This window comes from Rhinolophus hipposideros, assembly GCF_964194185.1.
Source record: "Rhinolophus hipposideros genome assembly, chromosome: 15".
Lineage (NCBI taxonomy): Eukaryota > Metazoa > Chordata > Mammalia > Chiroptera > Rhinolophidae > Rhinolophus > Rhinolophus hipposideros.
In genome coordinates this window covers 38,241,567-38,313,655 of record NC_138061.1, presented here as the reverse complement: position 1 = coordinate 38,313,655, position 72,089 = coordinate 38,241,567, and positions in this window count along the sequence as shown.

The window sequence follows — 72,089 nt, the reverse complement described above, 5'->3', positions numbered from 1 at the left end:
ATAAATGGTGCTGGCAGAATTGGATAGCTACGTGCAAAAGAATGAAACTGGACTGCTATCTGTCACCATGTACCAAAATTAATTCAAAATGGATCAAAGACTTAAGCATAAGACCTGACACAATAAACTGCATTGAAGAAAACATAGGTACTAAACTTATGGACCTTGGGTTCAAAGAGCATTTTATGAATTTGACTCCAAAGGCAATGGAAGTAAAAACTAAAATAAACAAATGGGATTATATGAAACTGAAAAGCTTCTGCACAGCAAAAGAAACTATTGACAAAATAATGAGGCAACCAACTGAATGGGAGAAGATTTTCGCAAACAGTTCCTCTGATAAAAGGCTAATATCCAAAATATACAAGGAACTCATGAAACTCAACAACAAAAAAACAAACAACCCAATTGAAAAATGGACAGAGGACCTGAAGAGACATTTCTCCAAAGAGGATATACAAATGGCAAATAGACATATGAAAAAATGCTCAACATCGCTAATCATCAGAGAAATGCAAATGAAAACCACAATGAGATATCACCTCACCCCAGTCAGAATGGCTTTCATCAACAAAACAAATAGTCACAAGTGTTGGAGAGGCTGTGGAGAAAAAGGAACCCTCATACACTGTTGGTGGGAATGCAGACTGGTGCAGCCGCTATGGAAGGCAGTGTGGAGGTTCCTCAAGAAATTACGAATAGAATTACCATATGACCCAGCAATCGCTCTCCTGGGTATCTACCCCAAAAATATAAAAGCATTTCTCTATAGAGACACGTGTACGCCAATGTTCATTGCAGCTTTGTTTACGGTGGCTAAGACATGGAAACAACCAAAATGTCCTTCGATAGATGAATGGATAAAGAAGTTGTGGTACATATACACAATGGAATACTATTCGGCGTTAAGGAAAGATGATATAGGAACATTTGTGACAACATGGATGGATCTCGAGAGAATAATGCTAAGTGAAACAAGTCAGACAGAAAAAGCAGAGAACCCTATGATTTCACTGATATGTGGTATATAAACCAAAAAGAACAAGACAAACAAATGAGAAACAAAAACTCATAGACACAGACAATAATTTAGTGGTTACCAGAGGGTAAGGGGGTGGGGGGTGGGTGATGAGGGTAAGGGGATCAAATATATGGTGATGGAAGGAGAACTGACTCTGGGTGGTGAACACACAATGGGATTTATAGACGATGTAATACAGAATTGTACACCTGAAATCTATGTAAATTTACTAACAATTGTCACCCCAATAAAATTAATTAAAAAAAAAAAAAAGTACAATATCTGCCATAAAATATTGGCTGGTAATCTGAGCAGCAAAATGGAGATGAAGGAGAAAGGAACAGTGAACGGGAAGGCAGATACATAGAAAATATCCGATTTGAAGAATGAATAACAATAACAAAAAAATTAAGTGTACAGAGACTTGTTGACTTTAGGATACTATCAAGTGACCAAACTAATTGAAGTTCTGGAATGAGATATATGTTAAATGTAAATTACAGATAAATTGAAAGTACTAGGAAAGAAAAAGATATATTTTCAAATTATATGAATAAAAAATTGCATGGCAATATTGATATCAGAAAAAGTAGAACTCAAGAAAAAGGCAATCACCAAAGGTAAAGGGGACATTAGTAATAATAAAAGGGTTAATTTAACAGTAACATATAATATATAATTACAGAGCTTCCATATATATGATGCAAAAACTGAAAGTACTAAAGGGAGAAAAAAACAACAATCTTAGTTGAAAAATTTAATTCCTTTGTATCAGAAATTGAAAGAAAAGGTAGAAAAATATGTAAGGAAATAGACAATCTAAACAAATTATCAATCAACATCTACAGAATGCAACATTCAGCAACTGCAAAATACACTTTGCTTTCAGGTGTTCATTGTACATTTCCCAAAATAGACCTTAAGTTGGGCCACAATATAACTGTCATTAAAAGTCGGAAGACTGAAATTTTATAGATTAGTATTTCTCCATATAGCAGTATTAAATTAGAAATTAATAACATGATTTTTAGAAAATTTCAAAATATTCTATAAACAAGCTAATAAAACTCAATAAAAATTTAAAAGGAAAGTTAGAAATAATTTTTAGTCACTAATAATAAACATGTCGATAGATATTTCTGTGCAGGTAAGGCAAAATTGAGGGAAATCTAAATTACATCAGAATAAAGTTATAAAATCAGTGTTCAAAGTTTTCAATGAAAGAAGCTAGAAAAACATGGCAAATTAAACCTCTAGTTACTAGGAGTGATAAAGGTAAGTTCGTGGGGAAATAGAAAACAGAAAACCAGTAGTGAAAATTATTCAGCTAAACTTGCTTCTTTGAAAAGATTAAGTTGAGAAATACCTATTGAGACTGATCATAAAAAGTGAGCGAAAACACAATCATATACATCAAAAATAAAAGAAGGGCTACAACTAGAGATCTTACAGAATAAAGGGATCATGAGGGAATATTATAAACAACCTTTACTATTACGTCTAAAAACCTAGATGAAATACACACATCCTATGAAAAACAAGAAGAAACAGAAAATCTGAATAAATTTTAAGGAATTTAAATTTAGTTAAAAATATTACAACCCAGAACACTTTAGTTCCCAATGGTTTCTCTTTCAGACATATAGCAAATAAATAAAACTAGACTTATACAAACTCCTTTGGAAACTGTAAAAGAGAAAGTAAATAGAACCCCATCTGTCTTGGGCTACATCTATGGTTTGTGCAGAGATATAAGCCCATGGAGCATGTATGGTTGACCAAAAAGAGGAGTTCTATGGAGAAGAAGAAAGAGGAGAGTATGTGTTGATTCAGAAGGTAAAATGCCAGCTATGTCATCTAATTCATTAACAATAATACTGGTTTAGTAAGGATTGCAGTATAACCCTTTCTCACACAGAAAGTGTAAGGAGAGGATTCCAGAAATATTTAATGTATTTTTCCAATGTTTTATTTTTGTTTGTTTATTAGATTATATTTTTCGTTTTGCATTATTCAACCCCACAGACATCCAAAGACAGGTTACAGGTGTTCAACATAAGAACTGAATGTGGTAAATTAAAACCTTTGAAACTTTTAATTCTTTCTGGGACAGCCTAGTCTCGTACTTCTGTGGCTCTGAAAATTTATTCCAATTTTCTGCATTTCTTTATGGTCAAATTTCCTGTATATATTAGTTTACATTGGCCAAGAATGATGAGCAGTTCTGAATCCATTGAATCTTGTAGTTCAAATATTTCTATCAGTTTGATTCCATCTCAGTGAATTATAATTTTAATTTTTCAAAAAATGAGTGGATTTTATATTGATATGCTTTCTCTCATTTCATCCTGCTCCAACTAACACTGTTGATGGTTGAGGATGGAGTAAATACGCAGCAGGAGAGGGTCTGTTAAAGATTTCCTTTCTACAAAACAATAGTGGTGGGAAATAATGGTTAGCAACACATGCACATTGAGTCAGTGGGAAAGTGTTGACTTCAAAGCAAATCAATCATAAACATCACATTAAGTTTATTAAAAAGGATAACTGTGCTGTCATTTAAAATAATGAGGTAATTCATTCAATTACTTCTAGAAAGATTATCTGAATGTAGTATTAAGTAGGTCAACAAAATAAAAATATAAACATGCATCAAATTATCATCTTCATTTAAATTTTTAAGTACAATAAAAAATAAAGTTATCTGGAATGATATACACCAAATTTTAATAATATTGTTCCTGATGTGGCAGAGGCAATGTATGTGTTCATCATAACAGTGTCTCTTCCTGGACACACATTTCTCAGACACATTTCATGGACTCCTTTTCTAAGACTCTCTTTCTGTTATATTGGGGCCTTATAACTCAGTTCTGACCAGTGGAATAGGGCAGAAATGATAGAAGAAAAGTTTGGCCATATGCATCTACCCAGAAATAATTTGAGATTATGTGTTCTGATAGCATAACTACAAGATAGAGAAGGACTTTCCATCACCATATATTTTATCCCTTTTACCTTCATCTACTACCCCCCTCCTTCTTACCCTCTGGTAACCACTAAACTATTGTCTGTGTCTATGAGTTTTGTTTCTTCATTTGTTTGTCCTGTTCTTTTGTTGTTTTCAGTTTTATATACCACATTTCAGTGAAATCATATGGTTCTCAACTTTTTCGGTCTGACTTATTTTGCTTAGCATAATAATCTCAAAATCCATCCTTGTTGTCGCAAATGGTACTATTTCATCTTTTTTATGGCAAAATAGTATTCCATTGTGTGTATATATATACATATATACTATATATATATATATGTATGTATGTATATATCACAACTTCTTTATCCATTCATCTATTCAAGTATACTTTGGTTCTTTCCATGTCTTGGCCACCGTAAATAAAGCTCCTTATAAGGTGATGGAAAGAGAACTGACTTTGGGTGGTGAACACACAATGTGATTTATAGATAATGTATTATAGAATTGTACACCTGAAATCTATGTAACTTTACTAACAATTGTCACCTCAAGAAACTTTAATTAAAAAAAAAAAAGATGGAGAAGGGCTGCCTAGTTAGTATAAGGCCTTATTCAAACAAAAAGTAGTTTTCTATGACACTGAAGCATAGCATATACTTTCCTGATTAATATTTGAGAGACATGAGGTGATGGGGGAGGATATCCACTTATTAATTTAAATGTTACTAAATTTCATGTAGTAAAAAGAAGTAGGTACACATTCTGGAATGTGTATATTTAATCCATCTGGACACCGGTATGTTGAAGTTCCCTGATATAATATATGCATAATTGAACATCCTTCTCTTTAAGCATATTCTTATAACCTTATTCCTTATCTTTATATCAGAACCTACACTAAAGCAGAAGCTCCAGGCTATCATTTAATTCTCCAACCTATGAAACTTCCATAAAACACTTAAAAATATTATCTAGATTCTACCTCATTTTCAGGTAAAGGTTCAGGTGAAATGATCGATAAATCATTTTACCTGAACCTTTTTTTCCCTTTGCCTTATTTGCCACTTTTTTTTTTTTTTTTTTTTTTTTTTTTTAGCTCCTAATAGTCTCTTTGCTGGACTTGTGGAATAAGCATTATAATTAGCCTCCTTGTTCCCTAAGCAAATAAGACATCTATGACTGACCCAAAAGAACTCATGGTACAAGGAAAATGTTGTTACATCATGTACTTTCTTAGGAAAGTTAATTGATACTTGATATTTTATACCGTGTGCAAAAAGACCTTTATAATCCAATCCCAATCTATATTTCTATCATTATGTAAACTCCATCACACTTTCTTAGTAATGTACCAATAAGGAAAGATAATCTCTTCTAATAGTATATAAAACAAGCTGAATCACAGTAGTTATCATATTGTTTGTAATTATTTGCCTGACTACCTTCTCACTAAGCAGAAGAAGCAGTACTAGACACAGTCTGAGGAACGTATGACTTGTTAGGTACTTAATAATTGTGTGTTGAATTAATTAATGAATTATTCATTCACTCCTAGATGCTGCTTGAAGCTCTTGAAATATATGAAAGGAATTCCAAGTAGTTCTCAACCCAGTAATATTATAAATAAGCATTATCATTATGATAGTTATGTCATATTATTTACCTGGTTTGATTAAATCATTTAACTATATGTCTCATTTATTGAAGCAAGTATACTGGATATTTCAATGGTACTGGTCAAGGACATTTATCATTGATAATATGTCTTCAAGAATTATATAATTAAAAGAACAAATCTTATTGTATTTTCTTAGCAAACAATAATCCTGAACTGTACTACCCAATACAGTAGGCCCTGGCTACCTATGGCTATTTACACTGAATTAATTAAAATTAAATGAAATTAAAAATTAGTTCCTCAGTCACCTCACTACCATGTTTCCCTGAAAGTAAGACCTAGCCAGACAATCAGCTTTAATGCATCTGTTGGAGTAAAAATGAATTTAAGAACCGGTCTTATTTTACTATCCTATGAGACTGGGTCTTATATAATACAGTATAATACAATATAATAATATAACATAATGTAATGTAATGTAATGTAATGTAACGTAGTACAATATAATACAATACCCTGTCTTATATAAATTTTTGCTCCAAAAGACGCATTAGAGCTGATTGTCTGGCTAGGTCTTATTTTCAGGGAAACAGGGTAGCAGCATTTCAAGTGCTCAATAGTTCCATAAGGCTACTGGCTACTATATTGGGCAATGCAGATATAGAAACTTCTCCTTATTACAAAAAGTTCTATAGTACAGCAGTGATCTAGAAAGGAAAAAATACACAAGTGTAATGTAAAACTGATATAGTAAACTTGAGAAATTAAGATATTGCATTTTATATAAGCAGTGAAATAAATTTATCACATTTTTACCTGTCATTCCTTCACCTTGCAACTTTTTATTTCACAACCTCTTTATGCCATTTACCTGCCTGTACTTTCTATACTTGTCTTTATAATCATAACTGTGGTAAAGATTAAAGTCTCTTTCTACATAAAGCTAAAATGTCTGCTTTCTTGTTCTATGTAATCTCATGGTAAAGGCCAATTTAAGTGATCACTTACTTCCATGCTGATGATTGTTACATCAAGGTCTATCAGAGCACAGAAGAAAAACTTTCTTTTGTAAAGGTCACAATGATTTTATATGTCATTCAGAACATTCTGTTCAGATTTTAAAATAAGAGAACTATTCTATTGCAGTAAAAGCAAAATTTAATAACTTTGAAGATTGTATCTTGAGCCACTGGGTGATAGTTTGACTGTCTAACTGTTATGGAAATTTGAGGAGCATCTCTTTCTTTGAAATTAAACACATCACAAGGAAATCTCATTATAGTTACTCTTACTTTATGCTTTTAATTTTCATTAAGTAGGGATATTTTATTAACTTTTAAAATGAGCACTTTCTTCTGTTGTATATTTAGGTAAAAATATTACATACACATTCAAAAAATGTTCCAGAAGACATTTTTTAGAATTACACAAGAAAAATCTATCAGCTCTTTTTTTTAATTTAAAGTCATATTAGAAACAAAAATGAATAATAAATGAATGTGGACATGTGAAATAAAAAAAGGTGGACATTGTCTCTAACTAGAAAATAAAGGTTGATAACAAAAACAGTTGATATCAGATGATGGTAATTTGGAGAAAAACCAATAAATTCAGTCAACAATTTTATATTTGCTTAAAATCTTTGTTATTGACTAAAGAATCCTTGTCTATTTCTGCAAAAAGTAAATTTAGCATGAGACCAAAAAGTTGGTATAACTCTTAATGAATGATATTCAGTAGTAATATATTTTATATATTCAATAAATCAAATATATAATGAAGCCTCTCACATATATAGATGAAAACTGAAAATGAAATATTTGGAAATTGTTATATACCATCTCCATATTCTAAGCTTCACCATACTGCATGTTTAAAATCCAGTTGTATTTCTTCTACATATCCAATTTATTGGGACAGAAACTTCATTTAGCACAACTGCAGAAAATTAAGATTTTCATGTTTACGTTTTCTCAATTATATTCACAAGTCTATCCTGTTTGTGCCACTGCCCCCCTTGATCAGCCATGTATATCTATTTTTCTGTGATTCATCTTTTGTTAAGTCAGAACTGGTTTCCTTCCAGTTTCTAATGCGGCTGGTGAAATTTCCGATTGTTTAGGGAGTATAATTCTATTCCTGGTGATCACAACTGATTGTTTCTTTTGGTCCTTAATTATACGGTCTATTGGATATTATGCTTGGCCCAATACCTTCTACCTTCTAATGTGTTTATTAAAACCTACATAACCGAACTCAATTTGAAAGCTCTTTGCCAGAGCTGGCTCCAGGAGTCCCACCAGGTGTCAGGAACCAACTTCTTACAATCAGGAATAATCAGGGAATTTCTTGCATCAGGAACAGATCCAAATGATCCTCTGGCTCCTGAAAACTAAGTTCTTTCCGAAGGAACAAAGACTTGGTGCTTTCTTTATTAAATGCAGTTCCAGCAAGGTCTACCAAAGTGGTCACTCCTTCCAGGACCAAAGGAGCCTCAAAATGATGCTTCTTTACTTCCAAGCTTTTAATACTTTATTGCATGTTTATCATCCTGTAAAAACAAATACAGAACACATAATTAAGGCACCTTAATAGTGAAGGGATGTTTCGATGTTTCAAGGAGATACATCAAATAAGGCTACTTTGAAGTAATGTTTTTGTATCAGTGATATAGGCACATTCACAAACTTTTTGAACCATCTGGTCGTGTATACTTCTACCATTATCACTCCCCCGCCCCATCCAGTGCATAGCATGTTGACATTTGGGTGCATATCATTCACTTCAGCAGATTTTTTTCTTCTACTGCCTTGGAACTGGTTCTCATTTCCAAGTTTTAACATTCTCAGTCTAGTTTTCTAGCTTCTTTTTCTCTGATCATTTCTTTAATGTAGGTGTGGCAAAAATTTTAATATTAACTCTCTCCTATTTTCGCTTTGGAAATTTTCTCTTAGTGTCATTATCTTCTCCCACAGCCCCATGTGGGTAACTTCCATTATTTATGTCTTTATATTTGAATATCCACAGGAGTACCATACTTCTAATTTAAGTTGACTTATAGAGCTTTATGTCTCAGACACTTCAAATTCATTGTGTCTTAAACTAATACACTTTCATGTCTTCTTCTACCATATATTCATGTGGTGGTAATTTGGTTAATACGCTACCATAAATTTTGTAGCAAATGATTTACAATTCAGAATTACTCAATGTATGCTTTTTTCCCTTATCCTCTGTATTAAAATGATCATAAAATTCTGCCAATTTTATGTTCTAAAAATTCTTATATTAAATGTCCTCTTTACATCAATATACCTCAATTGTAGCTGCTTGTGTTTTAAATTAATACTGAGATATTATAATTTACTTTAGTTATGGTAATAAAAATGATATAGCTCTTACAAAACTTAAAAAATAGAACATTAGGATTAATAGGAAACTCCTAATAGATATAATTGAATAGGAAAACTAAGTATTTGAGAAAGATGCTATTTCAATTAAGCAGAAAAAGGAATTCTGAAAAACATGGTATTGTCAAAATTAGCTAGGTTATTATCTCATAAATCACAACATAGACATCCATTAAAGACTTGAAACGTTAATATAATATAGTATATACATTAAAGACGGATCAAATACTACTATTCTAAAATATTAGAATAAAAATTAGGAATATCTGTATAATATTAAACATATCATAAATTAAAAACAAATTATTGCTTGAATAAATATTTACATAACAAAATAATTTAAAACGGATGAGTATCTTTAACATGAAGGGAAATGAAAACCAAAATAAAATGGGCAAAACATACAATCAGAAATTTACGGACCAATACTTAATGAACTATATTCTATATACCGAGGGTGCCAAAAAAAATGTATAGCCATTTTAAGAAAGGAAAATCAATTAAAATTGTAATACCCAATATACACCAGTAATAAAAGATGAATAAAAGTCACATTTGACTTCTAAATTTACAAGAGGTGCTAAAAGTGGTTACCATCACTGTCCAGAAACTTCTGATTACAGAGAACTACTCCGTGAGCAACGTTGACCAAAGTGTCCACTTGTAGACATTTTTTGTCCCCACCCTGACATATTATTCAGTACAACTTTTCAAGGTACTCATAATCTTTTTAATTTATTTTGGTTTAGACCTCTACAGTATTTTTAATTTCAGTATCAATATTTTGCACAGCCAAGAATTCAACTATACTTATATATCTGCCATCGTTTTATTTCTATGTTTATAATTATTTGTTTTTTTATTAATAATTGATAATTTTGAGGAACTTATAATGATATTTTTAAATTAGTGACTATTATAAAATTTTCTAGTTCTGTTTATAAATTTAATTTCATCGGAGTTAATTAATATTTACTTATTATTTTGTGGAGTGTCTTTCATTAGAATTTGGGTTTACAGACTCCTGTTTTATGCATTGGCTTTTGTTTTCTTCCTCCCCCTGGGTTTAGCTTTCCATATCTAAGGATTTTTTAAATTGTTTTCACCCATCCTAGTCTAGGACAAGCCCACTGTTTGGTATATGCTGATGTCTCAGATAATTCTTGACAGTAGTTCTGTTGTAAGTACTTACAAAACTTTAAAAAAAATTGAGCATTTTTATGAGAAGCTTCTACATTCTGTTGTTGATCCTCCTTCTGATTTCTTATTTTAAGTGAAACACTTTTGTTCTGTGTTAACCCATAGCGGCTGCATTTCTGACTGTGACCACCCATCCCAATTCACTACTTTGTATTTCTCTTCTGTTTCTATTTCATCGGGATATTTATCATTATTTTGAAGGTCTTCCATGTCTTTGTGATTTTTCTTCTTCCAGTTTCTCTAGTATTGCTATTGATTTAATCATGGATTATATATGAGATAATTTTGCTGCACAAAATTCCCTGGAACTCTTTTTCCATATAGTTTAAAATATTTTGAAAAATATATAACAACCATAAAGAAAAAAAAATGTGATCAATAAATAAAATAAATAATTCATTAGAAAAAGAAGTAAAGGCAAGTTTATCCTATGGTAAACTAGTTGTTAACTCAAACAATGCTCTGGTGATTTTTTCAATATAGATTGTGATTCTACTGTAAAATCATCTATTAGAGCTATAAATCCGTACTACTTTTAGGGTTTTTATCATAGATTAATAATAAAAGCAATCCATTATAGCTGGCTTGCTTTTCTGCTCTGAGCATGAAATGTGTTTCATTCAGTGTTTGGATTTATTAAGTTGTGGAAATATACTTGTGAATTAAAGTGCCTGGTTTGATTGAAATGTTAGCAGCTCTGAATCCAGCATGCTTATTCCCAAACACAGATTATATTTTTTGAAGTTTCTAATTGCACCATGACTTTGAAAGGCAGGTTGTTTTAATCCTGACTGTTCTCTTCAAGACAAAACATAATTCTCATCTCCATGTATAACACTCTTCCAAATACACACACATACACACACACATTAAATATTAAATATTTCTACTCAATTCAAGCTAAAGCATTATATTTAAACTCTAACTTTTTAAGCTTATTTTTTCAGCAACACTGCTTTCATCCACTCCACTTCATTTTTCACAATGTGGCTTTTAATTCAAGCAACAATTTTGTTTCTGTTTAAAAACTAATTTATAAAATGACAAAATATTTTTTCTAATTCATAAAGTTGAAACACTACTGGAACGATTTTTCAAAGTTTTATGCATAAGAGTAAGTAGCTTGATACTGTTGAAAAAGGCACTAAATAGGAAAAAAAATGATTGTTAATACACAAATTAATAAATCATGTATCCTTGAGCAAATTTCTCTTTTTTTTTTTATAAATTTAGGGGATTAACCAAGGGTTTTATATTCATTGGCGGTTCATAATCTTTTTTGATAACCTAACCATAATGCTGCTCATCTTTTAGGAAAATACACTTTTTTTTTAACCAAAAGTTATAACATTTTGTATTAAATTTAAGGGATTTTAGAGATCAAGTGGAACGCTTATCCATGGATCTTGTTTGAAATCTTAGGACTCCAGGTTAACAACTTTTGGCATGGTTGTTGTTTCATGCCCCTTTCTTCCTCAGTATTGATGTTTACTTTTTGAGATATGTTTTACATAGAATAAAATGCATAGATTTTCAAGCACACAGTATGTGCAATTTTGGCAAATGTACAAACTGGGGTAACCACCCTGCCAAAGAAGACAAAAAACATTTCCCTAACTCCAGAAAGTTCCCAGGCTCTAGTTTCAAATGTGTCTCCTCCTCCCCACAGGCAACAACTGTTACTTTCTTTTTCTACTACCATAAACTAGTTACGAATCATACAATATATACTATTCTATGTTGGGCTCCTTTCATTAAAATAATGGTATTGAAATCCACTCATGTTGTTGCACTATCAGTAGTTTGTCCCTTCTTATTGCTGTGAAGTAATCCGTATGTTTGGTAAGAAGGATCAGGGATAATGATTCATGGGATAAAGTAATATTGGGACATGAAGAGTGAAACCAGGAGGTTAAGTAGTAATTCTGGAGGCAATGTATGTTTTTAGAACAGTACATAGTTTTACCATAAAAACAAGTAAAGTTGTGCATTTACCAGCACGTGAAAATTGGTAGTTTAAGTTTTCAAAAATGTTTATTTATTATTTAATATTTTATTAAGAGCTAAACACACACACACACACACACACACACACACACACATACACACACACTACTGGTTTGGTATTTACTCCCATGTTTCTTAACTTTTGGCATTTTAATTATGATGTGTCTTGGTATGGTCCTCTTTGGGCTCATCTTGTTTGGGACTCTCTGGGCTTGTATATCTATTTCCTTAACGAGGTTAGGAAAGGTTTTCATCATTATTTCTTCAAATAGGTTTTCAATGCATTGTTCTCTCTCTTCTCCTTCTGATACCCTATGATGCAAATATTGGTACACATGGTGTTGTCCCAGAGGCCCCTTAAACTTTTCTCATTTCTTTTTTGTTTTTGTTTTTGGATTTTTTTTTTTTTTCTGTTCTGATTGAGTGTTCTACTTCTCAATTGCTGATTTGATCCTGTGCTTCATCTTATCTACTGTTGATTCCCTGTAATGTGTTCATTTCCGTTATTGTATTCTTTATCTCTGACTGGTTCTTTTTTATATTTTCTATCTCCATTTTTATGTTTCCTATCTCTTTGCTGAAGTTCTCCCTGAGACCATTGAGCATCCTTATAACCAGTGTTCGGAACTCTGCATCTGGTAGATTGCTTGTCTCCATTTTGTTTAGTTCATTTTCTGGAGCTTTGTTCTGTTCTTTTTTGGGGACATGTTACTTTGTCTCCCCATTTTTGCTGTCACCCTATGTTTTACATATATATATATATATATATATATATATATATATATATATATATATATATATTACGTATGGCTATTATGTCTCCTGGTCTTAGTAAAGTGGCCTTATATATTAGGTGTCCTGCAGGGCCGAGTGGCTCAGGCTCTCTGGTCACCTAAGCTGGTGCTCCAGGTGTGTCCCTTGTGTGGATTGTGTGTGCCTCCTCTGTAGTTGAATCTTGGTTGCTGTTCTCACATTGGTGGGAGGGATTGACCTTCAGGCTCATTAGTTGTGAGGACTAGCTCTGACTACTACAGTGGAGGAGTTGTGGTGCAGGGGCTAACTCTACAGAGCAGGATCGGCCTGAGCAGTGCTCTGGAGCCTACCCAATCCACCCCTTGGGTGTGTCATCCTTGGAGGCAGCTCAGTCATGCTCCAGCTCATTTCAAAGCTGGCCATGGGGAATGCTAGTCCCAGGGTCACCTGGGAGGGTCAAGTTCAGCCTCAGCCTGTGCCCCTTCCGGGGCCACCTGGCAGGAGCCACAAAGCAATCTGCAAATGGCCACCACCTGTACCATGCTAGAAAATGCCTGGAGAGGCCAAGCTGCAAATTAAGACCAGTTGCTGCTAGTGCTGGGCTTAATAAAGCAGTTAATCCAGTGGTACGGATTACACTGAAGTCTGACGCTGCTTGTCTGGGTTTTGTGAAGCTTTGAAATACCCTAGGAAATTCTGCAGCATTAGCCAAAGCAGGCAGTTTGTATGAAAAGCCACTGAAAGTGGCTTAAGTGTGCCCAAAAGTTGGGTGGAACAGAGTATCCACCCAGAGAATCTCCAGGGTGTGGTGAATAAACAGCTTCATGGAGACTCAGATATGGCGGCCGCCTGCATCTGCACACAGGAAGAGGGAGGACTCAACAAAGAAACGATGGCTTCTGCCAGTTCCTTTGTCCAGGAGAAAGCTGCCCTTATTGCCCTCGGCTTGAACCAGACAACTCAGTTCTCCGCTGAATGTCCCTGTTGCCTCTCCAGCTGCTGCCCCAGAGCTGGACCTCAGAGCCAGTGATTTCGTTAGTGAGTAAGTACATGGGGCCCCATAAGAGGCATGCCTGGGATCCCAGCCACCCTCCCTCTCACTCAGCCACAATCTCTGCTAGTTTTCACAGCCAAAAGCTATGGGGACTTCTTTCCCCAGCACTGGGAGCCTGCGCTCCTTTAGGAGGACCTCTGCAGCTGAGATATCTCTTCTGGATTTTAATGGTCACACATGTGTGAGAGACCAGACTGTTCTGCTTCTCTGCCTCGCCTACCAATCTTGAAGTGGCTTTTATATGTCCTCAGTTTGGGGGCTTTGATTCAGCAACATTTCATATGATGCTCAATGATGGTTGTTTTATAATTTAGTTTTAATTTTGATGTGCGGTTGTGAGAGAAGGTAAACACAGTGTTTGCCTACTCTGTCATCTTGACTGGAATTCTCAATTCTTATTTAGGAGTTTCTTTCCCTGGATTCTTCTTTATACCACACTCTTTAATATTTGGTCTTATTTGTGGAACATGGCTCTCTGTTACCTTGAGTTTCTAGATTTTCACTGCATCTTAGATAATGATAATTTTTTCATATTATTGAGATTGTTCTTCTTGTAAGTGTAGTATCTCATAGTAATATGGACTTTGGATCACTTTAGATCCTTACACTATGGTTGTCTGTAAACTGTACAGGTAATCATACATGCTAATGTCAGACATCTTATTTAAACTTTTCTTTTTGGATGCATTAATTGTATATACAGGGGTGGTCTACTCACTCATAAAAAATGCTCATTACTTTGTACACCATGCTACATATTTTCATCGGTGGTATATGTATTTCTAAAGGCTTTGCAAATTATTATTGTCATTTAGATTAAGGTGCAACTGGATATTTGAAGTAAATGACCTTATGGCCATTAGTAAGTAATTAAGTGCTTTGCAGAATATCCAGTGATCATTCTGCACTATCTTAGGAGACACTGTGACCTCTTCATTTCTGATACCTTTTTTATCACTATCCATATATAACAACAACAACTAGGGTTGGCCACATTTTCTGGTCACTTTACCTCTTCCTGTTTCAAAAGACCTCACAGACCTCAGGATTATGTAAATAATTGTAGTAACTATAGATCTCTGTAAAGGATTTAGCCATCTTCCAACTTCTGACTAGAAAAAGCATAAAGCTTCTCCTTCTTAGCAAACCTTCAAGTGGAATTCTTACTGCACCCCAACAGCAACATTGACTGAATTTTACAGCTCATCTATTGAACAATGGATATGAGAAGTGGATGCACAATTTTAAGCACTGAACTTTTCCCATTTAACTTCTCAGCTTCAGGATTTATTTTTTTTTTTTTTAACAAATCAGCGTAATAGTGTTCTAAATTTATAAATATGATTCTTTTAAAATTTCTTTCAGATTGTTCACTATTTAAAACTATTTTATTGTTTGCTTGGTGACAAGATTATTACAAATGTTATTGATTAATCGGGATTCAATTCCACTATGATTTCATAAATAATTACTATATTAAAACTTTTTTCCTAGACTTGCCTTTAAGTCTTTGTCTTCGATAGTTATTGAAATTTGTATTCCAAAAGAATGTAAATTATTATACTTACTTTAGTAAAGTGAGTTTAGTATTTCACTAAAGTAAGACTGAAATAACTACCAGGGATATATTTGTTCAACTACTTTTATATTTGTTTAGTGCTTATTTCATATCCCCTTGCTTATAACCAGATAGACAAAGTGTGTCAAACACTACTAGTTTCTTTTTAAAGGCCTATGTTTTATATATGTATATTTTACATATGTTATGCATATTTTAATCTCCCTTAGTTTATTTTAATACATGTAGGAAACACAATATTTTGAAGATGTAATTAAGCCCAAATTACTGAGACAATTTTGCTTTTAATTCTTTGTTCTTTGGTGGTGTCACTCTCAATCCCAGGCTTAATGAAGAGAATGATTCTGTCTTTTAATTCTGTTTGTAGTGATTGACATTTAGTTATCAGGTATAAATGCCCAAATCTATTTTATGATGAAATTAACTATATCCAAAAAAGATAAAATTTTGCTATTTTATTAATTGCTTCAGATAAGCAATATTTCTCTATCTACAAACCCACCTCTTGTGAATTAATTACCTAGAAGTTTCCCTAATTTATTCATAATATAACTGATTAAATAATCATACTAATGATAACGTTACATTAAATTCACATATAGTTATTATGTACACAGAGGAAAAAAATAGGAAGTTTAAACTGGAAGAAACAACCAATGTATTTTTTTCAATTTGTTTTTTTCACAGTATTATTTTACCAGTCACTATTTCTGTTCCCTTTATCTTTGACTTTGTCTTAATACATGTGTAGGTCTAGGTCAGTCCATATAGTTTAAGTCCCATTTCTCCAGGCAGCATATGGAGAGAGTGATTACTTTGATATGTTTGATATGTGAAAACTTATTTTGAATTATTAGCATTCATGAATACCAAATCTGGTATCTTTGCTTTTGAGACCAAGTTCTTTCTTCCCAAATTTGTTGAAATCTTGCTTTATTTATTTAATAACTGACTAGGGGTATCTTTATTTCAAATATTTAGCAAGAGCAATAATTAGTTTGACCCCATCTTCATTCAGTTGTGCCCCTTTCTTTGCTTGCTGTATCAGCAGGTACAGGACCCTGCATCTGCAGTTTAAAGCTGCCCAGTTCTTTCTAGTACTAGGGGGGGTGGACAAGAGACAGGTATCCTACAGGGAACTATCAGTGATTGAATTAGCTGGAGATTTTCCTCTCACTGAAGGAAACCTCTAATTTACCAAGTGCAAATATGTGAGACAACCACAAGCTCCAGGGGTACTTTGGGCACAGCAATCTGACCAGAGCACTTGACCTTTTGACTTGGCAGGGGATTCACTGGAAAAGCGGGTTACCCTCAAACCTCTACTACCCTGAGCCTCTCCCAGGCACCTGCAGAGCTAAGTCTGGCTTCTCCGAGAGAGGCATATTCCTTTCCTAAACCTGGATTCTTAGACCTGCCCAAGACAAAAATGCTCTGAATCTACAACTTTCATTCTAAACCTTCAAGGTCTCATCACAGGTGCATATTTATTCTCTAACAATAAGAATCATTTAGTGGTTGGGTTGCAGCAGAAATTTGAGAGAAAGAAGGATCCTTTACTCAAGCTGTTATTTTCTCAGAATCTGTTATTTTTTCCTGTTTGATTGGGGTCAGGCTGTAGTCACCAAAAGACATACTGTGCAATATTTACAGCAATACAATTCCAAATTATATGCATTTTGGTGTATATACTTTGAAATTGAATTGGTCTATCATAATAGTACAATGAAAAAATTTTCCAAAGTGGTTGTAACAATTTAGACTCTCATGAGCAACGTATGAGAATTTTTAGCACTTGGTGTTTTCCTTCTTTTCCCTATAGCCATTTTAATGGTAGGGGGTATAGTGGTATTGCATTATTGTTTTAAGTTTTATTTTCCTAAGTCTTATTTTTAATAGAAATACCCACAGCCCTTCACTTAATCAACCAATGATCCACCTTAAAAAAACTCCATAGGTGGTGTGTGTGCTTGTGTGTGTGTGTGTGTGTGAGAGAGAGAGAGAGAGAGAGAGAGAGAGAGAGAAAGAGAGAGAGAATCTACACATGCATATCAAAAGAAACAACAAATTATTGTTCACCTAAAATATAGTTACATTATTACAATATCTTTGAAAATTATTAAAAAGTATTTTGTTTTGTTTTTTTTTTATAATTTTATTTACCATGAAGTAAACTAAAATTGAAAAGTCACCAGAGTTATGTGTTTCAGAAAGAATCCTTTTGAATTGACTGGCAGACATTTTTGAAAGACTTTTGGAGATACATGCTACCACTTAATGACCTTTAGCTATTTTATCTGGGGATATCTGACCTCAACTGTTTTCATTATGAATTTGACTCTAGTTGAATCAGTATTATGGATCAAGTACCTGTCTTTCTGGGTTTTGAAGCAGGAATCTTCACGTTCACATTTTATCAGAACTAACAATCTAATCTTGAAAGATACTCTAATCCTTAAACTATGTGAGCTGACTCTTCTACTAAATTTTCCATTTTGTGATCTCTTGCCTTACTGATGTTTCAAAAAAGATTAAGGCAAAAGCCTCTAAGTTTTGGCTTGTATTCAGGGGGAAAAAAGGTTAGGTCCCAAAATTATCCCTTATATAAATTTTGTTATTCTATGAATTTTAATTTTTCTTTATAACAAGAGCATTGGAATGATATTCAAATAAATATTTTTTAATAACTCATATTAAATACACTGTTAACTACGTAGTAGATATTTGTAAATTGGTATTTGGCTATCAAGTTCATGTTTCATCAGGATTTGCAAACTATCATGGAAAGCTCACTCAGACTTTAAAACTCATGAATCAGCTCTCTTATTGAGTTATCTATTTCTGAATCTCTCATGAGACACGTACTCTCAGTTCAAAGAATTTTGACTAGTATTTAATAAATGTTAATTAAATGAAAGAATAAATGAATACATGAAGGTAATACAGTATTCTGCATCTTGAATTACTTACCTTCACACTAGTACTATTGAATTTAAGAAGACAGATGCAGATGCATGTAGTTTGAAATAACTGGGTAAATTTTTTTCTTAAGTTACCTGAATTGGACTCTGAGTAAAAGGAAATATTTGAAAATAAAATAATTCAGGCCATATTCCTAGACCTATAAAATGCACTATGAAGAACTCCTCAGATGGGGCAGGGGAAAGAGGAAAAAGCAATTGATATCTAGACTTTGATTTATGCCTCACCACACATGGATCTTCTGTTCTTGTTTCCACCATTATTTTTGCTACCTTTTATTGAACTGTATTGAAGTCTATAGAAATTAGATTACTCACAACTTGAAATAATTCCCTTTCTTGAATACTTAGCGAATAACTGAAAATATAACAATGAATTTTGGGATAGTTTATACAATGGCAAACAGTGAACTCATTTTTGAATCTTAATCTCTAGGAAGAATCAAATCCTAATATATCAATTTTACTGATATATTGGGGGAATAACATAAAAAGTTTGCTTAAAAAAACATTACCAAAGTAAGTGGTTTGTCATAGTGACAAAATAATATATATATGCAAAAAACAAATATTGAGTATTTTTTCTAATACAATTAATTGCACTTAAACTGTTATATCTGAGTTGATTCAACATAATTATTATGAGAAATTAAAAATAAATAAAAGCTACATAATTTAGACATTCCTTGAGTCTAACTTATTCCAAATTTAGTCCAATTGTCTAGTCATTAATTACTAAAGAAATAAGAAAGATTTTTATAGTTTATTATAGCATTAACATTTTTATTTTTTGTATACCAAATATTTTTATCCTAAACTACATAAAGGTTTTATATTTTGACCTCTTTTTTCTTACCACCCTCCTTTCCTCCCACCACCCTTTCTCTTCTATAATGGAATAAGAATAACAGACCTCATCACTCTTCCTAAGGATTAGCTCATATAAATTTAATTTATGAAGAAGAGTTCTCCCTTTTGTATGAGACAAAAATGTTTAGCAGATGAATTACCAGAAAAGTAATACAGTGATAACAAGGAAACTGTTTTTTTTCCTAACTTTTTCATATCATCCTTTGTATTTGTTAGTTAAAGTTACTGGAATCATGTGTTAGTTTTCCCCAAATAAAAAGTTTTAGAAATATTCTTTTAATTTCCATTGGAGATCTTTCCATGCCCGCTTTCCCCTTCCTCAGTTCATAAATCATATAAGATAGGCTAGATAGTCATTATCACCCATCAATTACTGAGATTTTTTTTCTGTTTTAAGAAGAAAATAAGGGATAGAAAGTAGAATGAATAATATAAAGAGATTGTTGTTTTGGCATAGCAGTGAAGGCTATTAGAGGAAAGCAATTCTTCTGTTTATCTCCTTGATAATAAAAGGGCCCAAAATGAATAAAATGTTTGATTCTTTCAATCTAGATATAACCATATTATATAACTGTCTGCAGTGTGAAAACAAATGAACAAATGGAAAACCATCCTGTCAGTCAATCATATCTTTCTTAATGTTAAAAAAGAGAAAAATACCCTTACTTATGTATGCTCTGACTTTTATTTCTCTCAATACTTAAAAACTGGGAATAGAGCTATTTCAAAGTAAAACTAGGATAGCAGTTGCTTTTTTTGTTTGTTTTTGGACAGGTAAGAAGCATAACTGATATACGTAACACAATGGAATTGAAATCATAAAGATTTTTTAATGCAGATTTTCCACAGTTGGAGATAAACAGGATTCCTGCTGCGTTTCTTTCCTTTGTATTATCCATTGTAGAGGATGTTGGGGGAACCACTAATGCAAGCTAGTAGTTACAGACAGGCAGACTCTCCTTGCCCATTGATAGTCTGATATGGTGCATAATTCATACTTTAGTGTCTCATCTATGCCTGCCTTTTTTTTTGTTTGTTTTGTTGTTGTTGTTGTTTGTTTGTTTTTCTTCCTGACCTGGCTTTATTGTATAGAGGGATGACTCTTCTTAACTAATCATGCTTTCCTAAGTAAAGTTGCTTTCCGGAAAAGTTTGAGTCAAATTTGTGGCCAATTGCTCATAAAACCATGCAGTCTTTATGGCATGCCTTCACCCTTAGAAGAATTGTGCATGATGCAATTACACATTTTCAAATAGATGGTACTTTTTAGTAATAACACCGATCAGTTTTGAAGAAGGTACCTAAAGAATAGTGGGCTTGAAAGAAACGATTATTACTTGCAGTTAATACAGTACAAATGATCTATCTTTGTCTTGCCTTGTCAGAATGAATGAGTGAGTGAATGAACGAACAAATGAATGAATGAACAAACAAATGACTTTGAAAAGCTGCTTTTTGATCATAGAGCACAATCGCAGTAAGTTGAATCTTTTGGAGGTATTCAGGGGTAAGTTGTGTTTTGTTTTGTTTTGGTTTTTCACTCTTTTGGAAAAGTAATCCCACAGACCTTGGATGTATGGAGACCACACACGCCCACTACCATTATTCTGACTATTCTAGTGCGAGTCTGATTGTGCTACTTTCTTTAGGGTCTCCTGTTACTCAGGGCCCAGGTACAGGTGACTGCGGGTAGGAATCTATCATAAAAATAAGCAGAAGCCCTAGAGCTGGTTCTGATGCAGAGTGTAGGTCTACAGGGAGGAAATGGGGGCGGGAAAGACCTCGGGCTTCTAACGTACTGGCCCCTTTTGCTCCGCACTTTGGATCTCTCCACCGGCTCCAGGGTGAGCCGCAGGCCCCACAGAAGAACAAGGAGGCAGTCCTGACGGCAGCGGTTCGGGGCGGAGGTCCTCCAGCGCTTGGCCTCCCCTCCCACCTTGCCCGCTGGGCTCGCTCTTTGGGGGCAAACCAGAGTCGCCCAACGACGGCTGATTGAGTCTGCTTGAGAAGCTGTGAGCATTTGCTTCCTGATGCCCAAGCTTACAGCCTGGGTCCCCGCCGGCTCGTGCGCTGAGGCTGGGGGCGCTGGGGCTCTGTTCCCCGGTAGTTGCGGGCATTTGGCTTCTCCGGGGCGAGTGGTGGTGGGCCTTCGAGGGGAGGCCCTTTCCGCGTCGTTTTGAATCCGAGACTCTGTAGGAGGGTGGGGGTAGAGGGCAACAATACCGGCTAAAAAATCTCCCCCCAGCGTTGTGGCTTTTGCAAGTGTCGTTCCTCCTTTGGGAAAGTGGCTCAACGGCTTAGCGGGGACCCGGGTTTCCGACCCAGAGCTGGACGTGCGGTGGGCGCGGGGCTGACACTGTGGGGAAAGGGGGGCGCTCTGAGGTGTTCAGCCACATGCTTTCTCTGGATGTTGTGTTCCCGCTGGAGGCACAGGTACTCCCATGTCACTACGCTGGGTCTTGTACCTAGATTCTGAGTCATTGATGTTTGTTCCCGAAAGGCACCCACACCAAGAAAGGAAGAAAAAGGCATGCAGATGGGAGAAAGCTGGGAGGCCTTCAGGGACAGTGACCCGCGGGCACCGACCTTCACTGCTCTTGCTGTTGAGTAGTGCTGGAGGCATAAAAAACCCCTCCCAGAAGATAACCTAAGGACAGACTGTGTAGGGCTAGGGGAAGGGTGAGGTGAGGAAGGCGATTGCCTCAGGCCCAAATATTAAAGGCAAAAAAAAAAAAAAAAGGTCGTAATTAAGATTCATAATATTGTAATGCATTATTCAAAGTCAAAATTAATGCAGAAAATCATGATGCACAAAAACCCAAAATTGTATGTAAAGACTTGATATGCATCATTGATTTTTCCATTTGCCTTAGGCTCCAATATGGCATGGCACTGTTACTGACCCAAGCAAAGCGGTGCTTTATATGTAGAAAACAAAGGCAAACTGTCTGTTCTGTTCTTTGCCTTCTTTCCACTCTTTCATGGAAATGTATTTATTCAAAGAAATCGTAAATATGTATGCTGTTGACGCTTTTTATCCAGAGCCCTTCAATGCTCTGCTTTCCACCCCCATCTGCCTTAGTCTTTCTTTGAGTGGTAAGGCAGCATATATTTGTGTACACCATGAAGAGCGAAAAAGTTTCACTGTTGCCAAATTTTACATCCTGACACAAAGTTTACAACACCTTTACTACAATTGCCTCTCATCAAGTTTAATCAGACTCCTTATATTGGAGGTATTGTACAAATTACCTCCAAAACTCAGCTGCTTAAAACAACAAACCTTTATTATCGTGGAGTTTATGTGTCGAGATCCCAGGTGCCATTTAATTGAGTGCCTCTGGCGCAAGTTCTCTCACAGGGCTGCAATCAAGGCGGCCCCTCAGATCTGCAGTCCTTTCAAGACTATACTTGGAAGAGGATCTCCTTCCAAGCTTACTCATGAGACTTCTCGCCCCAGAAGTCACTTCCTGGCCTGCACCTTTCATAGGGTACATCACAACCTGGCAACTAGCTTTCCTCAGAGTGAGCAAACAGAGGAGCCAAAGAGTGAGCCCAAGAAGGAAGTCAGAGTTAGCCTACTTATTACCTAATCTTGGAGGTGGAATTTCATCCCTTCTCCTATATTCTGTTAATTAGAAGAGAATCAATAATTTCGACCCACACTCAAGGGAAGAAGATAACACATGGGTGTGAATATCAGAAGACGGGGGTCAGTGTGTGTGTGGCGGGGTGGAAATTACAGAGAATGCTTAACCATACTTACCCATCTCAGGGCCAAGGATAGAGAAATAAGAAATTCTAGACAGATTTTCTAATATTACAGTAAAGGAACTTTTTTTTTTTTTCAAATTCAAGTTTTTATTTAAAAACTACAATAAATATAAATTACTAGAAGAAATAAAAAATATGCAAAATACAAGCATATTTTAAATATAGATTAAACAAATATGGAATATATTTCAGTAAATATAAGCAAAATGATCAATTAGAAAAAAAGAAAATAATTCCAAACTAATGCACACTGTTCATTGAAAGTGTATCAGTGATTAATAATAGAAAATTACTATTTTTCTATGGGTTGTGAATTAGTACATTTTTACATTTTTAAATGGTTGGAAAGTATCAAAATAATACTTTGTGACATGAAATTTATATTAAATTAGAATTTCAATGTCCATAAATAAAGATTGATTGGAACACAACCATACTCATTGGTTTGTGTGTTGTCTCTGGTTGCTTTCATGCTGTAACAGCAGAGCTGAGTGATGCAATAGAGACTGTGTGTGGCCCAGGAAGACTGAAATATTGACTGTCTGGCTCTTTACAGAAAAAGCTTGCTGTCCCTGTGCCAGACTATGGAATCATGAAGGACCATTTCTTTGGTTTTGGTTCTGTTTTTCACTGTTGCCTAGACTAAATCATCTTGGCCTCCTGACTTTGATTTCTTAATGATAGAATGGGGGCATCATTTCCTTAATTTCATTCTTAAGTTGTCATGTTAACTGCTTGTTACTATTTGTTATGTGATTGGAAGATGTAAAATGATGAAATCCCAAGGCTAAGAAGTTATATCATTATATTCTCAGAAGATTACCTCTGATGAATCTTCAAAGATATGTTTCTGATATGCCTGGGGCATCTAGCTGGCACAATTTCATTCTTATTATTATTTAGCATTATCATAGTGTAAAGAAGCATCGGCATTTCCCTAATTTGGCAGTGTTATCACGAGCTTGTTTGATTTTAGAGTTTCATAGCTTTCCAGAAAGACAAAAATCCAAAGCTATTATTTTCTTACTGTGTCTGCATAGCATTTATCATGTATTATATTTATTTATTGCCATGTGTTTGGTGAAGACTTCTTCTTGCTCCCAAATCCCAGCCTTCCTTTTTTCCATAACGATATAACCCCCAAGTTTTAGCTGGGCAGAATAAAGACTACATATCTCAGTTTCTTTTACAACTAGAGGTGGCCTGTGACTCAGTTAAGGCCAATAAGATGCAACTGGAAGTTTTATATGCAATGTCCAAAAGACACCCATAAAAGGGGGGAGCTTCTACAAGTTCATACTTCCCACTGCCTTTTAGATAGAATGTGGTCTGATGTCTGCAGTTCTGGCAGTTAATTATCTTGGATCATGTTAGACTCTTGGGAATAAAACCCATGTTTCAGCAACAAGAGGCATGAGCCTAGTTGTCTTATACCATGGTGTATCTTATCACTTCGGGGCTGATTACATCTAAGATTTGACTGTAAGAGAGAAATAAACTCGTGTTATTTTGAGTTATTCTTATTGCCACTTTCTAACGTAATCTTAACTAATGCATCCTATAGTGTTTTTTTTTAATTGCTCAGCATATATTTTGTATTCTTCAGCAAATGCTACTTTAATTATACTATTTTTAATCTCAATGTTTTTTATAAGGCTGACTCCAGTCCCTAAATTCTAGGATGAGCCCGTGACCTTGGCCTGATCAGTCAGAACATTCCTTCCTTTAGGCGAGAGTGATAGCTTCATGGATGGTTACACTATCTAATTAAGAGTAATGGTTCAGATTCCTGGAGCTTTCCCAGAACATTTTGGGAAAGAATGGCTCTCTTCATAATTGCTCAACAAGGAGAATGTGAATCTGGATCTAGCTAATGGTAAATAGCACAGCAAAAGGGGATCACAATGATAATGAAGTCAACACAAAAGAAACCAGGTAAAACAGGGATAGCACAGAGAGAAACATGTAAAGCCTCTGGATTGGAGCTAGCTAGGACTAAAACAATACTCCTTGACTTCAATTCCTTGAAACAAGGAATTGTGTTTTCCTATTCTACCCCCTCCCACGTTTAAGCTAGTGGATTATAACAACCCCATGAATTTGTGTGTGTGTGTGGAGGGGTGTCAATCTTATTAAGTTTTGCAGTCCCTGTTCAGCTCGGCACTCTATTCTGATGACAGCAGTTGCTTAACACATGTTTACAGAATTAAATTGAAGTAAAATACCAGACATGATTGACTTTACCTGATATATCATTAATTTAATCCAAACACGCCAAAATTCACATAATATAATGCCTGTTGTCTTCATAATTTTTAAATCAATAATGCTTCCATTGCTCAATATATTTGAGAGCTGCTGTTTTGAAATTATCTTCAGAGTCAGTGCCATTTTGGTATTATACTTTTAACTGATAAGTTTTGCTCTATGAAACATGATGTAATTTTTGCAAATAGCCAAAATGCATTTGGAGTTAAGTCTATTAATTAATGAAAGAGGTTAATAGTTATTGGGTAGCAATTATGAAAGAGAGAGAATAACGTTTTTGTTTTGTTTTTAAGTGCTTACTATGCACTAAGCCTTTTGCTAAACACTGCATATATAACTACTAATATTAGTTGAGTACATACCTTAGCCCTTCATGGTACTAACTTCCTTACATGAATTTCTTTATTTAATTCTTATATGAACTTACATGAATACATTGTTATTGCAATTCATATCTGAGAGATTAATAAATTGCCTGAGGCATGTCAGTCAATAAGGCATGTAAAATAAGGGTCAAGTCAAATGGCTAAGCATACATCAATGTTTATTAGAGAAGACTTCCAAGCAGAGAGTCAGCGGAATGCACCCATTCATTCAGCCCACTGTTAAACTCAACTCACTGCTTCACACATCTCCATTTCCTATACAAAAACATTATTTCTGCCCTTTGATACTCACTGCTTCTAGGGCTCTTACTGTCCAGTAAAGATAGGTGCTTAGGTATAACCGAATGTACCATGGAATGTTCTCCCAGAGAGGTACTTCACTCCGGTGCTACTTGACATATTTATTAAGTGTATGGAAGGAGCTGAAAACAGCTGGCTAAGCCTATGGCAGCAGAAGCTTTCTGTATATAAAAAATAACCTTTCTGGGAAAATGGAGTTTTCAAAGCCCGTATGTCAATAACTTAGGGAGTTTCTCTACTAGCATTAGTATGGGCTAGAGAATTTGTAGCTCTTCAGCTCCTTCCTGCTGATCTAACTCATTGCTGGACAATGTAATGGGTGAGGGTGGGAGATGTGCTAGGGTCATTCAGCAAATAAGCATAAGTGATTTGTCTTTTTCTCAATAAATATATAGCTTCCTGAAGTGACTATATTATTTGAATAAATGTGTTTTTTCTTTATTGACTCATTCTTTCACAGTCTTAATTTTTCTATTACCTCACTATTTATAGAACATCCTTAAGTGTGCCCCCCAAAGGTAACAGATGCAGCTTTCTTTTTAAGGTAGCCTTCATGTGAGTGCCTTAAACACATACTCTTCCAGGACTCAATTTCCTGGATATTCCAGAGAAAGTCTCCCATGAATTTCAACTAAGAAAATGAGCAAATATCTCATTGTTATCTTGAGCATCAATGGTGATAATCAGTAGCCAGAACATCCCGTTGTAACAAAAAGACACAGGGTTCTCTGATAGCAGCGTCACATTTTCTTTATTTACTTCTCTGACTAATCCAGAGACTGGAATAGAGGCCATGAGTCAGGTGTCCTGAGGGATGCTGACGCCGTTCTCTGCAAATGGAGGTTGATGTTGTTGTTTAAAAGGACAGCTAACACTTTTGGCAGGAGGCTTTCATTTTACCTGCGTCTCCTCTACCACTCAATGAAATCGTCTCCCAGTGGTGCACTCCCAGCGGTTGCACTCTGTCTGTAGAGTGCTCCACTGTCACATCTGTAATTCTGTGTGTCTGCTGAGTCAGGAAGTGGCTAGACATTTTAAGTGATTGCAGCATCATTATCTTGTAAAAGACAGTTCTGCTGTGGGGCTGTAGAGACGGGCCAAGCTGCTTCTGGATTTTAGTGCGGGGCCCGCAAGACAATACCAGGGGCACAGTGAGGGGAGGGGTCTAGGAGCAGATAATTGGGAAATAAAAGGAGGTCGGTCATATGCTAACGGGCATTACTACTGTTGATCTTTGACGAGGTGTCTAATCTCCGGCTTCACATCTTCATTTGTAAACTTGGAATATAATAATACTAATGTTGTAGAATTTTGGGGAGGATTAAATGATTTGAATAAGTATCTCTGTAGTGTCTCTGTGTGCATTCACAATGTAATCAATCAACATATTAGTTTTTATGATGATGATGGTGGTGATGGCGATTATGATTAAGTGCAACCATGGGAGGGGGTGGGTATTTTAAAAGCAAATTACCTGACAGAAATTGATCATATTCCTCTTCAATTCTCATTAAAAATGGAACAACTATAACAATGCTATTTTATTCACTTTTCTGTCTGTGAAGCAGTCAGTCATGCATTATCCCATGTGCAGCTGAGGAACATGAATCTCACAGAAGAAAATATGACTTCCATTGCTTACAAAATTTGTTAGTGGAGGAGTCACAATGTTCATCTCAGATCATGTGAGTTTGAGAGCTATTTACAGAGGTCCCAAGACAATGTGAAAGAGGGACTTACTTTTTCATTGTGGAGGGTGGTCTTGGAATGACATGGGGAAATGCAGTATTTCCCGGGAAAGGAAAGCTAGGATGAGGCACTGAAACAGGCATGTCCTTTGGAGCGTGGGGAATGCAGGGACTAGACCTGCAGGGACCTGAGGGTGAGAAGACAGTCACCTGGCTAATTCTTGCTTATCGTTCAAGCTTCAGCAGCTGATGTGTCAATTCTTATGAGAGGTCTGATCCTTTAGACTGAGTTTTGGCCACCTTCTTTTCACAGCAGTCCATGCTTCTCCTTGCAGTATTTCCTTGCGTATTTTCGGTCTTTCTAATTGATTTTCAACTCTAAGAAAGCAAATGTTTTCATAACTGTACCCCAGGCTGAGCACTGTTCCAAGCTCACAGCAGGGGTTCAATTGCTGAATGAATAAATGAGAAGGAGGCAAGGGCTGCCAGAAAGGGAGGTTGTGCCCCATCATCTCTGGTCCTGTCCTTCTGTGGTCTTTGGTGAGGCCTCCAAATTGAAAGAATGAGCTTGATTGTAGAACGAGGTGTCCAGATGAGGTACTCAGTCCCCAAACACACTGGGGTTGTCATGGGTGGCCAGAAGGTGAGAGGGAAGTGGCAAATTTCTTATATCACCTAGACACTGTCATTGGGGCCTTCAGAATTCAGGCCAAGAGATGGATAACAATGGTTGGTAGTTTGGAAATAACAAGTTAACCCCAATTTCTCACAAGTTGAGAAGCAGGAAATATTCAGAAGAGCTCAGCCTGCAGATCACAGAGCAGAGCCAGAAGAAATTATTTCAGTTAAAGCTTCAGGGCTGAGAAAGTCAAGAAGCATCACATGCTAGGCAGACACTTCTGCAGGCAGGATAGACCACCTGGCTAATTCTTGCTTATCCTTCAAGCTTCAGCAGCTGATGTGTCAATTCTTATGAGAGGTCTGATCCTTTAGACTGAGTTTTGGCCACCTTCTTTTCACAGCAGTCCATGCTTCTCCTTGCAGTATTTCCTTGCGTATTTTCGGTCTTTCTAATTGATTTTCAACTCTAAGAAAGCAAATGTTTTCATAACTGTACCCCAGGCTGAGCACTGTTCCAAGCTCACAGCAGGGGTTCAATTGCTGAATGAATAAATGAGAAGGAGGCAAGGGCTGCCAGAAAGGGAGGTTGTGCCCCATCATCTCTGGTCCTGGACAGAAGCAAGTCCTTTCAAGGTTCCACAACTCCTGTTCTGAGTCATCACACAGAAGCGCTGAATAGCCTGTCCTGCTTGCCCCTCAGATCCAAATGGAAATTTGTTGGTTTATTTTTCACTGGACAACATAGATGATTAGATTTGGAGAACTTATATTCTTTATGAAACTTTCCCCAAACCACACTACCCACAATTCACCCCATTTTTTCCTTTACATCTTGCTCTCATCCCCTCCATATAATACTGCATTTTCTTAATCTGACGTCTTTTTAACATAATATCCATTAATTCAATTAATACAGGTTTTTTGTGTTTATGTTTTTTTTTTTTATGTTTGCACTGTCGTTTAACTTGTTCTTATGCCTTTGAAGAGTCCCATTTGGTATTTTTATTACTTGAAGTTATATTTCAAGTTCCTTATGGGTAATTTTAATTTTGCTTCTGCTGCTCCTTTTCTTCAGAACTCCTTTAAATTTGAATGTGATATTTGTGCATAATAAACATTCTATAAACACATGTTAAATAAGGAATTTGATGCAATTATCATCCATGTCAATTACCTTCCCGTCTCTCTGTCAAAAGAGCTAACTTAGAGAATGATATAAATGCAAATGAATGTAGTAAATGAAAGAGATTCTTTGCACCTGGAGATTATTGGCCTGAGGTTCTTGGTGCATTGGCTCCATTTAGTTGCTCCGAGTGCTCAGGTTATAAATATTTTAAACGTATCTTTGACTCATGTCTAGGATCCTCCATGCCTCTGCATATGGTGGGAAGCTCTGATTTATGGGAACTGTCAAAGAAAAATTGCACTGGACAGAGTTGAATAAGGAAAGAAGACTTTTTTCAAGACTATTTCAATAGGAAAGAGATATTGACCTTGACTCCACTGAAACAAAAGGTGGGAAAGTTTCTAAGCACATCGTGATCAAGTGAAAAGTACTGAAAAACATTAGAGGGGAGGTTAGTCAATGTAATTAGGCCATCTATGTTTGCTAATCTGTATTATCAAATTAGGATTTTACCCTCCCACATATCAAAGGGATGTCTCCCTGAATACTTGAAAAAGACATTTCTGGGTTTTAAAGCAGGAAAGAGATTGGGAGAAGAATTACATCTAAAAAGGGGCAGAAAAAGAATCTACAATTGCAAGTTTTCTGAAGTAAATGCTCTAAGAAACGAGAGATCATAGGGCTATACTCAGGAAAAACTGGTCTAAACTTGATTAATCAAGTTGACCGGAAGGTCGTTCAGGTCAAAACCCAGTGAAGCAGACAGAGTTCCGATGGGCAGAATGTGTTCTTGCCCTGGGCTTACTTTGAAGCAGGACCCAGCATGATACAAAGTTCAAATGGATCCAAATTAGTCTGACGTTAACAAGAACCAAATAATTTACTGATGATATATGGCCAAGGATTTATGGATGCTCCTCATTTTATCATGGGATTAAATCCTGATAAGCCCATTATAAGTTGAAAATATTGTGAGCTGAAATTCATTTAATGCTATACTGTAGAGTATCAGTTGTTTACCCCTGTGATCCAGTGGCTGAAGGGGAACTGCAGTCCCTTGCCTCTGCCCACCATCTTGGGAGAGTATCATACAGTGTATCGGCATCCCAGGAAAAGATCAAAATTCAACATCCATAGTATGGTTTCTGCTGAATATCACTTTTATACTATTGTAAAGTTGAAAAATTGTAAGTCAAACCATCGTAAGTCAGATCCTATCTGTATGTACATAATAGAAACACAACATCCACTCAACGAAATACAGCATTTTAATCTGTCTTTGTCCTGTTCCTTGTGCTCCAAAGTTCTTTTTCCCCTATCCCTTTATAGGCTATCAGTAGCTGCTGTGTTGTCTGGGATGATTCACTTTTTCTTCACTACATGAATAACCCCTTCAACAACACAGAAATCCTTCTAGTTAGTGTATCAGTCACCATCTATTACCATACAAACCTTGGGGACTTTCCTCATCCCAGGTCATCTACAGATGGAACTCCTGGCTTTCTTCTATTCTTAGTGCCATGTTTCTAAGGTTGATTTAGCTAAGACTCTATATGTTATTATCTTCTTTGTCCCTGTACATATCAATAATGTTAGGTGGTATGTGCCTTCTGTTTGTGTTAGCTGGCTGATATGAGTAATTTTAATATTTGACTAGGTTGAAAGTCAGAATACTTACACTATTACTAATTTTGTGATTTAAAGCAAGGCACTTATCCTCTGTGATGGTCAGTTTTATGTGTCAATTTGGCTAGGCTGTAGTCCCCAGGAATTCAATTAAACATTAATCTAGGTATTGCTGGGGAAATATTTTATAGATGTGATTAATGTTCATAATCATTTAACTTTGAGTAAAGTTTATCCTAGATAGTCTCCATGGGTCTAATTCATTCAGTTAAAAGGCTTTAAAAACAGAACTAAGATTTCCTGGAGGAAGAAGAAATTCTCCCTGTGGGCTGCAGCCTTAGCTCATACCCAAGAGTTCCTGGCTGTTCTTTCTGATGGCCTACACTGTGTTTGTTTTCTAGGGCTGCTGTGAAAAGAAAAAAAAAAAAAAAAGAAGAAAAGAAAAAAAAAAGATGTTGCAAATTCACTGGTTTGAAACAACAGAAATTAAGCTCTGATAGTTCTGGGGATCAGAAATCTGAAGTAAAGATGATTGTGGAAGGGAAATCCAAAAGCTAGGGAAGAGTCCTTCCTTGACTCTTCTAGCTTCTGATGACTGTAGGTATTTCTTGGCATGGGGCTGCATGACTCTACTGTCTGCCTCCATCATCATATGTCCTTTTCTTCTTCTCCCTGTGTGTCTCTTATGTGGACATTTGTCATTGGATTTAGGGTATACCTGGATTAGCCAGGATGATCTCATTTCCAGATTCTTAAATTAATTGCATCTACAAAGGTCTTCCAAATAAAGTCTCATTCACAGGTGCTAGGGGTTAGGAATTCATCTTTTGAGGAGGTTCACAATTCAATCCATAATGCCCCTTAGTATGCTTATCTTCCTCATTGTGTTTCTCTGGCTGAACCCTGACTGACACTCTCTGGACATTGTTTCCTCATCTGTATAATAATGGAATCAGTGGACCAAAAAATCATCTTTAGGGTTCATCTTAAGTAAATAATTTTAAAAATTACTTTGTATTAAAGACAGCACAGGTTTCTCAATTCTTTAATTGTTGCTTTAAAAAAGAATCCTGAAATAAGCGCAAAATGGAAGATCATTAGTGATAGTAAGGATGCTGATTGTATTTCTTTCACTCATTAACAAAGTACAGTGTCTGTCTGCACATGATACTACAACATTGGTCACAATCAAGTTTCTAGAATTTACCTTGAAGGCTTTTCTACCAAAATCATGCAGAGAAAATATAAACAGAAAATAAGTTTTCCTTGTCACTGTAGTCAAAATTGACATTCTCCCTAGGAAGGGAGATTTAACAAAGATCAGAACTTATTCAGAAAATTCCCCTTCCAAACACTTCCATAAGAATATAGCAAATTAGTCAAATTCCCTTCCTCCTGATGCGACTGAATATTCCTGGTGGAATGCAGTCTATTTTTTATTACAAGGATATTGAAGTAAGCACATTTCCTGCTGTCTCATAAAGGCATCTAGCAATAAATTACTTGTGCTAAAATGGAAAACACTCAGAAAAATCATTTTTTGATGCAAGAAAAGAATAATTTTGCAACTTGATGAAAGAATATGAGTTTCAAATGTTTGAAATTATACCAGAAAACTGACCCTAGGGGGATAAAACTAGAGATTCCTGCTACTAAACTACAGTAGTGATGTCCCATTCATATGGTCAAATCAATATTCTTGCAAGTGACAGTGCACTTTCTTTTCCAGTTACTATGTTTGTTTCTCCTCATCTATATGTAAAATGAATATTTCCAGATGCACATTAAATCATTCCTTAATTGAAACATGCCTTGCCAAGAATATCGATATTTTAAATGGAAGGTATATGGGAAAATGGCAGGATCACATATTTGTTGTGATGCTAAATAGATATCATTCATATTTACCCATATGTACATATGCACACACATACACATATGTGTTTTTTTTTGTATTTTAGACTAAAATTTAAAATATTAGTTAGGGGAGAAGAATACATAATCATTCTTAGTAAAAAGAAATGTGGAAGAACCCATTCATAATATGTCTCATTATTGCAAAGCATTTTCTAGAGAATCAGGAAATACCGCGATGAAAAATTCAAAGACATTTCCTCATGTCACTAATTAAGATTAATGGAAACAATACAAATTAGTAGGGTATATTAGTATAGTAGGGTATATTAGTAGGGTATATTCTCTTGAGTAAGAAAATATTTGAGGAAAAATTGGATTTTTATAAATTTCTCTCACATGCCTACAAACCTTCCTATAAGGCTTCTATTAATGAATACATAGAAATAGTTGATAACCTATACATAAAAACACAAGTCTAAGAATGCTGCTGTCATATTACTTATGAGTAAATAGACATTTTAAGAAGTGAAAATAGACAGATTTTACAACTGTGTAGGAATGTGTGCTAATCTTCACCAGTCCCAGACGATGTCCATACCATCAGTTGATTTTGTCTGTTGTCAGAGTCATATATCCTTTCAGATGAGCCCTGCCACTCAGCCATTCAGTGAGAATAGGAATGAAAGAGATCGCATCCACCATGGCTGCAGAAAGTATTTTGATGGTGTGTCTGTATGGTCCTCATCTTCTATTAAAGTGAACAAAATACAAAACGAGACAGTCAAGTTTGTTTCTTAAATGAACATCAATCTTCAGAAAAAATTCAAAAACAATGATCGAACACTTCTTTTAAAAACAAAAAAACAACAAAAAAACCTCCCATACAATACTTGGCAATGCTCTCGATTTTCTCAATTAATTTTTGTTTTCTATAGCCAAGAAAAAGTAAAGCAACTACTTTTATCAGTTTCAATTTGGCTTCAATGCTTTGTTATCACTGTTTTCCTGTGTGAAATTCTCTCTTCTTTCTTCTTCTCTCATTGCTACTCCTGGAATATACTCTGAAACTCTTCATGGGGAAGGAGATATTAAAAGAGCAGACTTACCAGTTTTGAAAGGTGAATTTACTTCTTTGTTACTACTTTATCTGGTTCTATTTAAAAAGTGATTCTCTTTAAACAGAAAAAAGACCTGAGAAGTTTTAAAAAGTGAAAACAGAACTATCTTTCCATTTCTACTTGCAGTGTAAATGGAGTTAGCATAAAGAAGACTGACGTGAAACAGGAGTTTGAACGTTCTTTAACCATCATTGTGAAAAAGCTTAGCATTGATTTTTTGTATAATAATCCCATACAAAAGCCACACTGAGGCAAGTTGGATAAAACAGTATGTGTAGAGCATGTGTCTTTTCAGGATAAAGATAACTAGCCACAAAGTTGTTTTTTAAAAGGTTGGCTATAGGAGCACGGAAGCAATGGAAAGGGTAGGGGAAGACAAAGAAGGGGAACGTGTATGAGTTAGGAGACCTAGCCCTAAAGGCCTAGCAGACAGGTAGAAATTGCAATGCACAATTTATTTTGTTGCAAATGAAGCCAGGTTGGACTGTGCAACTGGGTCTGTAGAGCAGATGCTTTCCCACCCAGCCATTTGGAAGATCCCGCTTTGTTCATTTAGTGGTATGAGAATAGTCCTTCATTTCTGTTGCAAGTTCAAATGTAAGCCTAAAGTTCAAACTTTAAGGCTTTTGTTGCTATTGTTCCCATTGGGCTGAAAATATCAAACAGACTATGGGGGCAGGCCATCAAGTTGTGAGAGGCAACACAGTGACCCCCGGGCATCCTTAGACAGGCCCTCTCTCATTTATTTCTGTGTTGTTTCCTTCAGCTGAGGAATGAAAATACTATCTCACATTGTAGTGAGTATTAAATGAATCATATATATTAAAAGTTTAAAAGTCTTTCACACAGTAATTGATAAATATGTATTGACAGGTTGTGCTCATTTTTAAGAGACCAGGGGTTTCTGAAGTGTCTGGTTCACTGTGTTTAGAATACAGTTTGTTTTACAAATTTGTGTTACTTTGATGGTTAAGTGATTACAATTATTGATGTAGTTCTTGATAACTAGTGAAGCTGAACCGAATTACTCTGAAGATAAGAAGTGTGCTTATACATTTTGTATCTCCAGTGCCTGGCACAGTGCTTATAGGCCCCAAATGTTTGTTGAATGAGTGAGTTGTTGAAACTTGAGGATGGATAGTATTCTTGGCTTATCAGGCCCAATAGGGTCAGAGGCAATATGGTAGTCTGGCCATTGTAACCTGTTTCGTTGAATCATGATGTTTGAGTATGATGTACACTACGGACTGAATTGTGTATCCTCAAATTCACAGGTTGAAGCCCTAACCCCCAATATTATTGTATTTGGGAATCGGAATCTGGCTTTTAGGAGGGAATTAGGTTAAATAAAATCATAACAAGGGGGTCCCAATCCAATAAGATTGTCTTTATAAGAAGAGAACGATCTCTCTCTCTCTCTCTCTCTCTCTCTCTCTCTCCATACGCTGAAGAAAGGACATGAGAGGAAATGGTGAGAAGGCAGCCACCTGCAAGTCAGAAAGAGGGGTGTCACCAGGAACCAAATAAACTAATACCTTAATTTTGGACTTTCCAGCCTCCAGAAATGTGAGAAATACATTTATATCGCTTAGGACACCCAGTCTATGATTTTTTTTTTTTCCACGGCAGCCCAACCTGAATAATACAATGTACTTGGAAGCCAGATCAAACTGAGTGATGCCTTAAGGTCTGAATTGGATTTTTATCTGTAGGTGAGTTTTTCACCCTAGAATCCTGGATCTGGTCTCAGCATTACGACTTCCTGGCTCAGAGACATTGGGAGAGTAAGCTCATGTCTTTGGCCTTCATCTAGAGAATCAGAGCTTTGATTAAATTTCCTTCTATGAAAAATAAATGTATGGAATCTAAACTTAATAAAGGGAAACTTAGTGTTGACGAACCAGTTAAAACATATTCTGATTTAGTGTCTTAATATGTATTGAGTATAGATACAATCTTAAATCTCAATAAATATACATGAGAATTAATTGGCATTTATGTATTTAACAGTTATTATTGTATACCGTTCATCTCAATAATATTTAAATCAGGAATTATCAGTAGCACTTCAAAACATGATCCTAAAACTGCTTCACTTAATTTTATAAATAATAGTTGCCAAAATCAAAACTTTTTTAATGTGTCCCCTTATTTATCTTATTTATTTATTTATTAAAATAACCCCTCATTTATTTATCTTATTTATTCATTCAAAAATTGTTAAAACGTTTTAAAGAAACGTATTTAGAGTATTGCATATTTCCTCATTGGTCTTTTGATTGCTTCAAGCATTGTTGAATGGACCATTGCTATAGAAAATAAAAACTTAATTCTGCCTCAGCAAGAGTAACTACTTCTCTCTCAAGAATGACAAATTTTTGTATCAGCTTTGAGCAGTGGATGACAGAGTGCTGTTGTTAAGATTCGGTAGGTGGCCAGGAAAGTAACTTTGCCCTGACAGAAATAATGTATTCTTAATTCAGTAGTCATCCATACACATAAAGACCAGACAGCATATTGTCATCAAAAATGATATCAATTCTGCATCCATAGAGAACTTTCTTTTACATTATTGATGGCTTAGTCCTGATGCTTTCTTGAAGACTGTCACTTCATGTCAGTAACGGAGTAGAACCTCCACAGGGTTTCAATCACCAAGTCACCAATGATGAGTGTTAGAAGAAAAGTAAAATCTGGATTTAAAAACCTGACAGCATTTCTGGTGCTGAAACTCATGTTTTGTTTGTTTGTTTTAATTTTTATTAAATTTATTGAGATGACTGTTAATAGAATTATATAGGTCTCAAGTATACAATTCTCTAATACATCTATATATCCCATTGTGTGTTCACCACCAAGGGTCAGTTCTTCCATCACCATATATTTGACCCCCTTTATCCTCTTCTACCAGCCCCTTTCTGCTTTACGCTCCGGTAACCACTGAACTGTTTTCTGTATCTTAGAGTTTTTGTTTGTCTTATTAGTTTATTGTTTTCAGTTTTATATCCCACATATGAGTGAAGATATGGTTCTTGACTTTTTCTGTCTGAGTTATGTCACTTAGTGTGATAATCTCAAGATCCATCCACATTGTCACAAATGGCAGTATTTCATCTTTCCATATAACTCTGATGATTTTTTGTTCTTTAAAAAAAGCCATTGGGATTTTGATTAGGATTGCATTAAATATGTATATTGCTTTGGGTGATATGGCCATTTTAACTATTTTGATTTTTGCAATCCATAAACATGGGATGTCTTTCCATTTCTTGTGTCTTCTTCAATTTATTTTAATAATGTCTGATAGTTTTCAGTGTATAGGTCCTTTATATCCTTTGTTAAGTTTATACTTAGGTATTTAATTCTTTTTGTTGCAATTGAAAAAGGAATTTTCTTTCATTTCTTTTTCTGAAATTTTATCGCAACTTTTTTTTAAATTAAATTTATTGGGGTGACAATTGCTAGTAAATTTATATAGAGTTCATGTGTACAATTCTGTATTACATCATCTATAAATCCCATTGTGTGTTCACCACCCAGAGTCAGTTCTCCTTCCATCACCATATATTTGATCCCCCTTACCCTCATTACCCACCCCCCACCCCCTTACCCTCTGGTAACCACTAAATTATTGTCTGTGTCTATGAGTTTTTCTTTCTCATTTGTTTGTCTTGTTCTTTTGTTGTTTTTGGTTTATATACCACATATCAGTGAAATCATAGGGTTCTCTGCTTTTTCTGTCTGACTTATTTCACTTAGCATTATACTTTCAAGATCCATCCATGTTGTCACAAATGCTCCTATACCATCATTCCTTAATGCCGAATAGTATTCCATTGTGTATATATACCACAACTTCTTTATCCATTCATCTATCGAAGGACATTTTGGTTGTTTCCGTGTCTTGGCCACCATAGTCAAAGCTGCAATGAACATTACTGCAATTTTTTATAAGTTCTCAGTCCCAAAACGAATGATGCAGAATGACGTAGTTTTTTCTCACAGTTGTGTGTGCTCCAACCAACTGAGCCATCCGGGAGGCAGCTCAGCTCAGGGTGCCATGTTTAATCTTAGTTGCAGGGGGCAGAGCCCACCATCCCTTGCGAGACTCGAGGAATTGAGCTGGCAACCTTGTGGTTGAGAGCCCACTGGCCCATGTGGGAATGGAACCGGCAGCCTTTGGAGTTAGGAGCATGGAGCTCTAACCACCTGAGCCACCGGGCCGGCCCCTGTTTTACAATTTTATTGAGATATAACTAACACACCATAAAATTCACCCATTTGATGTGCAGCAGTCAATGGTTTTTAGTATGTTCAATATAGAAATATGTGTGAACATCCCACAGTCAATTTTGGGATATTTTTATCTCCTCAAAAAGAAATTCTGTGCCATTTAACTGTCACCACCTATTCCCCATTCCCTATTCTCCTCCATCCCTAGAAGCTACTAATCTACTGTTCATCTTTGTAAATTTGACTGTTCTAGACATTTCATATAAATGGAATCATATAATATGTGGTCTTTTGTGACTGGCTTTTATTTACATAATCTTTTTGAGGTTCCAGGTAATCATCTATAGACCAGAATCTAGTCATATGGCATTCAACCTTGGCTGTGCCTCAGACTTACCTGTGTGACTTCCAAGAAATAAAGGTTCCTGGATCTAGCACAGATATACTGTGTTTCCCCCAAAATAAGCCCTAACTGGAAAATTAGACCTAGCATGATTTTTCAGGATGATATCCCCTAAACATAAGCCCTAATGTGTCTTTTGGAGCAAAACTTAATATAAAACCCAGTCTTATTTTTGGGGAAATATGGTAGTGAGTCAGAATCCCTGGAGGTGGTTAATAGCCATGAACCTCTCAATTTGCAAAATTGTGGCATTCTGTCCTTGGAGTGACAGTTGTAACTTCTTAAGCATGAAGTAAGCGATGTCTTCATGATTAGCGTTACATGTGCAAACACTTTACAACCTGCCATTGTAGGAATACTGCAAGCCACGGTTGCCAAATCGTTTGTCCTCTTCACGTTAAGGGGTGTTCTGAGAGTCTCCTCACACACTATTCTGTGCCAAAGTCTCCTAAACTTTGCAACAGTTGCATGGAATGTAATTTATTAGCAGTCTTTAGCTGTTATGATCCTCAATTAGTTTACCACATTATGAAAAGCCATCAGTAAAGCACTAGGATTGAAGCTGAGGAGATCTTGGAAAATTAAGTATTCTTGGGATAGACAGGTTTGAGTTGGTGTGCACAGAAGTTGACAGGTTATCCAGAGAATATTGGGAGATTGTGAGAATGGTAGAAATTTTATCAGGAAGCAAAAATCCTTTGATTAGGGGATTTGGAGCATCCCCAAAGCAGACTTAATTTTATTATTTTGCCTCGGGCTGGCCAAGCTCACTGCTTAGTATGGAGAAGGCAAATGTAATAATATTAATTCCCCAAAGGCCAAAATGGAAAGGTTAAAATTTAATGATGGAGAATGAGGTCGTGTGGTTTCCTATGTAGGTTTAAGGTTTGACAGAATTGCTGCTGAGCTGAGGCTGTTTATGTCTAACACAGAAATTGTGGGTTACAAGGTGGAACGTTTTATCAATCAGTTAAATTTGTGTGAACCCAATCTGCTTTTTCATTATTTTGTTTCCCTCTGGGTTGATCTGTTATTTTAGTATTATATAGGCATAGGTTAAATTACCATTCAGTTTAAGACAATTGTGTCCAGCAATTAGTTCAATGAAAAAAAAGTCTATTGAACTTGTCATTCGGTGATGGGAAGCATCAAAATCTTCCAATTAAATGTAACTTAAGTACATGCATTGTGATTTCATAGCCCGCCAGAACTTGTTGGCCTCAACTACTGAAAAATACCCAGAGACAGCATTTTTTTCCATTTTGAGTAAAACTCTTTTCTATTAGCTTTAAATTAGCTTCCTACCCCTCTCTGCTTTTTCATTAAATTTTACCAGAACCTTTGATGTAAAAGTCCCTGGTAGAGGCATTCTTTATTATGTACCCTAGGGAAGCACTAACCAAAATCACTCCTGTGCTACATTTGGTATTCTCTGCTTGTCCACCTGGTTAATCAATCTCAAAAAAACATCACTTGGAGGAGTGGCTGGTTGGCTCAGGTGGTTAGAACTTGGTGCAAATAGCATTAGGCTTGCCGGTTGGAACCCCACATCGGTAACTGTGACCTGGGCCCTCCTTAAAAAAACAAACAAGCAAAAAAACAGAAAGGTTTCTCCACCTTGTGTCTTGGATCTGGATTTTGAAGGAAGGTCATTCCAAGTAGAAGGGACTGCACATGCAAAAGGCCTGACTCAGAAAGCGCTTCTTCAGAGGGCAGAGGCACCTTGCACTTGGCAGTTTGGGGGCATGTGCTCAGTTAGGGCTGTAGGATCTGGGTCCTGAGACAGACCTCACGCGTCTCATGGCAGCCAGAGCTTCTGGAATCTTTATTTCGTGGGTGAAGAAACAGGCTCTGTTATTAAGTAAAAACAAGAATCCAGAGCCTCTGCACCACACTGCCTCTCAGCCAATAAGAACACTGAGGGCAGATGCTGGGCAGACGCTGGGGGAGCGGGCAGGGGGCATGAGCCGGAAGGGAGTAGTGGAGTTGCCTGAAGAGGCCTCTGCGAACCCTCCACCTGGGATCCCGGGAGCAGAGGACAGTCACGGCCTAGGCCCAAGCAGGCGCCAGGGAAGCGCGGGTGGGCGGAGGGGGCTAGGGACCAGACACCACAGAAAAACAAACAAACAAACAAAAAACTCACAAAAAAACACATCACTTGGAAAAACAGCCGTATTTGACTTTCCAGTGTTTGCCATAGCTCCAACTTGTTTCTAATGAATGATAACATTTTAGCATTACTTTCAATATAAAAATAAGATGTGTGGGTAAGGTCTTCATCCAAGACAGATCAACACGGTGTTGAGGGTAGCCAGAATCTTTAAGGTTTGCCCGACGTTCTTCTCAGGGTACATGTCTGAAGAGAGAAACTCTTAGAGCTCTTCCATTGCTGATTGATAGTCTGTCATTTGAGAGTTATGTGAAATCAGAAAAACAAAACAAATAAAAACAACATATTTCCCAAACTGACTTTTTCGTACAGATATTTATGGAGAGTGCAATTACTTTTCAGGGAAAAATGTCATAAATATTCCATGAGGCCAAAATATTCTCTGGAGGCGTAACTCAGAGATAAGAATTTTGACAACATGATTTTTTTGGTTTGCATTTTACAATGAATGATTTATTTCTTACACTCACAAGGAACAAGACTCAAGATTCCTACTATTCTCTATGGAAAGAGAATATCACTCAAAAGTTCACTGGGAGGCACAGGAATCACAAACACTGCTGATTTGAAAGCCTGGCCTATTTTAATTTGAATAGTCTCAGTTCCGTGCTCATTGGCGGAACATAATAAATACAATTCTAAAACCATCACAGGGTTAGCAGTCATTGGTTAATGAAGTAGTATGCTCTATATTACATATATTTTAATTTAAAATCGAACCATTAAATTACTTAAGAAAAAAGTCAGATTTCTCTTGTTTTCAGTGACTACTCAGTTATAATGCTATGGGAATTACTTAATAATCGATTCGATAAAGAGTTTTGCTTTGCTTGGAGCTTTCACAGTCAGACTCCTCTGATACCTGAAATGTTCTTTCAAAGATTAGCTGAAATGCTACAGTTGATGTAAAAAAAAAAAAAAAGAAAGAAAGAAAGAAAGAAGAAAGCCATAGTGGTATTCACATATTGCCTGTATGGTTCTGACTGCGAAGTATGAACAGTTTTTATCTATTTACCAATACATTTATTTGTCTACTTTGAAATGAAAATGCCAATAGACTTTCCTGATATCCAGTTGCATCTATTGTTTTTCTTTTTTGAGCTGTAGGGATCAGTCCAACTGGCACTTTGGGAAAAAGAAAATCACTACTTTTTTGACTAGCAACTGGAAAAGTTGACGACAGATAATGAATAGCTCACTTTCTCTTCAGTCTATATTAACTCATCATTAAGGTAAATATGGTTTGAGAATCTGTGATTCATTTTTGACATGAAACCAGGGTGTATGTTTCTGATCATTTTAATTATCTTGTTTCATAATTACATGTAGAGTTTTGTAAATTGGGGTTCCCTGTGTCAAAACCCCTTATAGATGTAATCTGTCCAACTCTGTTGGCCCTCTCAATATGTCTTTTTTAAATTACTATTCATTCCTAATTCTTAAAAAGTTTGTGTTTTTCTTATAAAATTTCCTATTTCTGGCTTCTCTTAAAAAAATAAATAAATGGAAGATATGGGAAACTGGCTCTGCTTGTCTCCACAACAAAAGTTGTTGGAAGCTCAGTAGCAGCTGCCAGATTTAGACACAGAATTGTTGCCCCAGTTTCCAATAATTTCTTCCATTCCCCTTCACTAGACCCCTTGAACTAAGAGAATCATTTCCATTCATTTTTCTGCAGCCATAGAGAAACAAAAACCAGAGTATTTATGGACATGTTCTTTAACTCCTTTGAATAAATGCAAATTCAAGGACAGCAGTCCAATCCATAGTGAACTCCTCCTTTTTGATGGTGGGGTGAGAGAGTGAGGTCAGGAACACATCAGAGATGTTCTGACCCCACTTTCATAAGGTGACTGGCTTCACTGCTGTCTCTGCCCTTGAGCCTTTAGGGATGGGCAGTTTCATCCCATCTGGCTTCTGTGAATGCCCCTGATGTTGTCCCTGAAGTCATTTTGAGGCTAAACTCAAGGCCATATTACACAGTAAAGCAGAAATGAATCCTTTTGTATCTTTTGACTTGAATTTTGTTCAACTATGTTTTATTTAGAAGAAATGTAGTATATAATTTAAAATTCTGTGGTTAGATTGACTAGGTTGAGTATCCTAGATTTACTAGTATTTACCTCAGTTGACCTTAAAAGTGATGCTTAATCTTTTTGGACCTCAGCTTCCTTCTCCATAAAATAATAGTGTCTAAAATAGGGTATGGAGAGGACTATATCACATAATTGGGATGATAGTGCTCAGTACAGAGTGTATTACAGAGTAAGAACTCAGTCATTTCTAGAGTTTCTTTACTCCCCAATCCCATCTGTAAACCAACTTGCCAAATTGCACTATGCTATTTACACCAGAAAACAGCAAATCCTAACTATTAATCACAACTAAAATGGTAGATAGCATTTCTTGATCACTTACTTCTATGTTCCAGCTACTTTGTATGCATTATTTTATTAAATACTCACAGTAACATTATGTATTAGTCAGGGTTTTCCAGGGAGAGAAAGAGAGAGAGAGAATGAGAAAGAAAGATTTCTTTTAAGGAATTGGCTGACAGGATTGTGGGAGCTTGGCAAATTCAAAATCTACACGGTAAACTGGTAGACTGGATATCCAAGGAAGAGTTTCAGTTGAGTCCAAAGGTGGTCTTCAGGATAATTCCCTCTCTCTCTGGGGTAGTTAGTCTTTTTCTGTTAAGGCCTTCAATTGGTTCATTGAAGCCCACTCACATTATCTGCTTTGCTCAAAGTCTACTATTTTAATTGTCAATCTCATATAAAAATACTTTCACAAAAGATCTAAAATAATGTTTGACCAAATAGCTGGATATTGTGGTCTAGCTAAGTTGACACATACAATTAATCATCACACATTGTGAGGTATGTAGCTTAATTATTCCAATATTAAAGTTCGGAAATTAAGACTGAGAAAGTTTAAGTTGCCAATTCAGAATGCTGATAGAAAAATGTTAAATCTGTGATTTTAACCAAGATCTGTCTTTTTTTGGACCCCACATTCTTAATAACCATATATGATATGTGATTTATGTATTATGATATATCAGCAATAACCATTTTATGATGTATAATTTATGATATGACATACCATAAATTTGCACAATATAACTCCCTTTATTAAGATAATTCTTATTATCTTACATAAATTAAAGTCATAATGTAAAGAATCTCCTATCCTTTTGTTAGTATGGAAAAGTGAAAATCTCGAAATAAGCACAAAATCAGCACCCTTTCTTCATTTATTCTTTTTTTGTTTTTAATTTTAAGAAAATTTATTTTGAGATGTGAAAAACATTCTAGGATCTTTGAAGCCAGCTGAAGCATACTGGTGTTCCATAGAAATGTGATAATTTCTATTCCAATGATCAGTAGATTGGCTTATAATATTTATTCAGTTGCATATGTTTAGAACTAATGAAATGGATTGACAAACCTGGGAACATCTCCTTGATTCTAAAACATGGTCAGTTCTACAACAGCTCTGCATATGAAAAAGCAGAACACTCTTCATTTATTCTTAATTGACATGGTCCTAGTCATCCATGGCTAGTTGAATATCTGATTTTCTTCTTCACTAGTTGTAGCCTGAGCTGTTGTTCCATGAGTTAAAGTTGTTCCTTTCATGCCATCAAACACCTCTCAAACTGGATTCATTTAATTCTAACATGTATTCTGTCCTCTTTTTTTTCCAGAGAATAAACAGGGGACATATGACTTGAAGCATCAATTATTCCTGCTGCACCAACCACCAATCTCAGTACTGATTTCCTAACAGAGTAGGGTTTTTCCAACAAAAGCATTGGTCTCATAATAGGACAAGCATTTTAATTTTGAGCAGCATTAAGCTAAGAACCATAGATCAGAACAGAGATTTATCTGGGAGAAGAAAATTAAATATAAAGGAAATAAGGCAGAGCAAAAACGAAGAACTAATCTGCTTTGTCCAGGTTTAGTTCAATCTATGCCTGTTTTCCAAAATGTAGGACCTCTCTCCTTAAATTCACATGGTATTAATCTCTCATCATGAGTTTAGTTAAAAAAAAACAAAAACAAAAACAAAAAAACTTTCATATCTTGGAAGGTGAGAATCCATATCTAATACATTTTTTCTCCTTTTTGTAAGTGGCAAATAAAACATACTTTACTTTTGAAAAATAGTGAGGGTTTTTCTATAGAGGCTCTGCCAATCCTTAGACTTTCCTGAGGACTTTGTGTTTCTTTAAATTAACTGCTCTTATTGTATGTAAAACCTACATTTTTTCTCTTTGCTCTACATTCCTGACACTTCAGGAGGGGGATACTCCTTTTTTTTTTTTTTGGTAGTAAAATGCTCTACATTTGTAGTTGGCATTGTTCCAAAATAAATTCATGGCCATATCTGAAATTTTATGTCCCAGTAGGATTCTAAGCCTTTCTTGATACTGACTTCTCTAGAAATACTTAAATCTGTTAATTATTTCTTCTAGCAAAAGAGCCCATTGACTTATTTATACTAAGTAATAGCCTCTGTTATCCCGTTTCTTCTAATATTGTTCTTAGTACTTCCTTGGATTTAAGATCTGTCTTAAGCCTAATAATCTTGGAGTATGAGTCCACACACCTGTCTCCTCTGAGTCTCTGAGTTAAAAAAATAAACAAACAAAAAACTTCCAGAAGGGAGAAACTCCAGAGGTGTTCTCATTTCATTGGCTTTTAGGAAGAAAGTATATTTGAAGAGAGACTCTACACATATCTCTTCTTTAACTTAATCATAAAAAAAAAAATCCACCTATTGAGCCTATTGTCTAGTTACCCAACCAATTCATAGGAAACTTCTTCAATTTTTGCAGTACAGTGGGAGGTAAGGAGAGACACAAATAGAAGCCTCAGACTTTCTAATTCCTCCACTGGATAATATAGTTGTTGAGTCCATAAATCACTGCAAATCCAGTGCTTTTCCTCGGGGAAAATCCTGGGCTTTTTCTTTTTCCATGTGGGTGCTCAGTCATAACCTTACTCCCGCCCATAAAAGTTTATTCCCCTGACTTTGAGCTTTTTCGTCACCACCTTTCAGAAAACAATCTCTTTTCTCTAAAAGTAAGATGAATTGTATCACTGCTAATATCTTTGACTTACATGGAGGGAAGTTTTTTGTTGGCGAGGTTGTGTGTGTAGACTTAAGTGTGTACGTTCTAGATTCAGATTCTGGCACTGCCAGTTATGAGCTGTGGTGCCCACAAGATACGCAGCACTTGGGTCTTCCTCAGGAGAACCAGCTGAGGTGAATAACATTTATTAATGCTATTTAATATTCACCTTAGTGGTCCAACTCAATGCTTTTTCTAAAAAAAAAAACAAAAAAAAAAACATGGGGAACAGATTGAAAATTATTGATGGATTTATAAACATTGCTTTTGAAGTTTTTATTTATTACATTTTACAGGAGATAAGCAATAATAGCCTTGAGGCAGCCAAAGTCACTTTCTTGAGACTTCTAATAAAATGAATTATCTTTTTCCTTTTTTTTGTCATATTTTGTGTGGGGCCAGGGGAAATCTTTTATCCTGGCTGATATAGAATAGCAGAGGTGGCAGAGAACTATTCATTGTCTGAATGTTAATTTTTATATTCACTCTTAAAATAATTGTTCTGCTAAAACTCCTTGGGAAAAGCTTTCAAAGAGGAAACATGTTTAGCTTTCACCATACAATTCCATCTTTATGATAATTCCCTGACTCTACGCATCAATTGGAGATGGAAAAACTACTTGAGTGAGACTGGCTATTGAAAACTGAGTGGTAAATTTCAAGAAGCATTTCTTTGGTAGAAAACAGAATGAGCATGACAATAAACTTGACTTCCTGTGCTTTCAGTTTGAAATGTATTAACGGATGGTAATTTTTCACACTATGACTGGAAAAATAAATTAGCTTTATTCTAACTTTTCTTATGAAAGTCCTCAGATTAAACCTTCCTCAGAGAGGCCCCCCTTTACCCTTTTATCAACACTATAATGCCCTTTTTCTTTATATAGCCTAATTACCTATACATTTATTTCTGCTGGCAGGAGCTGGTGACAGTAATAAACCTGTGAGGAAGACATTAACTAGCTGGTAGACTCTAGCTCCTGAAGGATGTGGAGAAAAAAAAAATAAGTGAGGAGGTATGTACATGAGAAAGAATAGATCATCTTCCTTATTGCTTGTTGAAGTTGTTTTATTACAAAGACTGTCAGTGTGGAAAAATGAATGAGTGAAAGTAAAAGACTGTGTCTGGAGCTGAAGAGTCTTATAGTAGTTAAATGATTTTTTTTTTCAGATGATGATTTATTGTCTAGTAGACTGTTAGATTGCTTTAAAAATAAAGAAATAACAATAAAAACAAAACTTGAAAACTCCCTTTTAGGTAAGTCTCTTTGACTTAGAAATTTAACTTGTTTATTTATTTATTTATTTTTGGCAAATAGCTTTAATGAAAGTCAATTTTTCATTGGTGCTTGGAATAGTATCTGATAAACGAGGGACTTGGCTGAGATATTTCTTCTGCTTGATCAAAATTTAACTTACGTTTTGTTAAAAATAACAATTCACTATATTTATGTATATTTTCTGTGAACGTTCAGAAAATAAAGATCATAGTTTTCAGGTGATCCTTACATGTTTAATTCATGCAAAACTCTCTGCGATTTTATATATATATATATATATATATATATATATATACATATTATATATAATATATAATTTATATTTATATATTAATATATATTATATATATTTAAATATATAACAGTTTTTATTGTATTTAGGAAACATCAAAAGTTATGTAAAGCTCAATAAAATTTCTTATTGTTCCAATATTTCTTAAATGTAGTAAACCTATAAGTAAATTTTGAGTTTGCCTATTAGAAGTAGAAATAAGAGCACAATGGAAACTTGAACACCACATTTATGAGTCAAGTGTCTCAGAATATTGATGCCTCAGAGAATTGCTTTCCCTAACTTCAGAGAGCAAGAGCAACCCTCTCAACATTATAATTCCTCCCTTAGAGCTGTGAAAGAATACTGTGAATGAAGGCTTGACATGCAGTTCATTGTATTGGCTTTCATTTGAGAACATTTGTATTATCTAGACTACTTTCTATCTCAAGTTAAATGAGATAATTGTTTATTCCTCCAAATCATAGTTCTGTTAACCTTTGAATTGCAAATTTAGGCTTGTATGTGAAGAACAAAATAAATGTGTTTACCTAGAAAAAATATTTATCTTGAAGCATGTATTTATTTAGGAGATATTTATTCTCCTCCAAAATACTATAATAGCTTTTTTCATGTGGTAACATTTATTAGGAATAACTTAAGATTGAATATCTTATTGACCTTTGCTGACTTTTAATTAGCCAGAAAGAAATTATGAATTTAGGTGTGTTAGTGGAATTTAAAATATTTCCTGTTGTGTTTCTGTGTGCAATTTTAACAGACATTTGGTAAATTCTAAAGTGTTTTCTATTGCCTTAAAAAATAACCATTAAAATTTTGGTAAGTTGATTGTATGTTTTCCAAGTACAGAGAACTTTTTTATTAGTTTGCAGAACAACTCTGTGAGTTACATTATGTTATTATTCCCAGCTTACAAATGAGGACACTGACAACATTTCCACTGTCCGATGACACCAAAAAACCCCACACAAAAACTGTTGAATTAATAAAAGAATTCATTAAAGTTGCAGGATACAAAATTAATATACAGAATGCCTCTGTGTTCCTTGCAGCAGAAATCTGTTGTGTTTCTATACACTAATACAAACTATCAGAAAGAGAAATTAAGAAAACAACTCCATTTATAATTATATCAGAAAGAATAAAATATCTAAGAATAAATTTAACCAAGGAGTTTGAAGACCTCTATATTGAAAACTATAAGACATTGACACAGAAAATTTAAAGACACACAAAAAAATGGAAAGCTATCCCATGCTCATGGATTAGAAGAACTGGTATTTTTAAAATTTCCATACTCCCCACAGTAGTCTACAGATGCAATCCATATCAAAATTCCAGTGGTGTTTTTCACAGAACTAGAACAAATAATTCAAAATTTGCATGGAACTACAAAAGATCCTGAACAGTGACAGCAATCTTGAGAAAGAAGATCAAAGATGGGAGAATCATGCTCCCTGATGTCAAAGTATACTACAAAGCAATAGTAATCGATATGAGTATCAATATTATTAAGTCATTTTGAGTAATTATAAGCTATGAATGAAGTTAACTCTAAGTCCGTCAAAACCAGCTGTGATTTTAAGTTACTTGATGAATATATGAAATTGCATACTCTTTTATATGCAAATATGCATATGTGCAGGTACAAACATTTCAGAGTGTAAAGGTTAAACTCCCATGTTAATGTGAATATTGGCAAAGTTTATCCTTAGTATCTCCTTTAATCCCCTTTCTCTGATCTTTTGCCTAAAGTTATCATTCTTTTTGAGATATCTCTGTCCACTCAGGTCCTTCTGAAAACAGTGGTGATAATGTGTGAAAATTGCAATAATAATGATGCCCTCTGACCAAAGCCTTTTTGGGTGCAAAAAATAGAAGCCCATTGTGGCTGGCCCCAGAGAAGAGAAATGGGTTTGATGTAAGTAGATGAAGATATCACTGACAAAGGATATGTTGGTAAATTTCATATACAAATTATAGCTGAGACTTGTTAAACTATTGGTTACCAAGTCAGATAGCCTTCCTGTGTTTCACTCTTTCTAGAACTCTAGTCTCTTACTTCTCCATTTTCTGTATGTAAAGATTGGATTTTTCTACTTAGTTATCTAGTGGTACCAGATTTGTGGTGATCTCAGTGGGAATATACATAGCCTTTTGGCTCTAGTACCTTCCAATCACTGAGTACAATTGAGATATACCAAATATCTTTCATAAAAAAGGTACTTTGATTTGTTGCTGGCTAGACAATGATTTACTTGGTTTTGTGTCAAGTATGTACTACTGGAGCAATCAGCCATGTCTAATGTATGAGACCCTATGCTTATGTTACGCTGCCCCTTTCAGTCTCATGTAACAAGACCATGTAGAAGTATTAGGACTGACAAGGAGGTTAAATGCTTTTAAGAAGATAAGTGTGTTGATAGCCCTTAAATTGCACATATTATTTTATATAGAGAGAGTCAGTGTGTATCCTTAGATAACTATTAATAATATCTTCCATGTTTTTGCCTGCTTTCCTCCTACTTTTAAGCCAGCTCAATCGATTTCCTGCACTCAGTTCCTTTTATTTTCATCAAAATTGATTGCCTATGACCCTCCTTGCTTTGCTCCCAACCCTATTCCTGTTCTATTTTTACCTTCTTTCTGGCTCCTGGTCCTTACGTTTGTCATATCAATAGCACTGCCGTTGGCCAGCAGGTTGACATTACTCTCCTTGGCTGGATCCTCAGCATGCTCAGAACCTACTCCGTTTCTAGGTACCTCAGGTAGAGAAACTAGTCTTAGCTCAGTCCTGCAACCCAAATTCTAGAACTAGTTATTTGGTGAGAATCTTGGTCTATTCAGTGTTGTTTGGATATTTAGCTGTCTTGAGTGATGCTTTAGTTTATTTCTAAGAAGAGTTAATGAAAGCTTCTTACTGGCAGAAATAGAAGTTTCTTATAACTTTGTTGATGATGTCTAAAAGGTAGGAAATACTGTTTTCAGATTTATTTTCTGGCATATGTGAATGAAAACGAAATCAGCATTTAGATAGCTAGAAAGCAAATGGGTCCATTAAGGTGAAAAATCTAGGTCAGGAAAACCATCTGGTTGGAAGGTCATCTTAAGTAGAAGGACATATTTTCAGGTAATGACATCACTTGTACGTATAAATTCCTCATGTCCATATTTTTGATATTTTATCTTGGTTATCTTTGACACCTATATGACACTCTTGTTTGAAATGAGGAGAAATCACTCACTCAAGAATGCTAGCAGGCTTCTTGATAAATTCACCCCTGGTCTTTCTATCCAAGGAGAGCTTAATACTAAATCTGTGTCTCTTAACGGCAATATCAAAGCGCTGATGCTCTTCCTCTCCTGCCCAAGATCTATGCCCTGACACAGGATATTGTGTCACATCCTAGTCTCAGCACACCGAGCAATTATTCAGTTTGTACAGCAGGCTGAATGAATCACATTATCCGCCTTCACAGTCAGAGTTATGAGCAAAATAGCTTAGGGAAGTTTCAGTCCTCAGCCATCCTGCATAAAATGATTTAAACTGGATTTAAAGGGCAGCATTTTGGCTCTGATGTGAGCCGTGGAGAGCCACGTGTCTTATAGTTTTCCCATCCCCCAGAGGTTCACATGAAACTTTGCTGAATGTGTCGTATATGACCAGTAACAGTCTGCTGTGCTGTGATTGGTTGTGAGGTATCTTAAGTATATTATTACAAATGAGAGTTAAAATAGTGAAATTAGGGAATTATATATTTTTTCTGATAGAGTGAATCAAAACCTAACATTTTAATAATTTTACTTGTATTTCTTGCAATCAGATATGCCTTCTAGAGTAAAAGAGAAAGAAAGGCTGGGGATGAGAATTAATGGCAGAGAAATTAAGTCTGGCCCTGTGTACCTTTCTCTGTGGAATGGAGTTATGCATCCATTTTATATGTGTCTTAGATGAACAGTAAAATTACTGTACTAGCCAATTCTCTCCAGCACTGAAATGCCAGTTTTCTAAGAAGACATCTACAATTTTTCTGTATTTTGATAACCTAAATAGTCTTCACTTAAGGGCTACTAAACACAAATAAACAACAACACATTGTTTTAAGCCCCTGTGGGAAATGAGAAACACATGTAATTCTGTAAAGTAAACCTATCCATAATCCAGTTCTATGCTTTCCTTTGGGTAGGTGGATGGGAAGATCTTTTCATAGAAAGATAACTAAGAGAATAAGTAGTTAATTAATTAACATGAAACACAATTGAGAATGCCCTCTTTTGTTTTGGCCCCTTACCTGGTGTTTTCTCATTGGCTGTTTGACATTGCTGGAATGAAATTTCTCATTTATAAAACAAGGTAGGTAAGTTAGGTTATATCTAAAATGTCAATCATTTATCATGTTTTCATTCAAAATTCCAGTACCATTATATTATCAATATGCCTGATATTTTTTTGTCATACTGGTGAATTTAAAAATGATATTATTATTTTCTGGATCTCTAACTATATTTATATTTATAGATATGCTTATTATCATTAGGAAAAAAATGATTATTGTTATATAAAGTAAACAGAACTTTAAAAATATCGTCAAAATGGTCAAAACAAGGTTACAGCCGTGATAGTTACCTCAAATACTAGGTGGTTCTAACAAACACTAAAAAAATGGTGGATATTAATGACTTTCACTGTTCCCCCACTGAATTGGGTAAAAGCACTATTTTATATCCTATAACTAAAAAGCCTATTTTATTAATTAAAACTTACTGGGGTGACAATTGTTAGTAAAGTTACATTGATTTCAGGTGTACAGTTCTGTAATACATCATATATATATCACATTGTGTGTTCACCAGCTAGTCATTTCTCTTTCCATTACCATGTATTTGATCCCCTTTACCCTCATTTACCACCCCCCTCATAATAATGTCAGAAATTGTTCTTTTTAAACTGTGAAACATGCAGACATTAAACTCTTAAAATTGCAGGTCAAATTTGACACCTTATCTGGGTAGAAAAAGAATGCAGAAAATTGGTAGGTTTTGTGTAAGTTTAAGTGTTCTTCTTAAAAAATATTTTTACTAAAGTATAGCTGATAAACAGTATTATATTAGCTTCAGGTATACAACATAGCGATTCAACATTTATATACCTTACAGTGTGATCACCATGATAAATCTAGTAACCACCTGTCATGGGTAAAGTTATACAGTATTACCAATTATATGTACACTACAGCTCTATGGCTCATTTATTTTATACCTGGAAGTATATACCTCTTATTCCCCTTCACCTTTTTCACCCATCCCACTGCCCCTCCCCTCTGACAACCATCAGTTTGCTCTCTATAGCTATGAGTTTGTTTCTGTTTTGTTTTGTTTGTTCACTTATTTTGCTTATTTAGATTACACATATAAATGAAATTCCACTATATTTGTCTTTCTCTGACTTATTTCACTTAGCATAATATTCTCTAGGTACATTCATGTGGTCACTAGTGGCAAGACTATTTTATGGGTGATAAATCAATTTTATACAATATTTCATTGTGTGTGTGTGTGTGTGTGTGTGTGTGTGTGTGTGGTGTGACATGTTTTTTATTCATTCACCTACTGGAAGACGCCAAAGGTTACTTCCTTATCTTTGGTATTATAAATAATGTTGCAATTTCTTCTTTGTTTTTTCCACAAAGGCCCTAATGACTATGTGAGTAATGAACCTTTAATACAATTTAAAACATCGTCAGTGAATAGGAGGTTCCCAAGAAACTTAGAGATTAGCTAGTGTGAATAATTGTATTTCTCTCAGAAATTTAGTAAAGTCCAGGTGGTTGGGACGTTAATACACTAAACGTAAATGTGATTATTTGGGAGTATTTTGAAGTCTAACACTCATAAAAATATTTGGGTGATAACACAAATGAATATATAGTGTTGGCGTCAACCTTGCTTAAATATTTCCAGAAAGGAAAAACTGTAACTTTCTTTAAATAATGATATCTTATACATTTTACATTTATTATAATCTCTGATGTAGTATGTTTTCTACTTTCTTCTTTCTATGATCAGAGAACATGGAGAACAGTTGGTTTCATTTCAGTTACAAAGGTAAATCATCATGCATGATCCATGATTTTCAGGTCTGGTTTTCCCCAGTACTCCTTAGTATTTTCAAGCACCTTAAGTTATTTGGAAAAAATACCTATTTTTAAATTGCTTCTACTTTTAAAATGCTCACCAAAGTGCAATGTGTGCCAGTACTTTTTTTTGCAACTGATTAATTCTCATTATTTATAATTAAAACAAAACAAATGGAAACTACTAATGATTAGGAATCATCAAATTTGATGTGATGATCAAATATTTCAATCTTTCTTGGCTTGGGTTAATATATACTTAAAAACCACAGGCACCTAATAGATGGAAACTAACTACATCCTTAAACCCCCCCCCCCCACACACACACACAAAACTGAAACAAACAATTCATGGAGATATATTTACACATATTATGTGATGCTTTCTTTTGTATTTCATTAAAAATGCTTTTAATAACCCACTAAATTAATTTAACTACACATTGATGGTTGCAACCTTCAGTCTGAAAAAACTTAGACTAGAAATGGAGGCAGAAGTGGGCATGGATATTTACTAAGTAATGTTGTATGGACTAAGAAAGAAGTGTACAAAAAGTGCAAGAAGGGACAGAGGGAAGTATTTTTATTTAGGATGGAAGTATCAGTAATATCTGTCATAAAAAGTGACAGGTGCTGAGCAACAATGGTGATAATGTGGAAAGATGAAGAAAGGGAAGGAACAAGTCTGACTGTACTTATAGAGTGAAGAGTATGCTTGAACAGCATCTTGAAGACTAATCGAAAACCCTTCCAAAATCCAATGGCTCTAAATTATAAAACGTCTCTGAGGAGCATGACCTTCATTCTCTAACAAAGGAAAGATGTAGGATATACATAATGGTTATGACTGTGGGCTTTGGGGTCAGATTGCCCAGATTGAAATCCTGGCTTTACTACCTAATAGCTGTGTGACCTTGATCAAGTTACTTTTTTTTTTTTTTCTGTGCCTCAAGTTTCATTTTTATTTTATTCTGTTTTCTTTGTTAATTTATTTTTACATTCCACATATAAATTAAATCATATGTATTTGGCTTTCTTAATCTGACTATTTCACTTAGCGTGATACCCTCTGTGTTGCTGCAAATAGTACTATTTCATTCAATTTTTAATGGCCAGATTATATTCCATTGTGTGTATACCACATCTTCTCTATGCAACTGTCTATTAATGGGCACTTGGGTTGCTTTCAAATCTTGGCTAATGCAAATAATGCTGCAATGAACATGGAGGTGCATATATATTTTCAAATTTGTGTTTTGGACCTATTTGGGTAAATACCCAGAAGTGGAATTGCTGGGTCATAAGGTAGTCCCATTTTTAATTTTTGAAGAAACTCCAGACTGTTCTTCACAGTGGATGTACCAATTTGCATTTCTACCACCAGTGTATGATGGTTCTCTTTTCTCTACATCCTCCCCAACACTTATTGTTTTTTGATTTACTAATGATAGCCATCCTGACAGATGTGAGATGATATCTCATTGTGGTTTTAATTCACATTTCTCTGATGATTAGTGACATTGAACATCTTTTCATGTCTGTTGGCCATGTGTATGTCCTCTTTGGAGAAATGTCTCTTCAAGTCCTCTGTCCATTTTTTAATTGTTTTTTTTGTTTGTTTGTTTTGTTTTTTGGTGTTGAGTTATATGAGTTCTTTATAAATTATGGATATTAACTCATTATCAGATGTATCACTGGAAAATATTTTTTCCCATTCAGTAGGCTGTCTTTTCATTTTGTTGATGGTTTCTTTTGCTGTGCAATAGAAACTGTATATGGCCAAGAAAGCCCAAAATACTTACTATCCAACCCTCTACAATAAGTTTGCCAACCCCTATGGCAGATGAATCTACATGTAACCAAAGTTATTGGTTGAAAGTGCAAATAATTACACAAAGTAAATACAAACATTTCCAAAATTCCCAACCCCTCATTTTTTTTCTTCTTTTCCCTGACTTAGAGATGTAATAGATATTGTGGTTTATTACCCTAACTCCCATTACAGATAAGAATTGCATTCCCTAGCAACAGGAAGAATTGACTGCTGTTGGCTTATAGTTGGATTCCTTTATGAGAATTGTCCTCAGCAAAAGGTAGCAGCCCCACCCAAGGTGAAGCCTGTTCTCAGGACTAGTCAGAATACAAGGAGAAGTTAAATATAGGAACAAAGCTTGGTACCCCATCCCAATTGGGGAAACTCTAAAGGGTGATCTGAGTTCTAGAGTTCCCCTTGAGAACTTTATTGCCACTATATCACATTTTGACTTCTCTCTTGGCTCAATATGTTTCCCTCACATCCCTCACGTTGCTGAGAGCCCTACCCCAAAATAGTCCTACATGGAAATCCCACATGTTTCCTGGGAAACTCAATTAAGACTGTGAATGTCAATAGTAGTTCAAGGAAGTAGACTCTAAAATGGGATTTTGTAACCCCCCTGTTGTGTACGAGGATAATACCAATGATAGTAGGTATAATACTAATAATCTCGGTTTGCTGTAGTGGTACAACTGGTAAACTTTTCCTGGGGTTGAACTTTTCCTGGGGTGGAATAGCTATGTAAGGGAATGCACTGGTTGATGCATTGTCATAGATGTTTGAAAGGGTTGGGAAAATCAAGGTCATAGGTGGACTCAGGAACATAGATTTTTATCACCAAGGGTAAATCTCTTCCTGCACCTGCTGAATGTCAAACTGACAGTGATAAAGACAAAGTTTCAGTATGGTGCCTCTTTTGGGGAGGTCAATCAGTTACTTGGAGGCAAGTTAATTATATCAGACATTTCCTACCCTGGAGAGGGCAGCCATTTAACTCGACTGGGGTTGACACATTCTGAGTATAAGTTTTCCTTTTGTCTTCAGACTCTCAGTCATTTCCATTATCTTAGAATGTTTTTACTCAGAATAGTATTTATTCAACACACGACTCCATATCAAATCAGGGCAAGGGACGCATTTGAAAGAAAAGGAAATATAGCTGGGTGCACTGTTACATACCATACCTCCCTGAAGCTAGTTACTAGATATAGTAATGGAATGGCTTTATAAAGGTTTAGCCAAGGTGACAGTTTGGAAATCACTCCATCCAGGGATGGCATACTCTGAGACTCAACATATATCCTCAAAGACTGAAAACATGATATTGTACTCTAGCAGTTAGAAACCCTGGCCATGAAACTAAGGGTGAAAGTAGCTGTAACCTCACTGACCATTGCATCTAGAGACCACTGAGGAATTAGAGCTTCCCATATTTGCAACTCTGGACTGTGCCTGTCTAGTGATTCTAGTTCCCAGAGTGGGAATTCTTCCACAAGGGGAAATAGTGAGTGTTTCATTAAACTTTAAGCTCAGGCTGTCTCCCAGTCAGTTTAAACTATCTCTACCAAGAGACCAGCAAACACAGAAATGAGTCATGATCCTGCCAGGGGTTATTGACTGTGCTTCATACAATAAGGACAGGGAAAAACATCTTTGGCATACAGGGGGGTTACTGGAATGCATCTTGTTACTTTCTTGCCCAATTTTGATGATAAATGGACAAGTTTAGCAGCCAGTCTGAGAATATTGTGGTGACAAGGCGCTTGGGTTTCTCAGGAGTGGTATGGTAGGTAGAATTATGATCCCCAAGATAATTACATGCACTAATCCTTGTGAATGTGAACATGATGAAACACCATCATCTTGAATAGATTGTCTTACAGGTTGAAAGGAACCTGTGATGTAATTAGGGTTATTAATGTGTTCCATTTACGATAGTGATTTTATTCTGGACTACCTAGGAGGGTCCACTGTAATCACAGGACCCATTAAAAGTAGAAAGGAAAGGGGCAGCGGGTTGGCTCAGTTGGTTAGACTGCAATGCTCGTAACAGCAGGGGTGCCGGTTCTATCCCCATATGGGCCAGTATGAGCTGCGCCCTCCACATCTAGATTGGAGCTGATGGGTCCTGGAAAAACACACTTAAAGTAAATAAAAGTTTTATGAAAAAAAAAAGAAAAAAGAAAAGAAAGGAAGAGGATAAGAATTTGGAACCCCAGGTGGTGCAGCTGAGAGAACATGCATTTGAATACAAATGTTGCCAGTGCCTAACTCTGAGACCTTGAGCATGTCACTAAAACACTCTGAGCATGTTTTCTCATCTGCAAAATACAAAATATAACATAAGCTAAAAGGTTTCTATGAGAAATAAACTAAACATAATAATTCATGAAAGGGTGCATACATAAGGTACTTAACAAACATTAATTAATTTAGTTCTCTCTAATTTATGGAGTGCTAGTACATGCAAAAAACAGACAGACGATATAGGAGATATATAAAATGTATAAGGTTCTACTTTTTAAGGAACGTAAAGTCTAATTAGAGATAGGTGATATATATTGTATATATCCTATATATACATGTAGCTATGACAGAATAGCCATCTAGGCTTTCCCAAATTTTATCTCTATTTGAAATTAATATTGGAAGTAGATCCAATATTAAAACCTTATACTAATTCTTATTTATTAACATTCTTTTGCTTCCTGTGTTTGGTTTCCTTAGCACCAAAGTTTTAAGAATTCAGAAACTGTGTGTCCTCTCTCCTCAGTGTTACATTCATAGCCTCTACTGCAGGCACATTGTGTATAATGAATAGGTTGAAGTAGGAAGGTTTTTCTTTCCAGCATGCTGTTCTCTCTCTGCACCTGCTTCTGTATCAGCACTTCACTCCCAAACAGATAATTTCCCCCAGTGGGCACTGTTTGCAGAATGAGCCAAACACAGAGCCAGCCAAATGAACCCACTGGAGATGAATAGAAAATCAAATGGATTGGAAAGGGAGCCATCCCAGGAACCCTAAGTCAGTCCAACCAGGATCAGAGACCTGTGAGCTGACAAAAGGAGTGATCTCAGAGTTTCCAGCATATGTCCTGGCACCAGGGCCCACGGGTGCCTGGGAACTCCGGGTCATCCTAACACAGTAATTATGCAGCCTCTGGGCTGCTAGCTGTTGACCTCTCCCTGTGAATATGGCGGCACTCAGTTAAGCCACTCTAAGATTTCATTTCTTTAGTCTCCTAGGGCATCTGAGCCAGACATTAACGTAGCAGCGGAGACTGTCCACATAATTTTGATTTCCACTTGCTACAGGCAGCCTTGTAGATCACGGTAGTGAGGGCCACCTGCAAATTTTTTGCTTGACTTTGGCTCTGAAATAATGTCAATGTTCAGGCACGGAAACTGAAGTCAGAAAACAAAACAGTCGTCATGAGGATTTTGTAGACATCTAGCTGAGCAGGAAGAAAGTGTCTCAACATCTAATGACTATAAACAGACCAGAGTAAGGGCTGTCTGTAGCCCAGCAAGGAGAGGAATTTTCATTTTAGCAGTCGATTTCTGTAGCCAACAACTATTACAGGCTTAACTGGTTAGTGATTTTTGACACTGGGAAATTAGCTCTTCACTAATGTGTAAGTTTTCTAAGCAGTGTGATAAATTTCCATAAAATGCCACATTGAGATCTTGACTAGAATTGCATACATTTTGTAGATTCATTTGGGGATCAATTACATCTTTAAGGTATTGAGTCTCATGATACATAAACATGTGTCTCTTTCCATTTATATGGGTTTTCTTCTCAGTCATTCACTAATGTTTTTATACTTTTCTCCATAAATTTCTGGCAAATATCTTACTAAGTACTTTGCTGTGTCTTCATTCCATCTTTCCTCCCTACCCCCTCAGTCCCTCCCTCTGTCCATTCCTTCCTTCCTTTCTTCTTTCCTTCCTTTTTTTCACCTTTTCTATATTAAATGGTACGTTTTAGTCTGTTTTTAATGATGCTGTTGATTTTAAGCATTAATTTTGGGTCCAGCAAACTCTCTTTATTTCTAAATGCACAATCAGAACTCTCTTTATTTCTAAATGCACAATCTCTTGGCTTTTCTATACAGATAGTCATATTACCTTTAAAATCTGTCTTTCTCCCCAATTCTTACAACTTTTCTTTCATTCTTTGTCTTGTCTTGATTCTCTAAGATATCCAGTCCAAAGCTGAGTAGAGTCAGTGTTAATTTCTTCCTAATGACCCTAAAGGATATGACTTCAATATTTCACTAGTCAGTGTGTTATTTCTGGTGTGTTTTCTGATATATCTTTTATCAGGTTAAGATTTCCACTTTGTTTATATTTACTTGAGAGTTTCACTATTGATAAATTAATTAGTAATTAATGTTGAATTTATTACATCTAAATTTCATTTTAATAAAATATTCTGCATCTTTGTCTTTATTCCAGATTAAGTAAAATGTGGCTTTTACTATCTGTCAATTATTTTTATATCTGGCCTTTACAGTACTCTGTGGTAATTTCCTGAAAATATTTCCAGTTGCATATGGCGCTTTAATGTTTTTTGCTTTCTAAAATGTGATATCTGAATGAGTTTATGACCACAGATTATTTCTTTCTTAAAGCTGATACATTTTTTGTGTTTTATGATTGTAAATCTATATATTTGGGTACAACACCTGCAAGTTTTGGCTGATTATATTGCTTACTAGAGAGTATAATTTGAAAGTCAGAATTTTAAGTTAGGTTGTAAAGCTCTACTAATTTCAGATTCATGATAATTTGATCACTTTGAGCTAAGATCTTGAAAAATTCAGAAGACCATTGTTGCTAAGATGGGATGAGGCAATGGAGAACAGCTAGATTAAGGGAAGCAGCCAATTATTTCTTTTCTTTTGGCTCTATTTATAAATCCCTCTCAGCTGCTGCATCACTGGGGTTATAAATTAATTGCAGTTATTCCCAGAGGTGGACATCCTTTTGTTGAATTTTGCTTGTCAGGAGCAGAATTGGAGTTTGCCTTTTGTGGCTATTCACTTGTTAGATAACTTATCTCTGTCACCAAGTTTTCTTAATTAGCCAGATGACTGTTGAAGCTCCTTAGAAAAACAAAACAAAACAGAAAACAAAGAGTTGAGGAATTGAGGGCGGATTTGTTTTTCATTCAAAAAAAAAAAAAAGAGACACAATTAAATTTAAGTTAAATCAGTACTCTGAATTTTAGGTACTTTCTTATTAGAGTTCAGGTACAGATATTTTGGTGTGAAGGACAGAACCTTCTCAGCCTCTTATTTCCTGGCTGGTTTACCGGTCCAGCAGAATCATGTGGCTGATAATCTATCACTGTCATTTTTACTGAGAACAGATTCTATGCATGTACATAAATTATTCACTATGGGCATTGAATCTTAAAAATTGCCTGAGTAGTAGAAAATATCTATCTAAAATGTAGTCAAATTTTCATTGACCTACTTCCTAAGTTTCATGTAAAATTGATGAATGTAGTACAATATAAGATGAAAGCTTCTGGCCATGTCAGTAGAAGATTGGTCCTTATTGAATTTCTTAGAAAAAGGCAAATAACCACTTATTTACCACTTTTTCTTTTTATAGAAACTTCAAAATAATCATTAATGGAAATGGAACAGCCTGGACTCTGTCATGATTTAATGAAATCTTTGCCACCCCTATCCCTGCCATCAACTTAGGAATTATATCCCTTATGATTACCAGACTGATGACTAATTAACTCACCAGAGATATTAATTTGTCTTCCAAATTATATTATATTAGTTTGTAAGTGGACAGTTATTTGAGTATATTGGAAGAACTGAGTATACATCCTGGCTCCTCAGTAAAGAGTGCTGTCAGGTTATTTTTCTATGCAGGATCTCTCCTAAAATGTGCTTATTCTAGGCTACGTAGACATAACGGCTGGTGACACTAAACAGGTAGGGTATTGCCAAATCTATAAACCTCGAATATGCCACATTATTTTCTATTTTTCTTTGGAGTTTACATTTCTATTCCCAAATAGCTTATTCTGTCAATCCACTTACTACAGTCTACAAGAATGTTTATAACATTTCTGATCATGGAACCTAACATCAGTAAGGGTACCTTCTCATTTCTCATTGGGAGAAAGCAGAGTCACCACCCAGGTGACCATAAATACTATTTTTTTTCCTTTAGTTTTTCAGCCTATTGGAATATCTGCAAATACTTATCCATTGGTTGGAATTATTTATTTTGTTCCATATCTGTATTGGACGCTAAACTCTAGGGAGCATGCATTTCTTCATATTCATCTTTCTATCTCCCATTCCAATCATATAGGTAGCATTCACTGAATCTATTTATACCTCAATTGAAATACTCATTGCAGTATAAAACAATAACGCTTTTACTTTTGGTTTGCACAGGATTGTTATAGTTTAGGCCAGTATCCTAGTGCAATTATTAACAATGATGTCTTTCTTACTCAAAAGTATCCCAATTTAGATGCTGAATTTATGGTCATGCCAATTATGGGTCTTTTTCTATCACTTGATAAAGTTACTTCATGGCAAAGTCATTGTCTTATCCATCTTTGTATCCTCAGGAGTTAGCTCACATCAAACATAGTGGACACTCAATTATGGAACTGATTTGGTTAAACAAACAAACAGGAAATGTCATAAATAATTTTCTACACATGTAAAATCTATGACAAAGAACAAGAGAGATGTGTCTTTATCATTCATGGAGCTGGCAAGAAATAGAGCACACATTCAAATTGGGTAATTCAAGGAGATTTTAATACATGAATTCTGTACAAAGATGTGGCAAGACAAAGTAAGGGAAAGACTAAAAGTTAGAGAAGTAGCATGGAGATTAACTTGGGAAGAAAAAGGCATGATCGTCTCTAGACTGATGGTGGGAGGGGTGGAAACTGTTAAATACTGGGAAGAGGGAGCTGCATGAAGAAGGCTTCATTATAAGAGCTATGGTCTTTAGGTAGGGATGCAGCCAGCCCATATTTATGCTGCTGACAGGGAGAAGGAAATTGCATAACCATTCTTACTTTTCTGTCTTAAGCAGATGTTCTTTATTTGCTAAACCCAAGGAGAAAGCAGAGGCCAAGGAAGCCTGTTGATATTCATTCATGCCAGCTTCTTGGAATAGAGAGCATGGGAGAAAAGGCTGCAAGTTGATCTTTTGGCATAAAAAGTCCAGCGATACTAGGAGAGGGAAATAAGATGCCATTAGATATTTGGCACAGGAGTGAAATATCTTAAAATAACCTCTAAAGTTAAGAGATGTGACAGTGCCAAGGATTATAGTATACAGTGCCCAGAATTGCTGGAGGCAATGTCTATACCCAGCACGTGAAATTGTTAATAAGTCCGCACCAGGGTGTACTGCTTCAAAACAGATACCACCAGCACCTAGCATATATCTGGAAACAGAGTGGGCTCTTAGTAATTAATGATTGAATGGATAAATGGAAGAATTTCAGATAAACTAAGACTTTTGTGCTACATCAGAGAATATGCAACCAAATTAGGAAGATTCTCACAACATAGGTCACCATGATCTATGCCTTTGAAAGGTTGAGCTTGTCATAGACTCAGAAAGTAGCAGTGCTTATCCAGTGATTGCCTAGAGGAAAGAGAAACTGAATTCTCCTAGTCCAAATCTGTGATTGTATACAAATATGCAGTGGGAAAAGGAAAGTTCTCTTGGGCACATCATAGCATGATATGAACTGTCCCTTAAGATAACCTGCCTTTGCTTGTTCTATTTCCATAATCTGCAAAAAAAAAGTTCTGGTTACTAATTCACTTCAAAAATAAATTGCAACTTGGAAAGGGTATGTTAGGTGAGGAAATGAAACCAAAAATTGCCCCCATCATGGGTTAGCAAAGGGACAAAAGAATGATGTTTCAGTGTTTTAGGTTCATTTACCAATTCAATATGTGATAATTGTCAATTTCTGTTATTTTAATGTCTCATCTAGAGGATGGTTAAGGCATGGCTACCCTTTAGCTGGTATGGTCTCAAATGACTTACAGGAATGGCAAAAATTAGGAGTAGGGATGAGTTGATGTCACAGAATATTCCATTAAAAGCAGTATTACAGGAAACTAATTACCTGAGGAGCACCATTAGGGTGTACTGATGTTGTTGCTTCACTATATTTAGTCTTACTGAGCACCTAGTCTCCCCATAATGGGGACAAGGGTGGATTGGAACAATAGGAAAAATTAAACAATCAGGGACCAACAACTCTAATGCACTTAGTAGGTATTTTCTGACCTTTGATTGGATGAGTCAATGGCATTTTATTTTTAACTGGTGTTCTAGTGTCATGTAATCATAGGTTATGTGGATATTTTTCCTGTGATCTTTTAGAAGCAGTTTGGTGCAAAGGAGAAGTACATGAATTAAAATCAAACTGCCTGTTTTCAAATTCCAGCTCTATTGTTTACTAACTGTGAAACTTTGGGGAAATTATTTATTCTATCTGTGCATCAATTTCCTCATCAGTAAAATAAAAATTAACCCGAGTACTTCTTCAAAAGTTTTTGTGAGAACTAAATTAATTGATATGTGCAAAGCACCAAGTAAGAGTTTTATGAACGTCAGTCTTTATTGATATTATTTTTATATCAACATGACTTCAGCACACTTAGTGTATCGCTAGTGTACAACTACAACACAACTGAGAACTAACTGAACATAAAGCCAACTCGAGACTGAGAAACATCTTAGGAAGCACTATTTTCAGTTGCTTTGGTTTTAGAAAAAATATAGGGGGTGAGCTGACTTTTTAATTTTCTGTTATCTCCAGGACCTGTAGAACTTGAATTCTGGGAAAATGAACAGTAATCAAATTTGTTTTCCAAAAGTTTGTATGACCTTGTAAATGTGAAAGAAAAAAAGATAGACATTCCTACCGAGTCATTTATATACATCAGAAAGGTGCACATTTAATTCCTATTTTGAAGTTTTTAGTTCAATACATAGTATCAGACGCAAATGTTAAAAGGAGTTAATGTAGACCTATGTGACCATCCAAGACATTGGTTAGCGTTTTTCTTGGCTGTGACATATCACAGGAGAATGTGTGTAATGTCAGAGTCCCTAATTTCTGTCACTGTGGGAAATCTGTGATGCTGGGACTCTTCCTCTGCAGGTGAGCTAAATCTCTAAGATTTCATATCACCCCTCCACCACCACCACCTTCTGGTAACCACTATACTATTGTCTGTGTCTATGAATTTTGTTTCTTTGTTTGTGGTAGATGATGGTAAACAGTGTCAGATATATGGTGATGGAAGGAGAACTGACTCTGGGTGGTGACACACAATGTGACATAGATGATGTATTATAGGATTGTACACCTGAGACCTATGCAACTTTACTAACCATTGTCATCCCCAAAAAATATAGGGATGACAAACTTTAATTAAAAAAAAAAGATTCTATACAGATTTTTATAAGAAGGAACACTCAAACTTTCAATTAAAATTAACTTAGAAATCAGAGAAAAATCCTCTAAGAGATGAGAGAAAATAGAGTAATAACGAATGAAGATAATTGTAAATAGTTACTTATCAATAGAATGACAATATTGCATTAATCACTGTATATGCATAATCGTGTTTAATCATTTCAAGACAGCTGAGGGTCAGATGCAAAATTGAGGGCATGAGAGCATTCATTGAATACAACTGCCTAAATAACTTGGCTGAATAAAAGTTCAGTGTGTTGATTCAAGGAGAAAGTATGGCTACCCTGGTCTACGTTAATGACTCAGTATTACATTTAGGATTGTCTGATTCCAAGTTCCAGGCCCCTTCCTAGAGTACCTAGTGTCATTCTCTGAAGAAGCTTTTTTGAGCACAGATTTCAGGGTGATTTTGTATGAGCTGGAGAGATACTGAAATGGCCGTGATTTAGTCAGGATCTGGTCACCAGCTTACAGCAGGATCAAGTTCTTGCCTTGTCTCATTTGGTTCCACTACAACCATTTCTGGAATGGCTCACCAGAGCCAGGCTTTCTTAAATGGAGCAGTCTCATCTGTGTGCAGCTAATTTCCAACAACGAGTAACAATACATGCGTTGGTAGATAGTATCATTCATTGCTAGCTGAGGAAAGACTGGGGTTTATTCAGAAGTTTGCAAAGAACTGAAAATATGTATTCCGACTCTACATTTATTAATTCAGTGATTTCCCCTGTGGTCGTCTCTGACTGTTGAGCATGTAGAGATAGTAATCCAAGGGTTCCTAAATAGGTCTCCTTTCAAAATAGAAATATTTTTATTTATCTGATTGAAAAAGTAATATAGTTTTTCTTGTTACATCAATTTATAAAAATATTTTGCTTAAGTATGTGTTCCTGATGGTCTTTGCTTGATGGCATCCGTAAAGTAAAACAACAACTTTTCTGTGACAGTTCTTGGTTTTGGCTTTTTAAAACTTTAGCTTAATGAACTACAGCTTGTATCAATGACTTCCATAGGGTAAGAAAGGCCTCAGGACTTATAACCTTTACTTTACCACAGATGAGATTCACAATAATATTAGCACTCCTCTAAGCAAGTATTGCACAACCTATATTTTTGAAAAGGTTAATAGTTACTTAACAGTGAAATACGTTTGAGAAATTCTACACAACATGTTCCATTCCTAGAGATTCACAATGCATGTTAACATACAAAAGGTCCTGAGAATTCCAGCAAACATTTATTTTAAGCTTGATTTTACTTTCATCACAAATAACTCCACCAGAATATTTTGCTTTTATAGGAACATCTACGAACTTCTGTTCCATGCAAATTACTGGGGTACATCACTGCCATTCATTCACCCTATGAGTCTACCCCATCCCACCCATATTCCATGAGAAACTCCTTTAGTTTGACCTAGGTTAGTCTGTAGAGATGAGTGATTGGCCACACTGTCAAGTATACTTGGGAGTATTACAAACATATGTGCGTTAGCTGTAAGTATATGGTGATTTAAATATTTCTTTAGGGAACACAATTCCTATAAGTAGACTTGGAAAATTATAGATTAAGAATACTGTTGATGTAAATCCATGTCACTATATGCATTCATGCACTGCATAAAGAAATTTTGGTCAAGGACAGACCACATATGAGATGCTGGACCCATAAGATTATGAGGGAACTGATAAGTTCCTACTGCCTAGTGATGTAACATCATAGTTGAATGCGTTACTCACATGTTTGTGGTGATGCTGGGGGTGTACACAAACCTACTACACAGTCAGTCTTGTAAAAGTGGAGCACGTACAGTTATATAGAGTACATGATATGATAATAAAAGGCTATGTGACTGGTTTATGTGTTTACTATATTATACTTTTTATTTTTTTTAGTTACTTTTTACACACACACACACACACACACATATATATATATATATATATATAACAGACTTTGCCGTAAAGCAATACGCCGTGTTAAACCAGTAGCAGTCTCATATACCTGGTGTTTACCCCGTCTCTTTATTGAATCATATTCTCATGTGCTTGATTTAATCTTGTGTTGTATTATAAATTTAGTGTAGCTTAAGTGCACAATGTTTATAATGTCTATAATACTGTACAGTAACATTCTAGGCCTTCACATTAATTCACCACTCACTCCTTGACTCACCCAGAGCAACTTCCAATCCTATCAGCTCCATTTATGGTAAGTGCCCTGTACAGGTGTACCACTTTTTACACCATATACTTACTATACCTTTTCTATGTTTAGACATGTTTAGATACACAAAAACTTACATTGTGCTACAATTGCCTGTCATATTTAGTACAGTATCATGCTATGCAGGTTTGTAGCCTGAAGCAATAAGCTATACCATACAGCCTAGGTGTGTAGTAGGCTAATCCATCTAGATTTGTGCAAGTGCGCTCTGTGATGTTTCCACAATGATGAAATTACCTAACAGTGCAGTTCTCAGAATGTATCCCCATTGTTAAACAGAACATGACTATACTGTAGAATTAACTAAAACACCTGCTGGAAACTTCATTGAGAAGGGTGGTGCTAAACTAATAGTAATTCATAATGAAAAATAAAAATCACAATTAAAACCATGAAAGCCTCAAGAAAACGCTCAGACTGTATGGATAAAACGTCTTCCTAAAAATTTTGAGAATTTCCAAAGTTCATGTGCTTTGCTACTGTGTTTCCCTGTAAATAAAACCAGGTCTTAATTAATTTTTGTTCCAAAAGATGCATTGGGGCTTATGTTCAGGGGATGTCATCCTGAAAAATCATGCTAGGGCTTATTTTCCACTTCGGTCATATTTTTTGGGAAACATGGTATGTTGTTAAACGTTTCCAACATTTCACAGTAGATTAATGTAGTAATGTGTTCTTCAGTAAACTCTTGTAACCTGCAATTTTTTGTAAGTATTCATAACTTACTTAGCAGTTCACAAATAAGTAGTCAGTTCCACTTATAAATGAAAAGTCAAGGTTTGCAGTAAGTCAACTCACAGATCACTTGACCCTCTTCATCAAAATGTGTCTTCAGCTCCATTGATTTGAAAATAAAATGAGCAAAAACGAATCATAAAGGCCTCCTTGGGACTTAAGATTGCTACAGTGTGCCCCAGGCTATAACCAGCAGAAGGTAAACTCAATGCATTTAATGCTTCACCAACACCTGCTGAAGATCAGAATAATTTGTCATTTTGAGTTAGGCAGTTTCACACAAATATGACATTTACTTTGCCTTAGAGTTTGCTGATGATACCAGATAAATGAAAATTGGGAGATTACAGAGTTGTCAAAGGGCAACTAAAAAAAAAAAAAAGGAATGATTGTTTTCTGTAAAGTGGGTTTTACTGAAACATCTTGACAAAGGCCAATTCAGGCCATATTCCGTCCAAGCTCTAATCTTTTGAAATCGGGAAGCCATGGGCCCAGTATCATTCAGACGCTTCACCACATTATAATGATGTCTCTTATAATGATGTCTCACTTGAGCCAGGCATTCTGGTGTAGGCCACATTGTAATGTTTTCATAGCAGGAGCCTGCATAGTTTGAGTGATGTTGCCATTTGCTGGGGTCTCAGCAGTGCAGCTCTTCTACCCAGTTGCAACCAATTTCACTGATCAGTAGCTCTGGCTCAGCTTCACCACTCTCATAAATTTCATAATTCATTTGGCAGGTGCAAAGTAGACAGATATTTAAGAAATCTCAGTATTTTGGAAGAAATAGAGAAACACCCATTACTTCTTTATTTGCTTCTGGACACTGACGTTTAATTTGGATACTGAGGAGGATTTACTAGTGTGTATACTACAAAGACTTTTATTATTTATTTTTTATTCTTCATTGTTTTTGAAAAAAAAATAAAAATGGCTTCATCCCTGTGGTCTATACTTAGATATCAATTGGTTATTCAGATGTGGCTGGTCATTAGACTATAGAGTTGAACTTATTAAACATGGCAACAGACATAGAGTATTTTTTGCCTAAACATCTGTCCCGGATGTTAAAATAGCAGAACCAAGTCTGATGATACAAAGACTTACTTCTGATTTTATTTTCTTAAGTGATGTACTTGTAAGTAGGTACACATATGTAGCTGCATTGTCTGGGTTCATTTCTTAATTCTGCTACTAATAAGTAAAGTAACCTTAGAGACAAGTAGGGAAACCTCTCTGTATTTCATCAATAATTTAGGGGTGCTATTAATACTGCCCTTGTGATTCAAGGGATTAATGATAGTAACCTCATTGATTTAATCATATACCTATGAAATAAATTAAAGCAGTGTTAGGCGTACAGTTGGCACTTCATGAATGTTAACTCTTATTATTATAATTATCCTCACTTTTCAATAAGCAAATATCTATCATTTGTTAATTGCTTTCCTATGTGACCACAAATTTTTGCTTCTCATCTTTGATATATTTTTTTCCTAAATAGATAATGCATTAGAAATTAAAATACTAAAGAATATATAGTGAAAAGAAAGTTTTTTTATCCCCACAGTGTACCAATTTCTATTTCATCCAGTGATTTTTTTATGATAAAAATCCATGTAGTTAAAATTCCATTTGGAACTTTAAAAATAATGTGAATACAAAAAGCAGAACACTATTCAAAAGGACAAAATATTTTATCTCATTTTTGTTGTTTATAATAATAATATAGTAAAACTAAAAAAAAAAAAACTTTTTAATAAGGTGTTTGTTGTATAGCAGGTATGCTTTTAATACTATACTTATCAATGTATTTTATCATTCAGTAATCATGATCATTCCGTAAGTGCCATTATCAATTCAATTTTATAGATAAGTAATAGTCTAAACATAACCAAATGGGATTGAGCATTATGCATTTAAAATTTAAGTTGTTTAAGTTTCCAAAGAGTATAGAAATCCAAATATATTGTATTTTTTGAAGGTTTAGGTGTATTTTCTTTCAGAATGAAAAGAATCCTATAGTCTACCTTTGTCTTCTTTTCCTTTTTAAACATCACCTACTTCTTATGTTGAAAATAACCCTAATCTAGACTCCTTGTCTGGCCTCTAATTCATCTCACACTATCAACAATTTATACTTTCAAAAATTCCACTTTTCCCAAGTCTCTGCTTACACAGAAGGCCTCTCTGATTCCCCTCTGCTTAGCTGATCAATTACAAAGTCCTTATCCTGACACCCATGGTTTTTCCTGATCTGCCTACGTCTTCACTAGCAATCTTATTTCCAATATATGCCTAGTTCAGCTTAACTAATAAAGGTTACTCAACAATTTCCTTATCACAAAACTAAAAAGATATATATTTAAACAATTCTCCTTAAAATGTAAAATGAGGCAGTTTCATCTTTTACCTTGGATAATTTGGATGGTGCAAAACAGTATTTTGGCATCAACATTTTTATTTTTATTTTTTAATTTGCAGATATTGACGAACTGTGGTTTGATGATTTGGAATGTGAGCAAGCATACATTCTGATTAGACTTTTCTTTGGAGCCAGAGCTATACCATGGCTGTACATATTTCTCATCAAGCTGATAAAATCTTAGTGTTCAAGTTTAAAATGTGTCTAATGGTCTGGCACAACCTTGGATAGTGCCTGATTTTAAGATGATTTACTCTGTAGTTTGAAGAATGGAAACCAGAGAGCCCATCTTAGAATTCACAAAAACACTTGTTACCAGAGAACTTTACATGAAGGCCTATTTGAGAGGAATCACATTGCTAATAATTTTTTCTGTTGGGATTTTGGAAAGGAATATTTCACACTCTTTAAAAGAATAGATTGCCTGGCCAAGTGAATAATTTCTTTTCCAACAAGTCAATAATGCTGTGTTCGAAAACAGGTAAGTCCTATCCATTCCTTTTGAATGAGAATGTTTTGAGATCCTCAAAGGTTGAGACTATATCATTTTGTCCACATTGCCAAATGCGTTTCCTGGCACCAAGGAAGTATTTTTTTTTTTAAGTAAATGATTATGTTCATGAACTGTTTGCACGTGAAGGGGGGTTTTGGCTATCAACTTCTTGGATGTGGGTCTAGGAGTATTGCTGCAAATTTTCCGGCACTGAAGAATTTTATGATGTAAAAATATAATTGGCCCCTTAAAAAAGTCCAGGCATCTGCAAGACTAGATATAATTGCTTCCAAGGCATGCTGGTTGTATAACGTGTGTTGTACATAAAGTGTCTTCTTTGAGTCCCAGATGGACTCTGGTGTATCAGTGTGCGGTGCTCAGCAGTGTACTTCTGAGCAGAGCGGGCCAATACACATGGGTTTATTGTGATCTGTGGAATAATTTGTTTTGACCTCTCAGTGACTGATCTCAATGGAAGAACAGAGATCATTAGAGGAACTTCTTAGATCTTAAACAGAATTGCTTGTTTTCTTGAAGGGAAGCTTGAGAATTCAGAAATGGAGAAGAGAGAAGGGCAGATGGTTAGTGTTGAGAGGAGTTCAAAGGAGTAAAGGAAGAAATTAGTGAAACAGGGTAAAATATGAAACAGGAGAATTTGTGTTCAGCCGATGTTTCTTCAATGTTTCCTAGCTCCTCTCTTTGTTTCCTATCACACTCAGTGATGCCCCTTTAATTCCCTTGATATCTAGGGAAGTTGTGTATTTCCCCCTGTTTTTCTAGTAAAGCGTATCCTCAGGAAAGAGTGAAATAACTTCATGATAGAATAATAATAATGTACTTCCGCTCCAAAGATATTTTCATGTTAATTGGGGAGAAACTTAGGATGGATGAAGAAATAAAATGTTCTATATGGCGTTTCAGACAACAGTGCAGTAGGTGTGGGAGGTATTTTAGCCTACATGACGAAAGACCTGACCCAAGCACTCCTGAAATGATA